The sequence below is a fragment of the Pistacia vera genome, unplaced genomic scaffold (assembly GCF_008641045.1).
Source record: "Pistacia vera cultivar Batoury unplaced genomic scaffold, PisVer_v2 Contig493, whole genome shotgun sequence".
Lineage (NCBI taxonomy): Eukaryota > Viridiplantae > Streptophyta > Magnoliopsida > Sapindales > Anacardiaceae > Pistacia > Pistacia vera.
The window spans coordinates 269,002-339,537 of record NW_022196327.1 but is presented as its reverse complement, the minus strand read 5'-3'; the positions used below and the strand labels follow the sequence as shown (position 1 = coordinate 339,537).

Below are 70,536 nucleotides of genomic sequence, written 5' to 3'. Positions count from 1 at the left end.
CTTGTCCCATGTCTAATAATAGCCAAGTACCTATAATGCAAGAAAACAAAAATTATTAACCGATATATTAAGGGTTGACAGATTTTAAAAAACATCTCCAGAGTCGCTTAAGCGATATGGTGTATCACTTAAGCGATATGGTATATCGCCTACTGGATCACTTAAGCGATCAAGTATATCACTTAAGCAATCTGGTATAAATAAGTCTGATGGCTTAAACGATCTTATATCATATACCTGATCGCTTAAGCGATCTGCTGTCGTATGCTAGACTTATAACAGACTGCTTAAGCGATCTTCTGCCATAAATCTAATCGCTTAAGTGATCTGCCATTTGCTATGTTAAACCAGCCATAAATCTAATCGCTTAAGCGATCTGTCATCTGTTATATTAAACCAGACATACCAGATCGCTTAAGCGATACACAATATCACTTAAGATCCATCAGATACATAACACATTTTATGTCATGAGACCTACAATGCAAGAAAATATTCAACAAACTTCACTCATTTGAGCTTGCATTACATCAAACACAACCCAACAACTTAAACAACTAAATCAAAATTATAACCCAAACCCAATCCATCACTAAATCTTTGTAAATCAAAATTTAAGTTGCAAAGAGGAGATACACATACCTAGAAGTAATGTTAGGAGGAGGAAAAGGGGGATATTTGGCGAAGAAGATGTTAATGACGGAGGAAGAGGAAAATGTTAATGGCGGAGGAAGAAGATGTAGAGGAAGGAGGAAGAAGAAGATGTAGACGAAGCTTAGAAGAAACAGCAACCAGGGGAGGTGCGTTAATGGCGAGAGGAAGAAGAAGAAGAAGGTGTTTGGGTTTGTTTGCAAGAATTTTAGCTTTTTGGGGACATATTATAATTTTTAAAAGTTTACACAATACTTCATTAATCCTAATTAATCACTAATCATGTTTAATTAACCTTAATCAATAATAAGGCTATTTACTTAACACTTTAAAACTATATGACCCTTTAATTAAATTCGAACTTGATTTGGTCTTTTAATAAAATGCCCCTTGAAACCCTTCCAACTACCATATGACATGTTGAGGGGCAGCCAGGCAGGGGCATAAATCAATTACCACTTGAGATTTATTCAAAATTTACGGATGACATTTTAATCAAAGTACACTGGCTCTATTTGAAAAATATATCAGTGACACCCCCAAATGCTAACTCCATTCAACTGCAGTTATTTGCTTTCAATATAAATTGATATAATAAAACAAGTTTATTTGTTAAATCATTCATCCTTATTCATTCAATTTATAATCTTAGACATAACTAATTCTCAAGCACCAAATGATTTGAAAGCTATTATATACCATCCTAAAATTACCAAAAACCCTTTAAAAATATCATAAAACCCTCTAAAAATATGAGTAAACAACATGTTCTCGCCTGAGGTTTAGCAAAATGAGAAGTTGGTACCTTTGGTTTCATTTATTCCAGATTCCTACTCTTAAAATAACATCGTTTGATAAAATAGTCATATATATTGTTGCGTGAGCGCCAAAGCTGGTGGTGAGTCGTGTCGTGCTGTGCCGTGCCAAGGCCTCCAAAAATCTGTGCCTTTATCGCGTCGTGCTAGCCCACCAAATCTGAAGGCGCATGGCACAACCCGCTATATAGTGTACCGTGGGCCTAGCACGTGGGTTGGCCCACAATTTTTTTTTTAATATTTATAAAATTTTGTGATCAATCAAAAAAAAATTTTATATTTAATTTATAATATTCTAGTTTACAAATATTAAAAATTAAATATTCAAAGTAAATGATTGATCAATCATTTACATCTCCATTAGAAATATAAGTATACAAATACAATACAATTATCTCAACTTTGATTCTAGTTTACAAATATTCAAAGTAAATGATCAAAAAAATGTCATACATCTTCATTTTCATTAATTTTTAAATTCTTAAAATCTTCAAATATATCTTCAACAACACGATTTTGAAGCTTGAAATCTGCTGTCACCCAATCTTTCATACACATAAGAGTTTCAACAACAATAAATGTAAACTTGATCTACATCCACCTGAATAAAAGTTGATTCTGATGCTATAGTAGAAACTAGTGGTGTTAGTAAATCACGTGCGATGGCGGAAAATATATGATAAGTATCTTGATGTGCTTTCATTTTGAGTCATAATTTCAACCAAATAATCTATGGTTAAATAATTTATGATTTCACTAGAGCTTGCACCTACCAGTTGTTTACCTTCAGTGATGATAGACCAAATACGTTCTTTACCTCTAAAGGAACTTGAACTTGATGGTGGTTGTATATTTGTCGTGTTTCCATATTTGACTTCATAATTTGAATACATTTGAAGTAATAAAGCTCTAACATGATTTATCTAAACAAATTTTTAAAGAGGTCTCTAGATTTGCTGAAATTTCTTTTATCATATTATTTACTCTTGATAATTTACACTTGTACCTTAGGATCTATTACAATAGCCAAAGCAAACATTATAGGCATTTTTTCCCAATATTTTCCACATTTTTTTTTTTTTTTTTTGCAATATCTCCAAAAACTGCGTGATTTCTATATTCTTTAAAAATAAAACTAATTTCCATTATACTATATAAGTAAATAAGTTGTAGGATAATAAATAACAGAATATTGTTCAGTAGCATTATTTAAAGGTTCTAAAATATTCATTAAGGAAAAACCAAGTTCCCAATGATTTTTAGTCAATTGATGATAATGTTGTTTTGTATTAAAAAAATTGTGTAATAGCATTTTCATATGATTCACAAGATTTTAACATTAAATATGTAGAGTTCCAACGAGTCCTAACATCAGTTTTCAATTTTTTCTTTTCTAACCCTATTTGCTTACACAAACTATGGTATTATTGTAAATGTGAAGGAGATGATGAAATAAATGTAATTGCATGCCTAATTAAAAATATTTCATTTTCAATTGATTTTAATCAATCTTGTGCAATTAAATTTATTATGTGACAAACACATCTAATATGAAATAATTGACCGTCATAAGGTGGATTTAATTGTTTTGACAAAAAACCAATAACTCTACCATTTGATGATGCATTATTAAATGTGATAGAAAAAAACTTATCATTTATTTCATATTCACTAAAAAGTTTAGGTAATTCTTCATAAATAGTTCGCCAGTATGTGGATATTCTAACACACGAAATGCAAGAAATTTCTTTTTTAGTTACAAATCTAAATTAATAAAATGACACTTTGCACAAATATATCTTAAATCTTGGTTAGTGGTCGTCCATAAATTAGAAGTAAATGAAATAACTCTATTAAATTTACCAAGTGTATTTTTAATTGTAAATTATAAAAATATCAGTTTTTAAAGTATTTATAGGAACTCTCTTAAAAGCAGGTTGTACACTACTTTGCATATACCATTTTAAAATTGGATCATCACCATATGAAAAAGGTTGATCGGTTGCGACAACATACCTGGCCATATAGTCTTTTATGTTTTGTTGACTATATATGAAGCTGTAAATCTCGCCCATCATAGTATTTGATTGAGTAGCAAATGAATCACATGCCAGTGTAGGTGCACTATAAATGAAATTTGTTGTTGCCCTTTTAAATGTTGTGGCATTTTTTTGCAATACTCGTTTATATGCCTCTGGAGATGCCCAGTGCCACCTGTACTCGCACCGGCCAAACTAGAACCACAATCTTTGCACGTCGCATAATTTCACCACGAACTATTTCTTGTATTTAAATAATATGCTCTCAAACCATTGACTTTTGCTTTCTTTTTCTTTTCTAGGGGTGGCAGTTGTGACTGTGATATATTTTGTGGTTATTGTGATGATGACTCGTTATGAAAATAGTTAAAAGGATTAAATTTATTTGAATTTGGATCCATTTGAAATTTGACTAAAAATTAAAAATAAATTTAACCAAAAAAAATTGAGAATTTGAGAGAGATTATGAGAGCTTGAGAGTTGAGAGTTGAGAGAGAAAGGAAAATGAGGATTGGAATTGGAGCGTGAAAAAATAAGTAAAATAATAGGGTATTTATAGGGAAAATTAAAAAATTAAAAAAAAAGTGAAATATCTGTTAAACTCGCTCGCGTGCCTTTTTTTAAGGCCCTGGCACAACCCACATTATTGTGGGCCTTGGCATGGCACCAAAATTTTCGTGTTGTGGCAACCCATGTTGGGCTACTTTAAGGTGGGTTGTGTCGGCACATGGGCCAGCACGGCCATCACCAGCTCTAAGTGTGGCGCACTTTAGCTTTCTTTAGTAGAGATAGGCTTACGTTAGCAATGTCCAAGCTGACGGTTTTTGGCTTTTTCTAGCCGATTTCGAAGTCCATTCTCGCCACCTTGTGAGATTGGGTTACTTCTCAAGCTTTTTCCGATCGATTTGGGTACAATCGACCTCTCTAGACTTCACTACCAGCTTCTCCACCATCAGTTGATTGTTGTTATGTGTTTTTTGGCCATTGGTGACTCCACAATCGCCGAAAATCGAAACCCAAATTAGTGTCCTTAACCTGCTTGATTAAAGTCCTCACCTAGCTACTGCCCAAAAGTCAACCCCATTACCCCCAAATTAACGATGTTACTTTAAGGGTAGAAATCTAAAATAAATGAAACCAAAGGTATCAACCTGTCATTTCGTTAAACCTTGGGTGGGAACATGTCGTTTACTCCTAAAAATATTTACAATCTTTCTATAAATATCTTTAAAAAAAAATCCTAATCAAGATGTTTTTATTAATACTTCCTAAAAATTGTTGTGACATTTGAGACTCAAGTCAAGAACAATTGCCTGTTTGTTTCATTATTTTTGCACTATCATATTCATATGCTACCCAAAGTTAGGGGTGTGCAAAAAAAACCGTTAACTGAACTGAACCGATCCTGAATTTTTGGGTATTTACTAAGTGATATCCTAATTTTCGGTTCTGGTATCGGTTATTCATTTTAAGAGAACCGGGTACCCGGTACTCGGTTTATTAAGAAATAAAATTAAAAAAAAATAAAAAACCTAGTTTTTAAACCTTTTTTCCTTTAACTTTCAAAGAGCAAGAGGCAAAAACCCCAAATCTTAAGTATTTAAGTTATTAAATTAAAAGTTGATTTAGTATATGGAAGAAATTGTATTCACAAATTGAAATTTGAAATGTAAAAAATTAAAATTCATGCAAAAATATTCAAATTCGGGTCATAAACCGGGTATCCGGTTTTGACCCGAATATTCGAGTACCCAAAAATTCGGATACCCTTAAAAGCGGTTCGGTTTGCGGGTATTCTTTTTGGGGTACCTGGTTTTTCGGGCAAAACCGGTTCGGGTACCCGGCTTTGCACAGCCCTACCCAAAGTACGCATTTGTTTCCCTATTCCGAAAATCCTATTCTATTTTATTCAACGATTTTAAAGCCCCTAGGTTTGTTAATTTAACTAAACATCCCCCAAAAAAGTTTAGAAATTAACGAAAATACCCCCACCCACCCACCCACATTTGCTAGATTCCAGCCACCATCGCCGAAAGGTGGCCAAAATCTGGTATAATGGCGCACTACCGGCTAGATCTGGCCAGTAGTGCGCCAATATAGATTTTTCAGCCAGATCCACCATCTGGTTGAAAAAGCCAGATCTACGGCCAAATATTTAGCCGTTGACGAATAGATCTTTAGCTGTAGCTGGTCATCAACAACGGCCATATCCATCAACGATGGCCATATCTTTGGATGTCGTTGAAGACCAAACGTGGCCAGATCTGGCTATTAATAGTTAGATCTGGTCATGGATTTGACATTTTTCAGTCAGATCCACAGTGTGTCCGGTTAGAAAAGGCCATATCGACGCATGAGTGGCCAAATATAGCTGATCGTGTATCGATACGGTGACTTCGGCCACCCTACAAAGGTGGTGGCGGGCTGTTGGCATTTAATAGGTCGATGAGGGTGTTTTTGTTAATTTTTAATATTTTATTATAGGGGTGTTTAGCTAAAATAACAAACTTAAAGGGATGTTTTTATTAATTTTTAAATCCTATATTATAATAACAACCAAATTCTAACTTTTTCAAAAATCATATCTAAAATAATAAAACAAACACACTCTAAATAATAATCTATAAAGTTTGTATTATATCGAATTAATTAATAATATAATAGAATTAGTTTAGAGGCCCAGTCATCAAAGAGTGCGAACCCAGCTAGTGGGTTGGCATCTTTATCGAAGTTATCAACAAAGGCTAAAAAAATGAAAAAAGATGATAATAATTTGGTAGTCGATGATGTCATATCAAATCCTAATCCACGTGGTTAGCTGTTAATCCTAACCTTTTCGTTTTCATTTTGGTGCATAAAAGAGCATTTTTCCCGTAACATTAACATAATCAGAAAAGTATTCATTAAGTCTAGTATTAGAGGTTAGGGCGGTGGGCTTAATTACTTTAATTTTGATTTTACTTTCCACAAACCCATTCCCAACACGAATCATAGTATACAATTCCAACTTGGGCTCGTTCACTTTTTCCACAGTGGACGTCTAGCATCCTAATCACCCACCAAAAATATCTCTAGATCTCTTCCACCATAACTACAACACCTGCAATCTTCCCCACTTACCTAACTGAACCCAGGTCCAACTACATTATATATATTCAGACCATCCATTTATCAATCATATCAACCTCTTTCCTTTTTCTCATCCCACATGCGTAAACCTATCTCATGCATACCCAATTTGGTATCACATCATGCCAAATCCTCATTATAAAGAAAAAGAAGCAGAATTTTTCAACACATCAAATCAAAACCTGAAAAACAATAGTATTCAATGAGTTCTAGTTTGAATTTATGTTGCAAAACATGCATATTCCACTAAGTATCAATCGTGCATGCGATATTTTATAGCTCACTGGTACCATGAATTGGTGATATTTGATAAGTATACTCTAGATATCAACTGCAAATTTAAACACATTCATCCACACCAAATTACAAACAGTGACAAGTCTGTTCATATTTGCGACTTCTCAATGGGTGGTCCAAGTAACAGAGAGTGTGTGGTTCAGATCAATATATATTTATATATCGATGATATGATAAACTGGTTGAAGAAATTTCAGCAAGTGATTTGGAATCTTTATATATTCAATGAAAATGTATTGAGAAAATTAGAGTACAGACACCCCACTATTGAGTTACTAGTTCGTACATCAATGGAAAGGCAAATAACAGTGGCAAAAATTTCAGTGCAGGTCATTCTGAAAGATGAGGATAACAATTAACTTATCCGTATGCCATTCTTAGTCATTCATCACTTTATGATTCATGTATATCAGTGAGGTTTCAATCACAGCAACCTGCACTTTCTGAAATTCAGATATGTATCTACAGATTGTGGATATTGTTATCATTATATACTATGAATATTATCTTTGGAGGCACTTCATTTTGCCCAATTACTGAATAGCATAAGCGATCTGTTTCAACTGTTAATTCCATTAATGATGTTATATATAGTCTAAACCCACCTTAATTAATTAAATTTTGTGTTTATCCTCAGAATTGAAGCTCAAAACTCTTAACAAACAGACGTATTACCTATATTAAATTTATATTGACAATGATGTGATAAATTTTAATTAGATTCTGAGGTAGATGTGATGCTGATCATATATGATTATTTGATGGTGAAAGGCGAAACGACGTTTCAAATTTGTTCTCTCTTAGTCATATAATTCAACAGAAGAACGAAAACGCAGTTTTCAAAGGATCTATTATAGATATGCTAATGCTTACCTGTTCCAGTATTTAATTGCACAACTAATCTCGATTAAGACTTGAAAAAGACCTCAGATGAAGACGAAAAAAAATATATCTATATGTGAACTTAAAATTTTGAGAATATTAACTATGCTTAATGCTTAATTAGGTGTGCGCATGCAGGCTAAAGTAAAGATAGCTGTCCTCAAAAAAGGGGGAAAATATCAAGTGTGTGAAAAGAGAAAGGCAGATGAAACCAAAATTTACTTGTCATGGTTAACCAGAAACTCCGATGCAGCGCATGGCAGAGAAGAAGCAGCAAGGATGACCACGAGATAAGCATCTATAATTTTTAAGCAGTACGCATCGTCATCAAATACAAAGAGAAACCTCCAAACAAGCCATCTTCAGTCGGTGCATGGGTAACATAACCTAGTCTCTCTTCTACACCACAAACTCGAATACTACTTCATGCCCACTTATTTGATCACAAGGTTTTGCGCTTTAATTTTGAAAAGTATTAATTTCATGATGCAGCAGAGATCTAGTTGTTGTGTCTATTTTGTGGTTTATCAATTTTCATTTTTCAGTTTCCAATGCACTCCATACTCATGATCCAACAATTCATTGACATAAAAGGCAGCTCAATATATTATATTGCGCAAATATCTTTTTTACATATGTATATCTCTTATTCAATGTCTCATAGAAGAGCTAAAACAAATAGATAACGACTGAAATAAACACTATCCTATTTAGATTCTTCTCCAACGTTTCTATATATTATTACTAGCTGCAAGCTACATTATTTAATATTTAATTTCTCTCACTTCGTGGTTGATTGAACCAACTCAAGATCATGGAAGGTTTTTTGATCCTCTACTTGGACACTACCTTTGTAACGATACCGATGTGCACAGTAGAGAAAATAGATAAAGTTAACGACTCCCATCCCGGCAATAACATAGTAGAAATAATCTAATCTCCCTGCATTAATGTCATTAGTCAACCAATCCGGGTGGCTATGGCTTCCCGTGACTGCATGCACTACGGTGACCAGCAAGCTACTCAAGTAACTTGCGCCTCCAAAGGAACAGGAAATAAGAGAATTGGCTATACTTCTCATGTGATCGGGGAACTGTTGATTGAAGAATTCAATCTGTCCGATTATATTGAACGCTTCACAGAATCCCATTAGTATAAGTTGAGGAGCTAGCCACATAACAGACACGGGGGCAATGCCAAGTGGGTTTGGATGCGAATTGGCTGCAGCCCTTCTCTCTTTTTCGATTAGTCCTGCGACTACCATTGATAGAACTGAAAATACGATCCCAATTCCGATTCTTTGCAGAAGAGTGATACCTCCATCATGTTTGGTGACTTTACGGAGAGATGGGACTATTAGGCGATCATAGATTGGGAGCCAAATTCCTATAGTCAGCATGGATATGATGGAGATAGAGCCTGCAGGGATTTGAAAATTGGGTCCAAGGTGCCTGTCCATTTTCAAGGCTTGTAACACGGTGAAAGTTCCTTGTTGTGTAATGGAAGTGAAGCAAATAATTCCAGAAGCCCATATGGGGATGATCTTTATTAGGCACTTGACTTCTTCTACTTGTTGGATGCTGCAGAGCCTCCAATGATTAGTGGGAGATCCATCACTATTAAGTTCCTTATCGTCCACTATCATAGCGGCTTTGTTTAAGAATCTGATCAGAAAATATCAAATGACAAGTAGAATTAATTAATTGCTACAATAACCATGCAAATTGAATACATGTAACATCAAAGTCTCTTTCCATTCATATCCTAAGATATTAAGGAAGTAGGTAAATACTTCAGCAATCAATTTAACAATATAATAAAACAGATATTTCGTAATAGGAATTTGTCACCTGAACTGGTTGGTGAGAGGTAGCTTTGACAAAACTGTGGCTTTTAATGGAGGATCGTAGAAATCAATCTCATCAAACTCTCCTTCTGGAACCTTAAGTTTTCGTTTCTTATAGGCTGAAACAAGCACTTGTGCAATGCCTGAAAAGATGCTGCCTTCTGGTTCGACATATACATAAAGTTTTGTTCCAATGAAAAATAGAACGATTGAACACACCATGAGTATGGTAGGAATTCCAAATCCCAATACCCAACTCACCGAGGTTTGAATATAAACCACCACAGTTAGAGTGAACAAAATAACCACTGTAAATGTAGTGTAATACCAATTAAAGAAGCTAGTAATTCCTTTAACACCTTCTTCAGTGGTTGGATCAAACTGATCGACACCAAATGGAATGCTGCAGGGCCTAATTCCACCGGTGCCGATTGATAAAAAGCAAAGACCCATTAGGAGAACACCCAGTTGAGTTTTGCTAGCACTTTTGCATTGACCGAGAGATTGTTGTCCGGCGTTGCATTTCGGAGGATGCAGCTGTGGCAACCATGCGGTTAACGTCACCGTCATCATTCCCTGACAATAGTCAAATTACAGATCATCACCGCTATATTTTAATCTTCTTGTTTAAAGAAATGACAAAAGATTAGTCAATAGTTTATCATTTGTTGCTTAAAATGAGCAAGCGATTGAATTGTATATTATAATTACATAATCAAAGCACAGGAGAAGGCGAAATTCAGACAAATAAATGAAAAAAAATGAGGTTGTCATTAATATTAAATTCAGGTGGCTGCGAAACAGATGTACTCATGTACATGACAAAAAGGGTAAACGTCAAAGTTCTCTTGGGGGAAAAAACCATTAATTAAATAGTTTAGAAGTCTCGATCGGTTATTCTTTCTTATTACAAGTAACTGATGTATGCATACTAGACGAAGTGGATCAAACTAATGGAATTCATTAGAAATTAAGAGATTTTCTTTCTATATTATCTTAAAAAGACCGGAAATAAAAATTAAAAAAAAAAACTTTGACTGTGATAGACTGTTTTGGGACCCTTGTCGAGCAAATTTTAGGTGTGACGTATGATTCACATGCAGAGTTAATAATTTGTACCAAAAGAAACTATATGATTGGTGTCGTCGCCATATTATTAAAATATACATATATCGAACAAATTAACAAGCCAGGTCATTCCAAAACAGGCCTAGAAACCGGCTGCAGCTTTGTTATCCACTACGTGTACAACAAATCAGAAATGAAAGGTAAAACCATTTCTCTCAGACCACATGCATCTTTTACAGACCACATAATTGTGAGGTTCGCCTACTCAGATAGATGGGAACAAAGTTTTTTCTCTTGTCTCATTAATTAATTAAGGCTTTTCACTGAAGCTCTGGTTTTTAATATGTAGAACATGAAATTTAGAGATGATGATGAGGTAATTTGTGAAGAAGAAAGAAAGTTAATTTACCAGTAGAGATGCAAAGGAGGAAAAAGCAATAGTTTTAAATCTGCCGACATAGGCATCGGAGACAAAGGCACCAAGCAGAGGTGCAAAATTAGTAATACCCGACCAGATATTCATAATGTTTACAGCCACAACCTGCTCCAGAGAAAGCTGTTTCACCAAATAAACTGTAAAATTGGCCAGCAATCCAAACGTTGCTAACCTCTCAAATGTTTCATTTCCTGCACATCAGTTTTAGTCAGCAAAACAACAATTCTCTAGCTATAATGGCAAAAAAGAGAGAGTTAGAGAATTACCTAAGATGAAAGGCATGGATTTCCATCCTCCAGGCTTCTTCTGTGTTACTTTCTTTGAATCTGACAAACCCTTGCCATGCATTCCTTCCGGCTGATCTTGTCCCTTCTCTGCAAGGGTGGACGTTACTGGTTTTTGAAAACATTTTGTCAGACAGTATAAGGAAAATGAGCTTGCCTCGTTTTTATCCCCGGCTACCATGATTTTTTTCCTACTTGGGAATTTTCTTACTTCACCTCTATCCTCCACTCTTTTCAAGGCGTGAGAAAAGCTAGCGTTTCAGTTCTTAAGCTAGTTATCTCTGTCCAAACCAGGCCATAGCACACACATATATATATATGACAGTATCGAGGGAGGAAAATACTGAAATAGGACCAATCTGCCACGCGATCATCAACCTTTATTCTTGTCCAATAAAATTATATTTTATTTTTCTTATCCATCTAACTATCATTATTATGCTGCTAGTTTTTAAGATATATGAATATATTCAATCATTTTTATCATTTTTTTTTTTTAAATCTAAACCTCAATTATTTGACTTAAATGCGAATATCAATTCGAGTTACTTATAATATATATATATATATAAAAAAAAAAAAGGAAGCTATATATATACAATTTTATAAAGTTTAATATATTATATAGACATTAATAAATGTGATGGACCCAAAATTTTAATGCAATAAAGAAAGCAGGGGACGATGGAATGGGTGACAAACTGATAGTAACGGGGAAACATTATAGAAGTAAAGACGTGTGAAAATTCAGGCAGCAGCTTCACCTCGAAAGGTTCCACCACATGCACTGACAAAAAAACTTAACAAGATTGTTACGTATTTGGAAGGTTAGCTTTTAGTCACCGGAAGTGGGGGGGCCCGACAATGCCAATGCCTCCATTTCCAAATTATCTTTCTTTTAAATTTTTTTCAAGTATGTTGTAATTGGAGCAGACGGTTTTACAAAAATGTCTTGTTCTTTTTACTGTTTTCCTCCACTTACCACATTATTTGCTAATCACTGGAAATGATGTATGGTATATTACTATGCATGTACTGTGTACACCCAGTAACGTACATATAATTATCTACTATTATACAAGATGAGATACAGGGGTCTTATATATATGTATGTATTATTGTGTATATGTATGTATGTTTTCTTCAAAACAATTATTGGATAAAGACTAATACTCCCAAAACATAACAATTTTATACTCCACAAATTGTAGATAGATGACAGAATGGAATGTTTTTGTTAGTGATTTTATGGATAACATCTGTATTCTGTAAAGATTATATATATAAATACATCTGTATTTAGAATACAAGTCTCAGTCAAAAAGGGCATGAGTTATTTGTATTATATGTGTATGCTTTTTATAATTTATAATATATGTCGAACCTTTCACGTATTAACAAAATGTGTAGTNTTGACAAGCCAGGTCATTCCAAAACAGGCCTAGAAACCGGCTGCAGCTTTGTTATCCACTACGTGTACAACAAATCAGAAATGAAAGGTAAAACCATTTCTCTCAGACCACATGCATCTTTTACAGACCACATAATTGTGAGGTTCGCCTACTCAGATAGATGGGAACAAAGTTTTTTCTCTTGTCTCATTAATTAATTAAGGCTTTTCACTGAAGCTCTGGTTTTTAATATGTAGAACATGAAATTTAGAGATGATGATGAGGTAATTTGTGAAGAAGAAAGAAAGTTAATTTACCAGTAGAGATGCAAAGGAGGAAAAAGCAATAGTTTTAAATCTGCCGACATAGGCATCGGAGACAAAGGCACCAAGCAGAGGTGCAAAATTAGTAATACCCGACCAGATATTCATAATGTTTACAGCCACAACCTGCTCCAGAGAAAGCTGTTTCACCAAATAAACTGTAAAATTGGCCAGCAATCCAAACGTTGCTAACCTCTCAAATGTTTCATTTCCTGCACATCAGTTTTAGTCAGCAAAACAACAATTCTCTAGCTATAATGGCAAAAAAGAGAGAGTTAGAGAATTACCTAAGATGAAAGGCATGGATTTCCATCCTCCAGGCTTCTTCTGTGTTACTTTCTTTGAATCTGACAAACCCTTGCCATGCATTCCTTCCGGCTGATCTTGTCCCTTCTCTGCAAGGGTGGACGTTACTGGTTTTTGAAAACATTTTGTCAGACAGTATAAGGAAAATGAGCTTGCCTCGTTTTTATCCCCGGCTACCATGATTTTTTTCCTACTTGGGAATTTTCTTACTTCACCTCTATCCTCCACTCTTTTCAAGGCGTGAGAAAAGCTAGCGTTTCAGTTCTTAAGCTAGTTATCTCTGTCCAAACCAGGCCATAGCACACACATATATATATATGACAGTATCGAGGGAGGAAAATACTGAAATAGGACCAATCTGCCACGCGATCATCAACCTTTATTCTTGTCCAATAAAATTATATTTTATTTTTCTTATCCATCTAACTATCATTATTATGCTGCTAGTTTTTAAGATATATGAATATATTCAATCATTTTTATCATTTTTTTTTTTTAAATCTAAACCTCAATTATTTGACTTAAATGCGAATATCAATTCGAGTTACTTATAATATATATATATATATAAAAAAAAAAAAGGAAGCTATATATATACAATTTTATAAAGTTTAATATATTATATAGACATTAATAAATGTGATGGACCCAAAATTTTAATGCAATAAAGAAAGCAGGGGACGATGGAATGGGTGACAAACTGATAGTAACGGGGAAACATTATAGAAGTAAAGACGTGTGAAAATTCAGGCAGCAGCTTCACCTCGAAAGGTTCCACCACATGCACTGACAAAAAAACTTAACAAGATTGTTACGTATTTGGAAGGTTAGCTTTTAGTCACCGGAAGTGGGGGGGCCCGACAATGCCAATGCCTCCATTTCCAAATTATCTTTCTTTTAAATTTTTTTCAAGTATGTTGTAATTGGAGCAGACGGTTTTACAAAAATGTCTTGTTCTTTTTACTGTTTTCCTCCACTTACCACATCATTTGATAATCACTGGAAATGGTGTATAGTATATTACTATGCATTTACTGTGTACACCCAGTAACGTACATATAATTATCTACTATTATACAAGATGAGATACAGGGGTCTTATATATATGTATGTATTATTGTGTATATGTATGTATGTTTTCTTCAAAACAATTATTGGATAAAGACTAATACTCCCAAAACATAACAATTTTATACTCCACAAATTGTAGATAGATGACAGAATGGAATGTTTTTGTTAGTGATATTATGGATAACATCTGTATTCTGTAAAGATTATATATATAAATACATCTGTATTTAGAATACAAGTCTCAGTCAAAAAGGGCATGAGTTATTTGTATTATATGTGTATGCTTTTTATAATTTATAATATATGTAGAACCTTTCACGTATTAACAAAATGTGTAGTATAGTATGGTATGATATGAAGATACTTTTTTGACTAATGAATCCATCTATCATGCGAATAAATTGACCAGAATCACACAAGTAGAAGCCTAACTCATGTCTAATCAATCGTATAAAGACAAAATTAAAATGGTGGTGCAATGTGGAGTCAGCTTCACAGAAAGCCAAACTTCCTTTGTGCTGCTCAACGTCAACTCTTTAACTCACAATCTACCATCTTCTTCATTTTCATTTCCACCAGACAAAAGAGGTCCCTCATTTAGAAATTTTTGATCAAGACTTGGAAATTATTATAATTTCTTATTTCTTCATCTTCTTCATTGTGGAAATTTGAATTGATGATAAAAAGATTAACAACATTTATGAGAATAGAACCACAAAGTCATTATCCGATCTGGACTGTATAAGTTGAGTAAATGAACAGGATACAGGGAATTAATTTTGAGTTTGGACAAAAACTATGTATTCAGTAGAGCTGCAACTTATGTTTGCCGTATTTGACTCGCCTATATATGAGAATATTAATTTCTTATATAAGATAGATAAACGGTCCTTAATTTGGACGTAATATGTATATATGGATAATCCAAGTTTTGTTTCGTAAAATAAATCTCAACCAGACGCAGGTTGGTCCATGCATTTTGTTGGAATCTGCATATTAACCACAGTTTACATTAATGATAATTAAGGCCTAAATGCAGTATAGAATCCAACTGCTTGATTTTGTTATCGTCTGTATTTTCAGCTTTGTCTCATACACACAATATATATACGAGAAAACAAGAATGAAAGTGTTGCTTTAGAAATGAAAACTAGAACAGAGGAATAAAAGATGATACTGCAGAAATTTAATGTTCAGCTTTGTTTGCTGAACTGCACATAGGTTTTTTTTACAAAGATAGTGAAAGGACTAGAAAGTTTAAAAAACTTCTCATGTGATCAGGGGAAAAAAAACAACAAGATTGAGATGGGTGAAACCCCATTAATTATGGTTAGCATGCAAATAATTAATAGCCGAAACCCATCTCTTATCCTTTCAATAAAACAAGCAACTACAATTGACAGGATTGAGAAAATAGATTTCCCAAGTAAATCGATTCTGTGGAGAAGAGTACTATTCCCACCTTCTTGTTTGATGATTCTTTCAAGTGTTGGCACCAGGTAACGATCGCAGATTGGGATAAATATAACCATAACGATGAGTTTCACAACATTAACTGAAGGAGCTGGGATCTCAAATTTGAGTTCAAGATGTCGGTCCATTCTCATGGCTTTTGGCACAAGAAACATTCCAAGGAAGCTCAAAATAGCAGACGCCAACACTGAGATAATATTTACCAGGCATTTGACTGGGATGCTGCATAGCCTCCATGGATTGGGTTAAAATGTAAATTCAAGTTTCGATGAATTAGAGTAGGACAAACCCAAAAGACATACATATATATATGCATTGGCTATGGTTTCTCAGTTCATCAGTGCAACTAGGAGTGGCACAACCGCGGAGAATATCACAATCACCATTATTCCCTGTCGATAAATATATCTATGTTTGTCGTTGATGAGACAAGGTTTGTGATTCTACCGTTAAATCTGTTGCTCAATTGAATGCATAAATATAATCGAAGAAAAACACCCAAAAGAGCAAAGGATTGTGTGTGAAAATGAGCGCTAATGCATCCATATATATAGAAATGCCGAATTTGTGGCCAAATTTTTTATGCTCAATTGATTTTTTTTTAAGTACCAATACGAGGAGAGGCTATTGTGAGTATTGTTAAGACGGTGTCTGAAGCAGCTGAATTTGAAACCTGGGACCAAGAGGCATGCCGCATTTTCAGCCTTCAGGGCTTGCTGGAAGCCCAATCCATATTTTAACAATACTTGTAGAAAGCTATGTATTTTTCATTGATCCGTTGCAATTTAAGTTAAGTCACTTCTGGGTCTAATTTTGTAATATAGTTATGTGTATTATTTTAGAATATTCTTTTAAATCTCTTCGTAAGTCTCAATTTTAATAAATTAATTTTTTTTTTTAAATTCATTTATAAATATTGTTTAATATTCTATTTTTTATAACTCTTTGTAAACCAACAAACACTTTTTATCAAAATTAACTTACTATAATTGTCGATAATTACAAGACCTGTGGGTACATATTACGTTTTTTTTTAGGTGTCTGGGTCAGTTTACACGTACTTTTACTAATTTTTTAGAATCTTAGAACTATCGGTCGAGTACGAGCTTTAGTGGTCACCCCTATTAGCAACCGTGGGAACTCAAACTCGGGAGACTAGGTTAGATCATCCTCTTGCTCTTTTACTTTCAAAAGGATTCGAACTTGGAAGACCATATTAAATCCTCCTCTTGAGAGACCATATTAGATCATTCTCTTGTTCTTTTACCATCAAAGGGACTCGAACTTCGAAGATCATGTTAAATTCACATTTGTTCTTTTACCATCAGATCACCCAGTGGTAATTCATATTACGTATCTAGCTATAGGGAGATTTGAGGTATAAAGAAGGAAACATGATTCATGTTTATACAATGCATGATGAGTATTGTGTGGTGTTCAATTATTAGTATTTACTAATTCTTCAGTTATTCGTTTTCTTGATTGTAATAAAAAACAAAAACATGATATGTAGCAATCTAAACCAGTTATTGGCTTGGTCCCAAAAACCCTAGGCCATTGTAATTAGAGTTTTTTAGTTTAATTTGAGTAGAGAAATCTTTTTCAGTAGTTGGACATGGTTTGACAATCACTTTTATGTAATGGGGTTGCTTTTGATTTTCCTTGTTTGATAGTGAGGCCAGCAGCCAATTGATGACAAGAAATTAACTTAACCATGCTCCAATCCATCAATTCACTACCCTACAATTTTCCCTCTCTCTCTCTCTCTCTCTCTCTCTCTCTCAAAGCTTCATCAGGGCCATTTCCATTCATGCAGGGAAAAACCCAACTTCTATTTGAAGTTTTCATCAATGGTCCATGTCTCCATGATGATTGATTGATTGATTGAAACCATGAACACGAAGACAGACAAGAGTGGGGGTGTTTGTTTGCCTTTTTTTTTAAGTGGTGGAGTTTTATTGATTGAGAATCACGTCGTCGGGGAGATATATATCAGCACGTCGCTTTTTAACTCTGATGGATATTATTTATTATTATTGTCGTCTTCTATGTTTGAACTCAATACGCTTTCATACACCACACCCCTCCGTCTCATGCTTTCAACATATGTACCAACTCCATTAACAAACGAGTAAACGACATATTCCCATCCAAGATTTGACAAAATCTCAAGTTGATACCTCATGTTATATTTATTTTAAATTCTTACCTTTAAAATAACAGTGTTAGCAATTTTTAGGGTTTAGAAGATGCAATTACCATAATACCCTTAACCCTAAATTAATAAATTATGTTTTAACCCCTAAATTAGTAGAATTATAAACTTACCATTTTATTTTCAAATTATGTCAAAAACACCCTCGATCACTACACACCCTCGAACCCCGTGGTCACCTCCATCACCTTCCCCGTAGTCTGTCGTCCAAAACCCCTCTGGTTCCCGACTCATTGGCCCCTCCAATAGCCAGCGTCGTTAGGCTTAGGGTTTCAGTGTTCTTCACTGGATTTCAGTCGATTCCGGCAGCGAAAATCCAATTTGACACCACCACTGCAACCACTGTCTCCAAATCTATAAAACCCCTATGTCCCTAGCAACCGTTTCGTCGCTGAGAGTTCGTGTTTATCGGCCGTTTTTTGGTGAAGTGGTGGACGGCAAACGGTGAGTTGTCGTGGCTGGGAAGGTTAGGGGTTTTGTAGGGGAGGATGCGAGGAGTCAAATTGTGGTGGTGGTTGGGGTTTTCGCCGTTCAAAACAGCTGGAAACCGGCAAAAATCAGTCGCATGTCGCGGCTGTCGTGGCCGACAATCAGCTAGTGATGAGGGGTTGTAAAGGGTATGGTTTTGTAGAGGGGAGGATAGAGGTTCAAATGGTGGTGACAATGGTGATTTTTGGTGGAAGAATCATTGGAAAAAGGGCAAAAAAATCGGGGACGCCGTCTGCTAACGTGTGTTGAAGGACTGTTAAAGGCGGCAGTCTGGTAATGTAAGCCGCCCATGTAAAATGACCAATTTACCCCTTTACCGTTACATCAAACATTTTTTCATCACTTTAAGGGTGGGAATTTGGAATAAATGTAACATGGGGTACCAACTTGGGATTTCGTCAAACCTTGGGTGGGAATATGTCGTTTACTCTTAACAAACATTTTCAAACTATTTCAATTTATGCATGTTATGCCTAATTCCATGACGGTCAAATTTGTGTCGAGTATCCCTAAGATACATCAAAGCCCGATGATCAAAATCCTTTCACATGTCATTCTATTGTCGTTTGCCTTTATTCATAAGGTGATTACTATCATAAATATGGGTTAAGTTGTCATTAGGATGGCTCGGTCTATCACAAGCATGAGAATTATTGACTCAGATCCTAATTAGGGGGATTATGCATACAAGTAACCCCATAACACCTACTGTAAACCACTTTCAGAAGAGATGAGTATAAAAGGAGCCTATAGTCTCTGTTTTAGGGGATTCCAATATTAGCATTGATCTTTTTAGAGAGAATAGGCCGCGATAGCTAAATGTCTTCCATTAATCTCGCAATCGTCCCTTTGTAACCTCATTCGACCTTGTAACACCCTGCAATATAATAACATGACAATGGATACCGTCGAACCACTGTAAAATATATTTTGTTCTTTTCTTTATTACGTCATTTTAACGACCTTACTGGTTATTAGTAATCACGTGCACATCTTGTCTGATCCCCTCCAAGGCTGATTGAGTATCTCTTGTTGGTACAAATTATCACATCAACAAAACATTTTTTTTTTAATTTAAATTTAGAGATGGGGCCAAAAGATTATGGACTTTATGCATGTGGAAAGCTATGATAGTTGACCTACATAGAAGTCTATCAACATGACGATTGGTCGAATCTATGGTTAAGACCCTCCTCTTATCCCATACATACTTACAGTCACACATATTTTAACATCATCTAAAATGGCTTGTGGAAATAAAAACACATTAGAAACACAAATGAAGATAATATATGAGGTCTTTTTGCTATTCTTACCATTATCAGAATATTATTATACCCTTGAAGTTGAAGGAAGATTTAAAAGTATGAAAGAAACATAAAAGAAATGTGCAAAAGAGAAATGTATGCAAGAGATTTTACTCAAGAGAACAGTGTAAGAGCTAGAGAAATATGTAAGAAATTTTTCATAATCCCTTCTCTCTTAATAGGAAGAGAACCCTTTTTATTTATAGAGATAACATTTAATACACATTAAACAGACATTTAATACATGCATTAACATATAAATTTAAATAATATTTTATTCAGTAAAGTGAATCTTTTGAATAATATATAAGTAAATTGTTCCCTTGAGGAGTCATAGGAAAATGCCCTTTTTAACACAACACTATTACACTAAAGTGCCGTGCTCTGCCAAACATGGAATCAATTCCCATATACTCTCAGGTGTCTCAATCTCTTAGGACACGTAAACCACTACTCAATTGTCAACTATCATAAATTCACAAATCACGTGGTCGCCTTTATTTATTTCTTTCTCTGCTCCCATATCAAACAAATATATCCTCAGCCTCCTTTGTTTGTGCAGGTCTTTTCCTAACATTTGGTGGTCAAGACACCCACATGTTTTAAAATAAAAACGTTTACACCCTTTTAATTGATTATTACAATATTTGTCAAAAGTTAGTCCTGATACGATTTTTTTTTTTTTTTACTAAAAGTATTCAGATCAGTTTATGCGTACCTCAACTAATCTCTCGAGACCCTAAAATTACCAGTCGAGTAAGAGTTTTAGTAGTCACCCCTATTAACAATTGTGAGAACTCGAATTCAGGAGACCATGTTAGATTCTCCTTTGACTTTTTTATTTTCAAGGGGACTTGAATTTAGGATACCATATTAAATCTTTTTCGTACTCTTTTACCATCAAAGAGACTCGAACTTGGGAGATCATGTTAAATCCTGAATTGTTCTTTTACTAACAGGCCACCTAGTAATTGTTTTCTGATGCAATCTTAGGTATAATGATCTTTTATCAAGTAATAAAATGAAATGATAATATTTCATCAAATATAAGGGTGTAAATATTTCATTCTAAAAATTATGAGTCTTTGGTTAATTCACTAAACTTCAGGCGTCTCCTTTCGGACGGTATAAATTCCAAACAATAACACGAAAATAAACCCTTTTTGGCACCACCTTATCTATTTGGCCAAATAAATGGAAAAAAAAAATAATAATATTATTATAAACTGAAAAAAATTCACTAGTCATTTTTATGAGTTAACGACAATTCCTTAATTGTTTGTTGCGCTTTTCAGAGTATTGTTCGTTGCTTGCCTCCTCTCCTCTCCTCTACTCTCCTCTCCCTCACTTGTCACTCAATTCCTTATTGCCCTCCTCTCTATCAACAACATTTATTTAATTAAAGATTCAGCCTACGCAAAGTGTTCAACGAAATGCCTGAACCATGGTCTCATTCACAACCGCTTCTAATCATTTATTTCCCTCCCCTTATTCCCCTACGGATTTGAATTTCCATACGCTTCCTTCCTGGGTTTCTGTTTGTAACCCGAGAACCAGACCCACCAAGCAAGAGCTAGGTGTTTCTTGTAATCTTGCTGTGGCTGCAAAAGAGAGGGGAAGTGGTTGGTCTTTTGTGGGTTTTGTTGAGGTCAAGAAGAGGAATTATAGGGGTTCTTCTTGTTTTAGTTTGCAGAAAGATTGGCAGGGTGAAGGAGATTTAGGTTTGGAGGCTGCGATTTTGGAGTTTATGAAGAGTTCTGAGAATCCTGAGAGGTTTCCTACTAAGAAACAGTTAATGGATGCGGGAAGGATGGATCTTGTCGAGGCCATTACAAGGCAAGGTGGGTGGCTGACTTTTGGTTGGGATTTGGATAATGACGAACATAAAGTAGATGAAGTTGAGGTTAAAGATTGGGATTTAATGAATGTGGAAGATTACAAAAATGTTTCTGTTAAAGAGTGGGTTCAGAGTGGGGAAAAAGACAGTGCTTTGGAGGGCAATGAAGTTGGTAGATGTAGCGTTTCATCTTTTGCCGTTAGTTCCTCTGGTCCGGCTTCCTCGTCTGGTAGATCATTGTGAGCTTCTAATTTTATTTTTTTTTTAAAATTTTTATTTTTCGTTGCTCAATTTCCCTGATTTTTGGATTAACTGTTATATATATTATACGAAATTACAAAATTACACCAGCTATAAAACCTTGGTTCCTGGAAAAAAAATTCATACTGAGAATTGGCCTGGAGTATTGAGATGGGATATGAAAGCATGTTGATGTTGAAAGGACATTTTTTGTTTTCGATCTTTTTCGCTTTTGGTTTAATCTTAAAATGAGCAAATAGCTGAGTGTTAACTCTTTTGCTGGAATAAAACTTTTCGTTTATTTTCCTTCATCTTGGTTCATTTAAACTAATAAGCACTTCAGAAATTGAACAGAAAGAAATTGTCTATTTACATCCCAGAATTTTGTAAGATTCCAAGTTTTTCATTCCTTATGTTTTAGTCACGAAATGGGTTGGTAAATGTCACTGGAAGGTTCTTTAACATTTATGATCTGTTTGCCCAGGGAAGCTACAGCCGAGGAAGATTCTGGGATTGAGGGTATACTAAGCCGGTTAGAAAAAGAGAGGAATATTAATTTTGGGTTCAATTCCAGGGAGAAAGGGAAAGCTTCTCCTAACCAATGTGATGATCATGAAGATGACTGGCTTGAAAGAACATCCAACAATATGGTAAGTTGGTTTTGTTTCTTTAAATTCAGTTTCAATTATCATTTTCTTTTATAACTTGTGGTGGTACTTACAGTTGTGTACAATATAAACTAGGTTTTTTGACACTAGTAGTATTCTATATGCATTCTTAGTCATAGATTTAGGTTTCCCATCTTAGAATTATATTGGTTGCATCTACAACTTTATTTATCTTCCTTGGGTAAACAATAAGATGTGCTTTTGAAGCAATAAATAAACTATTGGAATGGGGTGTTGGTGAGTGCAGTCATGAGATCATTTTAAATCAAAACTTGTTGTGTTGTTATGTTGCAAAAGGCAGTTGCTGGTCTTGGAAGAACCAGTAGACCTGCATCATTAAGCTCTGGTGGAGGCATAATCAATAATGCAAGGGGCAAGCCATCTCTCTCAGATCTTAATAGGTTAGGAAACTCACTTAAGCCAGAAACGTGGAGAACTTGGAGCTCTCAAAGGGCAGACTTTTCGAGCATGGATCTCAAAGGTAGCCCATTTGTTAGTTTCTGGTGGCATCATGGCTTGACAGTTCAGATCAGCTGACATCTTTTTGCAAATACACTGTACAGCTGCTGAAATTGTCTCCAAGGAGGAAGGACCAATGAATGTTTCAGGGGATGGAATACTTGAAGTAAAAGAGCAATGCAATGAACATTCGAACGGGCAAAAAGTAGGGATTAGTAGCAATCAAATAAAAAGTCGACTTCAACAATTGGAGTCGGAGCTTTCATCTGTACTTCACTCAGTGAGGTCTAATACTGGTGAAGTTGTGTTACCAAAGGCGAGTGATCTGATCTTGATGTACATAAATTTGGTAAACAATTTGTGTGAATGTTTAATAACTATTGTTAAAGAACTGTATTAAAAAATTGTGTTTCTTTGACAAAAGAAGTGCATTAGAAGTTGCAAGTTGGTTGAATGTACTTATTTAATTTTAATTGTCACACTCATACTTTAATGATGATTGTGGTTCATAAAAATGTGACTGATTCTCATAAAAAAAATGTGAATGATTGAATGTTTCATGAGATTGATTCTGGCCATAACACTTCATCAATTAGGATCATGAATTTACCTTTTTTTGTGATCTTGCTATTAATATATTAGTTATTGCTTAGTGAAACTTAATGAGATATCAGCTGTGAACAAAGTTTGCTTTCATTCTCTCAAATTTAGAAGATTCACTATTTCATGCAGTTACTCTGGAAGATTTTTTTAATCCTGTGACCACATTTTAGACTCTTTGAGTAGGTCATCTGGATCAACTTTTAATCCTGTTTTTTTTTTTTTTTTTTTTGGGCCCTAGGGTTATGAAAGCTCCTCTGAGGATTTGCAGAAGCTTTCTGATGCTTGGGAGTTCCAAGAAAATGAGATCATGAATGGCCAATATAGGTTACGGTCAATACGTGCGAAGTTGGCGGTATTAGAAGGGAAAATGACCCTGGCAATGATGTATGTGCAATTCCTGCTCATTCAGCATCACTTTTCTCATACTTTATTATTGATGATGTCATGTTCTTATGTGCTACAGTGGTGCCCAGAAGATGATTGAAGAGAAACAGAAAAGGATTGATGATGCTCGTAGAGATTTACGGCTTATTCGTACTGCTTGCATAGTCTGGCCTAATTCAGCCTCAGAGGTGCTCTTAGTTGGATCATTTGATGGTTGGTCCTCAAAGGTTGGAATCCATTCACCAATGCTATTTTTGTTGTATTTTCTCCCTACTTCTTAGATTTTTAAATGTTGAAGTTCAAGCCTTCTGGTTCATACTATTTTGAATTCAAGTAGATATCGTGTGTAGAAATTTGTTTGGCTGTTGGAAATGGATGAAGTTTGACATATCATATTTGTTCTATGTAGATTTGTGGAAGTCTCATATCCTTATTACCTAGTCAGTCACTTGTCTAGTTGTTAAGAAAATGTACTTTATAATCTGTTTTGAGAGAGTAGGTTAAGATGGTTTAATTTTCTTGAATGGAGAGTACTGAACGCAGATAGAGAAGAGATTTGATCAAAGTTCATGGCACTGTGAGAGGAAGCAGACCATAGAACATCCTAAGAAGAGGCATGGTGGCTCAGGAAAAATAAATTACAAGAAGATTAACAGTAGATGGAGCAGAAGTGAAGTATAAAATGAGTTTATAAATGGACTATTAAAGTTGGTATGATAATTTTGTCTAATTGGGACTATAAGAATCTGAGTTTTTTTTAGTAATGAGCAATCTCATTTTATCTCCTTGGGATATATTGGGTCAAATATGTAAGTTTCCCTGGAAAAATGATTTGTTTACAGTACTGACATAAAATTGTGCATGCAACGTTAAAGCTTGGGATTAACATCTTGTATGGTGGGTTTAGCCTCTAATTAACATTGTTTCTAGGACAACTTTTTTTTGGGGGGTAAGAAATTTTATATATTTCTACTTCAACCTCTTAGTTTTAGAATTGAGTTATGAGTTAGATGTATTCTTCCAGGTATTGATTAAGTTGGTGATGAATGATATTTTTTGTTTTTGAATGCAGGTTAAATAGATGGATTCTTGTTTATATGAAATGATTGCTAGTATCACTAGAAAAAAAATGGAATTTCTTCAACATATCAACATGATTACAGGCCTTTTTGAAACATATTTGCATACGGAATTTATCATGGCAACTTATTTGATTACATATCTTGTTTTATGTAATTCTATTTATTTATTAGAAAAGAGTCAAAAGCATACGTAGTGGAAAGGTGTCATAGCCAGTCCCCCTAGACCATAAACAAAATAACTATTCATCATGCCATAATTTTCAGAAAGGTGTGCCATCAGGGTTTAGAAGATCCGTTACAAATTTCTGATGGTACTCTTTTCTGCGTTGTTGATAGATACAGCAATGACATGCTATTACAGTTGGCACTTACAGAATTTTATCACTTGAGTCGTTTTAACCATTTTCTGTACTGGGTTAACTGCTGGTCTTCATCTGTTCCTTTGAGATGCTTATCTTTCTATTTTTCAATTTTGCAGAGAAAGATGGAGAAGTCTAGGACAGGGATTTTTACTCTGAGTCTAAAGTTGTATCCGGGCAAATACGAGGTAGGTCACTTTTCTCTACTTGGTTATGAGTTTATGGGTATGGTGCCTCTTGACTGATGAGTGTCTGAACATTTTCCCTGTGCGCTATAGATCAAGTTCATTGTTGATGGTGAGTGGAAGGTTGATCCCTTACGCCCTATTGTTTACAATGGTGGATATGAGAATAATCTACTAATGATCATGTAAAAACTCATCAAGCATGCAACGTCGTAGTGAGCAGGAGAAACAGTTTATTCTGTGAAGACAAAGAAGAGTGCAGCCACTTCTTTCTTTCTTGCCCAATATTCTTGTGAGCATATTCACTGGGTAGCTGATGCTAATTTTCTCACGATTCTCTTACATTGAAGGATTTGCATAGGAAACATGTTCATTGTATCCTTTTGATACCTTTATTTATTTTTTTTTTTTTTTAATCTCTTCTTTTTTGGTGGTTTATTGTTTGTTCATATAAAGTTATAACAAAAAGGTCTGTAATACATGAACGCGTGCCTAATTCTAACCTTATTTAAATTATTGATCAATCTCATTGTCAACGTAATTAAATTAGGGAAAATTGTTGCTTGATTCAATTAATTTATTTATTTTTAACACCAATGGATTTGGTTGATTAGCAGAGAGAGAATAAGAAATGAAAACTTAACCTGAATTCCTGATATGTAAAAATGACAACAAAAGGGAGGAGGAGAAGAAATAGACATGAACGCGTGCCTAATTCTCCTAGAATACAAGATATAACCTTTTTTGTCAAGCAAATAAAATTGAAGTTTCCAGCTTTTTAACATATAGACTTATTATGGCGGATTCTCAGTATTTGGATCATTGCACTGAACTTCAGGATCCTTACAGCCTTTCGAATCAGGAGAAGAGAATGTACTTCTAGTCTTCTACAACTCTCATGAAGATTATGGCGGGGCAGATACGGAGTGCAGAAGCAGACCAATTTGAGATGACAATGATGAATTTTACCAGAAGTATCAAAATCTTTAATACTTAAAAAAAGATAATAAACTAGTGTTCTATTTCTGCAATTCTTTACTCACAACATTAGGCACTTCTTCAGAAACAGTATCCGTTTTGCAAATAGCCACAATTTTACAATAGAGGACCGTTGTGAACTTATCCTCTTCGGCGAATTCCATACTAGTTTACTAATCCATTTTCATTTTTTCCCCAGAAAATGGTCAGCTAAATGCAATGAAATTCTACCTATCTTTTCCGAATGGAAAATAAAACATGAAGGTTAACAAAGATATTGCAACCCTGAAGAAACATGAGGTGATTTTAAGTAACACTATTTCACTATTGGAATAAGGAACTAAAGCATCAACAGAAACACTTGCAGTGCTCCCTCATTAGAAAGGGCTCATATATATTTATGACAGCATGCAATAGCACCAGAGAACCCCATAGCTATACACTGCAATCCATAGACACATGAGGTGACTGTAAGTTCATCATTGCAATAACAAACTACACTATTAACAGTGAAACTTGCAGTGCTCTCTGATTTGCTAGGCTCTTTTATATTTACGACAGCATGCAATAGCAAGATAGAACCACATATCTGTCAATTATTGTAAGGGAATAGTTAGTTTTCCATGTTCAAAACCTCTAATCATTAAAGTAAGGAAGACTACATTTCGAAGTTCCAAAAACTCTCAGCAGTTAGTGTTGGTGTGTGTAACCCCTCTGCCAAATTAAAAGAAGCTGAAACCTGGCAGACATTAAAGACAAAAATTTGAAACATGAATCACAAAAAAAACAACCATTCAGAACTTTAAAAGAAAAATTCAAGAAAACCATAAAGAATCTTTCTAGTAAAACCAAAGGAGAGAGGTTCTTTTGAAAAAAAAAAAAAATCTTGGCCTAGTTAAGGATCTTCTAAATATCTTTCCTGTTATCACATAAAAATAATGACCTTCTATATTCTTGACAACAAATTTTCTATGAATCAAGTGAGTCAAGGAAATGGAAAAGAAAACCGTATTTTATCAGCCATTCATATCAGATTACCCACAAGTACTATGGATTCTTGACAACAAATTTTCTATGAATCAAGTGAGTCAAGGAAATGGAAAAGAAAACCGTATTTTATCAGCCATTCATATCAGATTACCCACAAGTACTATGGAAATATAGACATGCTCGATTGATTGACTAAGTTTTTACAAAGAATTCTCTGTTCATGCAACAGAAAAATAAACACATATTTTATAAAACATATATACAGGCATTTTCATGATTGAGATATGCGTTCCACATGCTCAAGGCAGATTCTTATAGGATCTCTAATGCTATAACTAAAAACCTGAACAGGTAATTGCATAATAAGAAAATTCTACTTTAATTTGGTACCTTAGCCTTACTATCCCAATTACAGTGTGAGGGACTTGCACATCTAATTTTAGTAATTTCTGACTTCTTTTGGTGTGATAGTATGCTTCAACTGACCCAAAATAATTGATGCAGGGGAACCAAAATTTATCTTCACAATCAGAAGTGCCTAGAAAATTAAAGATTGTTTCAGCTACCTTGAGGAAGAGATTTGATAATCTCTGAACTATCAACTTTTAGCCCAATAATCACAAAAGTTCCAAAACTCTTGATCACTCAAACAGTCAGAATCACAGGATTCCCATAAAAAGCAAAACATATATGGTGGTTAAGTACCTTGCATCTTCCATCTTTATTAAAAGAGGATTTCCAAATCCACTGGAGCTCCAGAGCTTTGCTTGATGTCACATAAGAAGCTTTTATAACATCACCATCAAGAACAGTCTTTGACAAAGCCAACTCCCATGAGTTCTTCCCAAAATCATAGCAAGGCTCAAATGTAAATACCCCCCTATGCACATGGCTATACTTTAATTTACAATTACTTGAATCAATCGCATAACTGGCAGATATCTTGTTATTGTGATCAAGCACAAGTGTCCCATCCAAGATAGTCCGGTTTTCACCCCTCCAGTGAGTGTAAGTCATGTTGAGCTGCTTCTCTAGTACCCTAGCAGTGTTCATGAACTGGAATTTAATATCCTGCACAATTATTCTTCGATAACTTCAATAATCTATAACACATGCTTCAACGGAGATACAAGCTTCAAGTTCCTATAGTTCCTACACTTTCTAAGCAACTGAACTTATACTTTTCAGACTGTTTTCACTTTCTTTTATATTGCAATTATATGTAATAGGTGTATTTTAAAGCATTTACAACTTTTATTGTGGAGGATTATTGGTAGGAACAAGTAGAGTACCTTCTGAGGAACGTCAAAGTCGATTAAAAACGAGCCAGGCTTCTCAACAGAGAGAGAAAGGTCACTAGCGCTTATAGCGGGCACGAAGCTGACGTAAGCTCGGAGCTTTAGATCCCCGGCATCCGCGGCGACCGTCCCGGTCAAACCTCTTTTACTTCTCATTGAAATTGCTGCATTCATCTTCTATCTTTTCTGTTTGAGGAGTGCGTGAGAGACGGTGTTTTAGAAAGGAGCCAATAAGGTTGGCTCTGATATGGTGGTTCTTGATGTAAGTTTACAACTTTCAATTTTCTGCTGTGATTCGATCAGAGAGTGCCACGTCATAGCAATGTAAGCTTTTGTTGTCGATTATAACATAATAGACAGGAAGGGAACCGGGTCCACGAACACATGACCCACAGTGAAAATCTCTTCGTCTATGGTTTTGGCGCCTTTTTTCTCTGTACACGACCACATAAGAACAATTTACAAAGTTACAATGAAATGGTAGAATAGATTTATTTCTTCTTTCTGCCAAGAAAGCTCTGCTTTACGTTTGATCCTATGTGCCCAGAGAATGCTAATCCAACTTCTACAATTTGGACCTGAACTTTGAATTTCCGGTCCGTAGACTGGGGGGAGGTGTGGCCTTCTTCCTTAAGTTTTTCTCTTTATTGTATAAATGTAACCAGATAATATAGCTTACAAAATACAGTATGTTCAATTGAAGAACAAATGAATGTTTTCATCGCACTAAAAAAACAAAGCTTGGCACTCAAACTTGCCCAAGACTCTGTAAGGATGATCTTTGTGCTGCCATCTTCCGCTATTTGTTCCTTGTTTATCATTTCTGTTATGCAACAATATGTTGGACAATCTGCTTCGTTTAAGAGCCAGGTTAACTGTTTTTGAGTGACAGTGGACAGAAGCGCGAAGGACCAATATTCTGGTATCAGTATGCATTTATCAAGTTTGAGAAGGGAGAGATAGTGTTCTTATGGCGTATGTGAACCCACTCCCACAGTAGACTTGGAACGAAGCATCATTGCTTTGAACTTCATCATCCAGACTTACTGCTTTGGGTTTAGTTTGATCACTAGTGTTTCCTAAGCCAAGTTGACCGTGTTCACCCCAACCCCATGTCATAATTATTCCATTATCTGCAATGGCATTGAGAAATGAAAACAGATGAGCAAGAGAAAAGTAAGTAGATAAGTAGATAAAAAAAGGATGGCTGAAAATTGCCTGTTACTAATGCAGAGTGCTCAGCTCCAGCAGCAATTTGAACAACTTTCGTGTCGTCAAGACCAGACACTTTCTCAAGAGCAGCTTCGTTTGAATTTTCTGGAGCACAAAACAACAGATATATCACTATGTGTACTACAATCATAACCAAATGTAAATGTAAAAATAATATTGGCCATTTGACCATAAAGATTTCCATCATCAAACTGAAGTAGTTTACTGAATACATAAATTAGAAATGTAGATGAATAATCACTTTTTATTATCCAAATTATCAAGCAGGTTCATGACAGTTTTTGATATCAAAATGTATTACCAGATAAAGGCTTTGCAGGGCTCATCTTCTCAGGATCACTTAACACGCCATGGTTGGATCCACCAAGCATAAAAACTTCTCCATCACCTGCTACAGAAATTGAAGACTGCCATGAACAAGTCATGTACGATCTTGTAACTAGAAAGAAGAGGGTAAAGAGGGGTGTGGAGAGAAATAGAAGAATGGGATGAAAGAAGGAAATACACAAACCAGTTAACAGTAAAGTGTGATTCCATCCAAGAGCAGTTTTAGAGAAACACAAAGAAGAAGATAAACACTGAGGAATGTAAGAATTGGAAGTTTTATTGAACCCTTTTCCCCAAGTGTAGAGATGCCCATTAGCTGTTGCAAGAGAAATAATACAACAAAATAAAATAAAATTATTGTAGGTAACATGAAACCCTTCATAGATACTAAACTGTGTTAGAATCATCCATTTTATTAACTTCACCTGTTATTCTGTTGATATTAAAAAAGATATTGTACCTTACAGTGTGTTTCTTACAAATACCAAATTGTGTTGGAATAATCCATTTTATGAGCTTCACCAGATACTTGGTTGGGTATAGATTTCAAAACATGCTTCATCTAAAAGTCCTTAGCCATGTAGATATTCTATCTGACCTTTAAGCTACAATGTTTTGTCATTATTTCTGCCTTGATAACATATTAAGAAAGAGAGAATCTGAGGGAACTCACCAGATAATGAAGCACTATGATCTCCATTTGCAGAAATGCCAACAATTTCAACATCTTCAAATCCATTTGTAACTTGAGGAAGACTAACCGATCTGATCTTATCCTTTGAGATACCCAATTGACCACGCTTTCCAGATCCAAATCCATAAACTTGATTTCCCAAACAATCTGGCATCAGAATGGTCTAATCAGAACTTGAGAGAAAGGAAATTATCAGGCGCAAGTTTCCAACTATCACCTTCTGCTCTTTCATACATTCAGCAAGCATCAAAGAAAAGTAATCCCAAGATAATTAATCAGTTGGAACTCATCACTGAAATCTTTAAGCAAGTTTACTTCAACCTACTACTTTAGGTAGAAGTTCTCTTATAAAGTTTAGCCTCCAAAACCATCATTTTTTTTTTCACTGATGAGCAACAAATAAGTTCTTTTCTCTTACATATTTAATAAGTTTCTCTAATCTGAGGGATACATCAGAGAATGCAGAGATTTTTGAGAAAAGTTAATTTCCTTCGCAGAGAATGGATAAATCCTAAAATCAGAAAACATAAGGTTTAAGCATATAAAAAGAGCACAAGCATTTCATTCAAACATCTGTGATCATGGAAAAGAGTGAATACAAGAAATGCAATAGACATGATGCATTTACCTTTCAACAAAACAAGTGAATGGCGCATGCCACATGCTATCTGTTGAACATTGTTATTAGTAAAGTATGAGACTTTAACAGGAGAGCAATGTGAGCTGTAATCGCCATGCCCAAGCTGACCAAACGAGCCATCCCCACAAGTAAAAAGACACCCTGAATCTGGAAAAAGAAACCCCAATATTTTAATATACAAAATAAAAATACAAGTTTAATCACTGATGAATACAACGAAGACCTGAAACAAAACCCGAGTGACTCCATCCGGCTGAAAGCTGAGTAACTGAATAGCCGTCAAAGAAAGAAATAGGCTTTGGATAGGAGCTGTTAACCATGTCTCCACGGCCTAATTGACCAGAAGTGCCTCTTCCCCACGAAAACACTCGACCACCTGCGGAACACACGCACATTAATTAATAATTAAATGTTGAAAGCAATAGAATTAGAGAGAGAGAGAGAGAGAGAGAGAGAGAGAAGTGAAGAGGGTACATGAGGTCAAGGCCAAAACGTGAGCGCCACCGCAGGCAAGCGTGGAGATGGAGAAAGGAAGGTGAAGGAGTTGAGGTGAGAGTTCATCCTGTAAACAGCCCGTACCCAGCTGCCCATCTGTACCGGCTCCCCAACTCCACACTCGTTGCTCTTCTTCTTTACTTTCAGATGATTGGATTACGTCTATTTCTTCCATGACTGCGCGTTCTCCCACTTTAAACAACACAACCAACAACTAGCTTTTCATCGAGCTTCTGTCGCGGAAAAATAGAGGGTAATTTTATGTGTAGTTGTATTGAAAATTAAAGAGTTAATAAAAATCCCCTAGCTTTTTTGGTACTTCATTAAACTTCATAATTGAAATGGTTCGGCAACACTTTAACAAATCGAAAAACCAATGATTGGCCTGCCAAGGAAATCGCTTTAATTATTTATGAAAAGGGAATTCTTTTTTAGTAGTACTGTAATTAAAAGGGTTGGACCCTTACATATTTTATTATGTCATATGAGCATGACTACAAGTTCAAAATCAATTACTTTTTAATTAGGCAATATAATTTGACTCTTACGTTTGAGCTTGGGATTTTTTCTTTCCTGAAATTGTTTATGAGCTAGAAAACACATATGATTATGGGATATCTATAAACACTTACTCACCTGACCTGACAGCAAATTTGACAACATTCTGGGTTCGTACCCGTGATTATCAAGCAAATTTTATAAAATCATCAAGAATCAGTTGGCAACTGCAAGCTCCAAAATGCTATTGTGAAGCTTGAAACATATAAACATCAGTCCATTAGTGGGGAAAAACATTAACGCCAACACCCTCAAAATTTAAGTAAATAATAACAGGTTAGATATATATCACTTATATAGCACTGCAATTGAACTCATCAAAATCCAGTCCCGTTCACTTCTAACTATATCATTGAAGGAAATCTTGATAGAGCAAAATAAAATTTGTGTAGTCTGAAAAATCCATACATAGTAGACTGAACATTAAACTTTGCACTCACTCAAATCAAGCCTTTTGGATCCTACGAACTACAAACCACCCAATTCAAGCTATTAATAAGTATTGGGAAATAGAAATCTATTCCCATTCACAGATTTACAACTCTTGAATTAAGATACACAGGAGTACATTCATATTAAGCAAACACCTAAATCCTCATCAAAGAGAACAATTTAACAACCAAGAAATACAAGTGAAACATAACTCAACACGACATTCACTACCAACCGAAACACTATTAAAACCACCGCCATATCAGACAACTTCCACTAATAATTTAGAGCAGCTAACTTTTGGCTACGCACTTCAAATTCAACCTATTTTTACTGAAACTATATCAACTCTCGTATTACAAAGGAGGATGAGCACCCGACAAATACCAATTCTACAGTTACAGGATATCATCATAAGCAACGATTTCTCTGCCTTTAAAAGGGACCTCTAAGGCTGAAGAACCATCATTACTACTTTTGGGGTTGACTATCGCTGAAGCAAGCTTATTACCTCTTCCATGTCTGCTGAGAGGTACCTTGGCACGCAAAAGTTTGGAAGATGAACCATTGTCCTTATCGGCACCAACTCCAACTGCTTCCTTCCATTGGGCCAGAGGATCTGTTGCCCATAAAACTTGTACCTGCAAAAGAAAAACCCCAGTCTCAGTAATGGATTGAACAGTTTTAAAAAGAGAAACCTTAACCAGAAGACCTGCTGTCCTATGCGCTCACAAGAGAGATTTTAAATATTGAACTATGTAGGCTTTAGGCCTTCAACCACATTTAAGATTAGAAACAACTCCAAGGAGTGCAAAGGCAAAACCTTTAAGCCTGAGTCAAGCCTCAAATTGGTGGTATCAAGTCCAAGCAAGGCGTCAGCTAAAAGGAAAAGGGGAAACACATGGGACAAGATGCAGTTGAGATAGCTGGAGAACTTATTTAATTTTCAACTCTCCACCTATCCTATCAAAACTACTAGAGGGACCTTCAAATGATAATACCTTATGACTAACAACATCTTCAAATGGAATAAAGCCCCCGTATTTTTAACTGACCTAGTTTTGCAGCATACAATCTTCATTCCAATTAATTAAACTGCTGTGTTAAAGATGCCTGAGTTTTCACTTTCATCTCAGTTCAATTTAAAGTGATGTTTAATTACTAATAAAACTGAGGAAGATAAAACAATATCTCGTTCTTGCATTCAGTTTAACTTATAAAAAACTTGATTGAGTCTCTTTCAGCTCTTAGAAACCAAAACCAACCAATAATACAGTTCAAATTAACTTCTCCAGATGTTTTCCAGTAACCAAACCGAACATAACTTTTTTCTCCGTCCAACTAGCAATGAAAAAAGAAATCAAATTAGACTTTATTCAACGGAAGGATTAAGAGCGTTAACCTTTTGGGAATCGACGGTGATGCCAAAGGACGCATCTAGAGCAGCAGCAATAGCAGCTTCGGCAGATTCTTTTGTACGGAAGGCGATGTTTCCGACGCCGTTGCGATCGATGCGAATGCGGGAGATTGAGCCGTAGATCTCGAACCTCGACTTCAAATCAAGAACGGAGCAATTCGGGGACAGACCCAGCACCACCACGGCTGGCGGAGGATTGGGCTTGGCGGTCGGCTTGTCATCATCAGCGGTTGGCAGCCGCGGAGGGGGGAGAGGACGGCGGCGTTTAGGGGCTGAAGTGGGTTCGTGGCGGGAGAAGTAGGACTTGTCTCTCTTGCGACTCATGTTAGGATGTATTTGCGTATTTCTTGACAAGTCGGCGCGTTTCGAGGGCGAGGGAGTGGATAGAGTGAGTTGAGTTTGTGCGAGTTGAGTTGAACATTTGATTTTGAAAAAGTTTTTGACCGCAGGTGCTGCGTTCAGCAGGCCTGTTTCTTAGATTTCTTCGTTTGGAATTCGGAAACGGGCCAAACGGCTTATCTTTTTTAGGGTGCGTTTGCTTCAAAAAAAAATATATATTGGATTATTGAAATTCTATATAATTATTAAGAATCAGGAAAATATGTTTAGTTAGTTGGAATAAACGGATGGGTATATTATATTAATATATTTGATTACGAAGAATAAATTGTTGAGTATATTATTTAAATTACTAAATTATCCTTTTTTAAATATTAATTTTTGAATAATTTTTTTAACCTCCAATATGTCAAATTTAGCTAAAACAATCCCGCTTATATAAAACTTTAATTTATAACAAAATCACCCCCACTACCTTGCCACCACCAGAAGTTACATGGAGTCGTTGTGAGTAGTCCACCGTAATCGGGAGGCTCCGATATGGCTGTTTTTGGCCATATTGATGGCCGAAAATAGCCATATCAAACTAAATCTAGCCAAGAATTGTCAGATCTATTCAGGCCATTTTCGGCCAGATCCATGGCCTTATTGACAATATCTAGGTGAGATATGGCCGTTAACGGCCAGAACTCACCCAGATCTGGCCAATAATGGCTATGAATCGGGCCGTTAACAGCTAGATCTAGTCTGATATGGTCGTTTTCGGCCATAAATATGGCCAGAAACGGCCATATCGGAGCCTCCCAGCGACTCTCAGTTATTTTTAGAGACTCCGACGACTTTCCGATGGCGGTCGACGGTGGTTGGCCCGCTATCGATGATGGTGGCTGAGTGGCGATGGCGGTTTATAATTTATTTTAAATATAAGGGCAATATTGTCCAAAAACTTAATTAAACAAGGGTAAAATTGTAATTGTAGATTAATGTAAATTGATTTTAAAACAAGGGCATTATTACCCAAATTTTTTATTAATAAGGGATAGAATTATAACAAAAATAAGATTACATTGGTAATCTTACAATACCTAAAAAAATTGAGATAATCAGATTACGTCTAATATTACCAATAGTAACTATTATTGGTTTTGGAAGATTACTAAAATCTTATATTACTTGATAACCAAACGTGATAATCAAAGTAATATAAGATGACATAACCTCAATAATCTGATATACCCCCCAACCAAACGCCCCCTTAAGTACAGTTGTAAGTTTGTTACACGGAATCAATGCCGCTGTTTGTATTAAGTAAGTCTTTTTGGTACATTATTTCAAATATGAAATTTTGAATATGATATGATAGGATATGATTAAAACAAATAAAGTAGGATTTTGAGAATATGTTTGATATAATATATAAAAATTATATAGAATTGGATAAAAATGTGAATAGTTGTTTTGTAAATTTTTTGAAAATATTTAAACTAATTTTAACCCCCAACATTTGTTAATTTAGCTAAACATCCCCCCACAACAAAAGTTTATAAATTAACAAAAACACCCTCATCCGGCACCCACCTAACCGACTGCCAGTAGCCAGCAACCATCGTTAGACGATGGCCGGAAGTCGTCAGAATGGTGCACGGCCAATTAGATCTGGCTGGTCGTGTGCCAATCTGGCCATCAATAACTAGATTTATGGCCAGATCTCTGGCCGTAGATCTAACTGTTTCTGGCCAGATCCATGGTGGATCTGATTGGAAAATGTCAGATCGACGCACAATTGATCAAATTCGACCGATCGTGCGTCCGACGACAAGCGGTGATTATTGGTGGCCGACAGTGGCTTGGGTAGGTGGAGGTGTTTTTATTATTTTATAAATGTTTATTGTGAAATATAATTGTTAAATGTTTTGAGTTGAATATAATAAGATAATAGAAAACGAATAGGATTGGATTTTGAATTGGATTCCAACAATATTAGGCTGCGTTTGTTTCAGTTTTGGGAATACTACTTTTAGTATTCCCAAAAAAGTTAAACAGTAAAATACCCAAAAACTCAGATTTTTGGGAATACTACTCCCAATATTATTCAACTTTTTTTAAACCCCTTAAATTTGATAATTTAATTAAATACCCCTAAATATTTTTTTTAAAATTACAAAAACATCCCAATAATCCACATTTACCAGATTCCGGCCACCACCACCGGAAAATGGCCGGAATCTGGTAGGATGGTGCACTACCGGCTGAATCTGGCCGGTAGTGCGCCGATCTAGCCTTTTCCGGCCAGATCCACGGTGGATCTGGCCGAAAAAGGCCAGATCTAAGGCCAAAGATCTAGCCGTTGACGGCCAGATCTTTGGCCGTAACAGTCGGTCATGACGGCCAACAAACGGTCGTCGTTGACCATCAACGACGACCATTTGTTGGCCGTCGTTGAGAGCAAATACGGCCAAATTTGACCGTAGATATGGCCTTTTTCAGCCAGATCCACAGTGGATCTGGCCGGAAAAGGCCATAGCGACGCATGACCGACAAGATCCAACCGGTCATGCGCCCATAAGGCGACTCCGGCCACCTCCGGTGGTGGTCGCCGGCTGGGGGTGTTTGAGGGTGGGTTAGGGGTATTTTTGTTAACTTTTAATGTTTTATTATAGGGGGTATTTTGTAAAAAAATAAATATAAAGGGAATTTTATTAATTTATAAATTCTACATCGTAATACCCGCCCAATTCAATTTTTTTTTAACTTTTTTCAAAAAACTTTTCCCAAAACCCCCAAATTTTGAACCAAACGGAGCCTTAAAAGTTAAAACAAACATGTTTTTACAATATATTTTAAATAGGATAATGGAATAGAGTTTTAAAAAGTTAAAATCTCTTTAATCAATTAAAATATTTAAGGAATTATCCACTATTTATGAATTAAAATTTAACATATTTAAATTCAGTATTTTTTATATTATCGTTTTTAATTTTAAGTATTACTCTTTGATGTCATCTTGTTATTAAAATTTTTATGATTTTCTAATTCTCATCATCATTTTATATTGTAATTATCTGACACACAATTATCTTATGGGTGCTATATATTAGACATATGTTAAAGATATTTTTGTGGAAAAATATATGTATTTACTAACAATTATACAATTCAGGTTACTAGTTAGAGTTAATTACACAGATCTCCTCGAGGTTTCAGTCTTCTCCGAAGGCATAAAAAATAACATCAGGTTAACACAAAAGTTAAAATACCCCACTCCTTTAACTTCCGTTAGGATTAATTATTTTCATGACACTCCCACTAACATAAAAAACTGACAAGTTATCCCCCATAATTATTCACTTATATCATTTGTGTTAAAGTTAATTGAGGGAAGGATATAATAGACCTTTTATGTTAATATATTGAATATTTCACAATAATGAAAAATGTTTAGAATTTTTTTTTTTAAATATATATTGAAGATTTAATATTTTTTTAAAAAAAAAAAAATTGAGGTTAGGACGATCAGAGATTTTCGGGACCATCATTTTTAGATTGTCGAAATCGAAGATCTTTTTTCTTTAAAAGAATTATTATTGAATTTTCAATATAAAAAATATATATTTTTAGATGTATACTTAAAAAAAAAAAAAATTCCAGTTGTCATATTTTTTCTTTGCAAAATATTTTTATTTTCAACTTTGCCCTTCTCTCAATTAATTTGACACCAAAACTTGATGGTAGGCTGTAGGAGGTATAAGGGACAATTATAGGGGGTAAGTTGTCAATTTTTAATGTTAAAAGGTGTGTGATACATAACCCTAACAAAACCTCAGTAGAAGTTAGGATAGCGGACGAACCATCATTAAATGACATGATGGTAAAAGAGCAAAAAATGTTTTATAAGCTTTTGAGTTTAAGTTTCCTCAAGCCCTAATAGGGGTAGTCACTAGGGCTCTTAACCGTTCGATAATTCTAAACCTCGGAAGATTAGTTGAGGCATGCACAAACTAGTCTGAACACACTAACGATAAAAATAAAAAAGTATGATATTTGTGTTAACCTAATGATTTTTCTGAGCGCCACTAAAATGTTGAAACTTCATGAGAGGTCTATTTAAATTTAATTAACTCCTATTATTGCAAACTTCTAACCAACCTTTGAAAATTTTAACATGATCGCAATTTAAAATTACATGTTTATTATATGTGTATGAAAACATAAAAACTGTGTATAATATTATTAATCTTTTACTTGATATTATAATTAAAGTTACCTTACTTTTAAATGTATATATACAAACTTTAAATGTGCAGAATGATTTATTAGTGTGAATTGATGTCTATTTGAACTGTGATTTCGAAGAACCAGTAAACGACTGCATAAAACCCTTGGCTTGCTGGCGCAGTGGCAGTGCCGCTTCCCAAACTTCCTTCAAACTTCTTCTCTTATCCCAAATCTCAAACAAAACTTCGGTAATTCCTCCCTTCTTTTGTTTTCTTCTGCCTCGACTTCGTCTGAACAGTCTCATCTTTACTTATTAATTATTAATTATTTGTATTATTCTTATAAGACTACAGTATATCATTTCCACTGATGTTCATGTGCTCCAACCATATTTCTTACTTCTTCCTACTCATAAATGTCTAAGTAGGCGCTGAAAACGAAATCCCCAAATCAGCATTGCAGCTTCATTGTAGATTCAATGGCGGCCTCTGTGTCACCAATAACCTTAGCGTTGTCTATCAAAAAACCCCATGTCAAAACCTCATCAAAAAATCTTCTTTTTTATCCCCTCATCACTGGTAACAACACTCAAGGATTCCTCAAGTCGAAGCCTTCATTCACATTTCAAAACTCTCGCTCTCGCCACTTGGGTCATTTTGTTTCATCATTTGTTCGCACGAGAGCCTCTTCGTCAGATGGGTTTCTTGATATTACAACTCAAGACAAAAAGATTTTGCCTTTCTCTGAGGAAAAGCCCGGGAAACATCTCTTATGGGTACTCTTCTGGGCTTCTTTATCTCTTGTTTGGTTCGCTACATCTGGTGATGCTAATGCAAGTAGTGCTGCTGCTGACTCCATTAGAGCTTCTGGTTTTGGCCTCAAGATCGCTACTGCTTTAAGGAGCTCTGGCTGGCCCGATGAGGCTGTGGTGTTTGCTCTCGCTACGCTTCCTGTAATTGAGCTTCGTGGCGCTATTCCTGTTGGTTACTGGATGCAACTCCACCCTCTGTTGCTAACTTTGTTATCTGTTCTTGGGTTAGTTTTATTTTTTTTCTCTTTAATTGATTAATTCCCATTTTTTAGCTATTTTCCTTCAATTTATCAAAGAACCGTAGAATTTTAGGATTTAATCATTGTGCTAAGTAGATTGATGAATTTGATGATATGAGCATGTCATTGTTGTAACAAATTATGATAAATTTATATAGTCCCGTTTGTCTTAAATTCCTTTGATTGACACTACAGAAAGCAACATTTCATTTTTTTTTCTTTTTAATCCTAGTTTAACAGTGTGTTGATTGTTTTGTCATATTTCGAGTTTTTTGTATGATTATTGGCGTAGAAGTAAATAATAGTTGAAACTAGCATCAACTTGAACCTGATAAATTTTGGTGCTTTAACTGTAGGAACATGGTCCCTGTGCCATTTATTATACTTTACCTGAAGAGGTTTGCGTCATTCCTAGCTGGGAACAACGGGTCTGCATCTCGGTTCCTTGATTTGCTATTTAAGAGGGCCAAGGAGAAGGCTGGTCCAGTGGAAGAGTTTCAGTGGCTTGGGCTTATGCTTTTTGTGGCTGTGCCATTCCCTGGAACAGGAGCATGGACAGGAGCCTTCATCGCTTCCATTCTTGACATGCCATTCTGGTCGGGCCTGTCAGCAAATTTTGTTGGTGTTGTGCTGGCCGGGCTTCTGGTGAACTTGTTGGTGAACCTTGGTCTCAAGTATGCCATTGTTACAGGTATCATTCTCTTCATTATATCCACTTTCATGTGGACTATCCTTCGAAAAATTAAGAAGTCTTTGAGCTCATCAGATTGATGTTAAATTCGCTATAGAATATATTTTTTTTCAACCATGATTGAAATGACAATCTCTTTTTTAAATTTTTTAATGGCTACTTAGCTGTAGTTGGTAGGAATTTATCTCCATTATCTGCTATTTGATTCTGTCTACACTGCTCTTCATAACTATATACATGGTCTATGCATCCATCTGGATGATTTTTTGCTGCAAGAAAAAGAGACAGAGATGTACAAAATGAAAAATTTCTTTTGGATAAGGCACCGTGGTGTGTCAGGGTTATGAAAGAGGATAGCTTGTAATAATTCCTTAAAAAATGGGGAGAAATATCATGAAGATGATATTTATATAATACAATTAGCTGAGTTTTGTTTCCTAGAAATTTGAAGTTTTTATTTAGAAGATGAAGATCGAAGTAGACATCATGTAGTTTTGCGCAGACACAATTATGCTTCCTGCAAAGAACCAACTGATATCTTATTGCATCTTTGTGATAACTTGTGCCTCTCCTTTAGGTCTAGCTTGCCATTCCCTCCTTTTATCGCTTTTATACATGTGAAGGCAAACTATCCAAAGAGCCTTGGTGGCACCCCTAACTGAGGTTGTATTTAGTTGTCTATGCAATTAACAGCGCCTGGGCCAAGTGCATGTAACGGTGGGAATGTGGATAGTATTAAATGAGTAAGAATGATTATCTCTGTTGCTTTCCAAATAATCGATCAGCCTCTTCCATTGGTTCATTGAAGAATCTAGATTATTCAAAACTGGAGAAGAAATCCCATCCCCAGAACCCTGATATTTTATACCTCAGCATAACTCTTGATGGCTTAGTTTCAGTGCTCTTGGATTTTTTGACATTAAAAAGTCGGTTTCTGTTCTGGAATTCGGGCATTGTTGTTTTTGTTCTAGTGATTACAGGGCACATATTAGGAGTTTTTGTTCTGTCAAATGACTGCCTATGTAAGCATATTTATAAGCTTGTTTTCCTTGTACTGGTTGAGGGACTCGACGGGACCAAATTATTTGGAAACAGCATGACAGGTTGAAACTACATTGTTGACACTTGACATGGAATGGGAAAGTGTAGGGACCTCCCGGGCTCAGAATTAGCAGTCAAGAAAGTCAGATATTAACTATATTTAATTAGCTTCACCTGATAGCGTCTCTGGGCTCCTTTTCATGGGGAAATTTTCTGCAAAAGTATTTAGTTCAATGGAAAAATGGTTTGAAATCATGAATTAAATAAAGCAACAATCATGGTATTTACATCATTGCTTGTGGTGAAGGGGTTTCCTGAGTCGAGTCCTGACTGCTGAATGTACTACCATCTTTCATATTATTATCAAAATTAAAATTAAACACAGATTATAACAGTAATAGTGAGATTGGTATAATAATGGGAAATATCAACCTTTTGTATCACTTCCTCGAATAATGTAAGACATTTTTCAAGATTTGGAATTTTTTGTTGTTCTCTATTTCCATGTATATTGTCACTTAGAATAGAATATTCAGAAATTATAAAAATTAAACAAAATTTGGTGTTGAGCTCGTGGAAGATTAAAACTGTTACCATCTATTCACTTATACTTTATGTTTGGGCCAGAAAGATATGAGTTTTAATTTAATTTTTGAAATTGTAAATTTTAATTTGATTATTTGATTACTGCAAACAAAAAGTTAAGAATAAAATAATTTACTTAAAATAGGAGAAAAATGACAGGAATTAAATAATATTTTCGTATAATAAAAATCAACCTAACACAATCAAGTAAAACCCAAATAAGAGTCAGGCTTAAGGGAGCTAACAATCGGTCCAGAATGTAAAGAATGGGCCAGACCATGGCCATTGACGGTGCATGTCCTGGAAGCCCAATAAAAGGGTAGAAGGCCCAAAGTCTATATGATATGAACAAGTGACACGACACGCGTAAATATAAGCACTCTAATAAAGAATAATACTAAATCAATAACCATCTCTCACAAACTTTCTTTCACAACTTTGACGTGGCAGTTCGCAATTGGTCAGTTCACAATAGGTCTCATATATTAATTACGAGTTGACTAATTACAAGATACCACGTCAGAATTGTGTGAGAGGATTGTTGATGTGGTATTACTCCTCTAATAAATTAAAACCTACAAAGACCATGCAATGCTTCTACTAAAAGTCTTCTTCCATTAACCAAATTCTTAGGATAAACATGTTTTCCTTCGTAACCACCATTCCAATAAGGAATAAGATGTCGCCGCTAACTTGGCATGAACTCTAAATAGCCTATACCAATTCTCTAACGTGAGTGATAAGCTCATAATTCATATACAATGACTCTTGATTTTCAATTATTTATGTTTCATTATCTAAAAAGCCTATGGGTATAAATTAAGAGAAACACAACCTTTAAGTATTCACAAACTTAGTGTCTACAAACCTACACTGATTTGCCAAGAAAAAAAGGGAAAACATTCTTTCCATCTCTTTCCTTTTCTAAAGTTAATGGTTTCTTTTAGACGTATTACTTAGGAAATTTTGAATTCGATTCATTTCAACCCCTAATAGAGGTGGGCACTAGAGGTTTATCATGTCGTTAACTTTAGAATCTCAGATGATTAGTTATTAGTTGAGGTATTTGTAAACTGACTCGGACACCCTCGGGTCAAAAAAAAAAAAAAAAGGTAATGGCTGTGTATCCACTAAGACCCAACTCATTAAGAAAATTGTAGACTAGTTGACCGTTAAAGGAGATGTCAACAACGACCTTTGTAGCCTTTTCTTGACGCTTAATATTTTGTAAGCCTTCCCAATCTCTGTACGTTTAAGGTTCCCTCCAGCAAAGCCCAAGCCCACTCCAGTGAGTTGAAAGTGTTGGGCATTGGTGTTAACTAAGGTGCGAATGTTTTAGCAAACTTTGAAACCATATTTTGTCTAATTTTGACCATCTTTGTATAATACCAAAACTATAATCTATCTTCAATTGAAGTAAGGAACAGTGATGGCAATGGGCCGGGCCGGATCGGTTACCCCTTGCCCAGGCCCAAGCCGACCCTCATGACACAGGCCCAAGCCTAGCCCGAGCCCGCTACGGTATGATAGGCAAAGCCCAAGCCTGTCTCGAGGTTTTTTATAACCGTAGGCCCGGCCCAGCCCCGCCTTTTTTAATAATATTTATTTTTAAAATATTAATAATTTCATTTTTTTTTAATTTTTAATTTTAGAAAAAGCTTTTAAATATTAATTGAAGCTATTTCCGCAAATAATTTAAGCAATAAGTGAGCAATTAAAACTCCATAATATTTGATTATACTAACTTTTCAACTGTACATATATGTTACGGTAAAATTCATTTTTATAGTTAACCAAACACATCTAACTCATTTAAAGGCAATTTTAACATGTTAAACCTTCAATATAGGATGAAAATTGAGGTTAGGGTTTGGGAAAAAAGGATATATATATATATGTGTGTGTGTGTGTAGTACTATTGTAATTAAATATAAGTATAAGGTAAATTAGTAAAATTATACTAAATTTTGGATGGGATGGGTCGGGCCGAGCCTAAAGATATATCCATGCCCGGCCCGTACCCGAGTCGGGCCTTAAAAAATGCCCGGCCCAAGCCCAGAGCCCCGCCAACCTCGGTAAAGCCCGTCCCTTTCGGGCCGGACCGGGCCAGATACCCGAAAATGTTGGGCCCATTGCCATCTCTAAAGGAACATGTTGAGAGTATAGTAATCCACACGCACAAGTGAATGAAGGCTAAGATTTGGTCTTCCATTATTGGTACATGAATATAGGCATAGGCCCCGCTCCAATCCCCATTCATACAAAAACAAAAACTAATCCAACGTCTACATACATGAACATAACAAACAGACGTGAAGTGCACGTGGGCAGTGGAACCACAGAAAGCAACCGTACACGTGTGATATCATTTGACAGACAGATGTTGCTGTCACTCTTACATCCCCACCTGTCACCCCGGCCCCCCCTGGGCCTTCAACAAATGGACATCACCACCTCGGTCTCCCATTCTTATCTCCACTCTGACTCAAATCACTGATGCTGACACTTATCTTAACCATCCACTCTCTGCCACGTTGCACCCCCTACCTCCACTCATCATGTACCCCCACGTCTCGATGCTTGATTTGGACTTTTCCCAATCTCAACCCTACACGTGCCTCTCATCTGTTGTAGCTTTCATCAATTCCGTTCTGATCGCCGGCATGGAAATATGTCAATCTCTTTAATTACTATAAATTGTTAGACTAAACTACTGTTTCCACCCGACATTTGGCAAAATCCGAAGTTAGCATCTGATTTCATTTATTTCAAATTCTCACCTTAAATTAACTTTATTCTCTTTATTTTAACCGTTAAAAGGGTAAAATTGACACTTTCTTCTCCTCTCCCCATTTCTTCCTCATCTCCGCCTCCTCCTCCCATCTTCTTTTTCCCTCCAACACCTTCAACAACTGTCATTCGAACGAGCGTCACTAAGCGGCTTTGAATTGGGCTTTTTTGTTGTTTTTTTGTGAAATCTATGTAACTGTGGTTTTGTTTAATTGAGTTTTCAAAGAATTTACCTCTTTGAAATTGAGAGACGGTGTTGCGTGGGTTGTACTGGGGAGGAGTTGAAGGATTTTGGGTTTGCGTGGGTTGTGCTGGGGAGGAGTTGAATAACGTTTGCTGTTTGGTTTGGTGGAGTTGTACTGGGGAGCAGTTGAATGGCGTTTGATGTTTGGTTTGGTGGAGTGGATTTGTTTGTTTGGGAATTTTGTGGTGCCATTTGTTTATTATTTTGGATATGATTTTGAGAATAATATTAGGTAATTGAATAGAGGAGTGTTACGAGGTAAAATTTAAAAATTTATAAAAAAAAATTTATGTTTACTAATTTAATTAAACATTCTAATATATAAAATAATAAAAATATCTCCACCATCTGCAATGCCAGATTCCAGCCACCACCATTGAAATCTAGTTGAAAAATCATGTTACGACATAGATCGATCAGATCTGTGTTGTAACGAGTCGTTATGGTCTTTTCTGGATAGATTCACCATAGATCTGATCGAAAAATGCAAGATCTATGGCTTGTTGTGGCCGTCGACAATCGTAAAAGGCCAAAACAATGGCCAAAGATATGGCCGTCGTTTTCGGTCAAAGATGACCATTTCTTTGGCCGTCACTGAAGGTTAGATCTAGTTGAAAAATACCAGATCGGTGAATTACTGACCAATTTTAGTCGATAATTCATCGTTGTGGCAGATTTCGGCTACTACCGAAAGTGGTTGCTGGAATCTGGCAAGTATGGGTTATGGGAGTGTTTTTATTATTTTGTAAACTTTTTTTCAAAAGGTATTTAATAAAATTATTAACCTTATGGGTCTAAAAATAATTAAAAAAATTAGGTAATATTTCTGAAATAATTATTTGGAGAATAAGATTAAGAATATGGATAGAAATAATAAATCAAACATACCCTTAAAGTTGATTAGTTGATTTTCAAAGTTTTGGGTTTGTCGTCTAGCGGCAATGACTAGGTGATGGTAATTTGGGGAAGAGTTCTTACCGTGATTGGTTAAGAAAATCGGCTGGGAGGCAGTCAAAAGGTCGACAACAGTGAAGAAGGGAAGGGGAGATGAAGTAGTAGGTCTAAGGACTGTTTGGTAAAAGAATCCACTGTCTTGTGTCAGAACCCATCTGTTACTAACGGCGTCATTTAAGGGTAGGAATCCGTAATTTATAAAACAAGAGGTACCAATCATTTCACTATACCTTGGGTCGGACTATCGTTTACTTTTAAATTATTATCAGCTTTCTTCTTAAACAATAATATCTATTATATATAAGTATTTTCAGATCACCCTTTTCTTATATGGCCATAAGGAGAGATTTCGCTTATCAGTTTCACTTTCAGTGATGTCAGTCAGGCTATTTTTATATTTATCTATTCATTTTCTTTGCATCTTGAAGACTTGATTGATGCTGATAACTGTTCTAGCTCTTTAACCCCCCTTCTACAAATGAACATTAGATTTCTGCAGCACAAACTTTATACAAAAATAAAAGAATTAAAAAAAAAAAAAAACATGTGGCATGATTTTATTGACTTTGACACCAGAAGTTTCAAATGGGAATGGATATTTCTTGTCTCATCACTCTTAATATATTATATTTGCAATACCAACAGCCGTCCTTCATCAATCCCTAAACAAATTAGGTTAAGGTTCACTTCTTAGACTCAAACAAGACTTTGAGATACGGAGGCCACAGTTAGTACTTTTTGTGATATAAAAAAGAATCAAATTGACCGCATTTCTTCACGTGAATTTCCATTTCCACAAACCTGTGGGATACAGTAACCCATCAATGGAATTCCCCTTTTTCTAATGTCTATACCCTGATGCAATGCATATTCAATAAGTAATAAAATACTCTAAAAGAAGACATTTTTTTAAAAGGGTTTTGTTCTATGAGCAAATTCACTTACATCAGCAAGATACTCTGTTGCAGGCTCGATCTTCTTCAACAAACAAACAAGGTTTTGATTTTTTTTTTTTTTTTTTTTTAACATTCATAAGAACAATAAAATGTCAACATCTGAACAGGTCATCCGGTGCTAAAAGTCTGTGCCTGTTGAAAAATTAAATTGAAGATGAACCATTCCGGAATCTTGACTTACAACAACATACCTCTTTTTCCAACTTTTCATTGGGTGCGTTGGTTTAGTATTTTGGATAGGATTTTAAGGGTAGTATTGGGTTATTGGATATGGAGTATTACGAGGTAAATTTTAAAAATTTATAAAAAAGCCCTTAGGTTTACTAATTTAACTAAAGACCCTAACATGTAAATGACAAAAACACCCCCACCATGCAGTGTCAGATTCCGGCCACCCCCGCGGAATCTGACCGGAAAATTTCGTTACGGCACAGACTTGTCGGATCTGTGCCGTAACACATCGTTATGGCCTTTTCCGGCTAGATCCATGTAGATCTGGCCGGAAAAGGCCAGATCTATGGTTTGTTTTGGCCGTCGACGGCGAAAAGGCCAAACGACGGCCATCTTGGCCGTCAGCGACGCCAAAGAGTGGCCGTCGTTTTCGATCGACGACGGCCAAGATTTGGCCGTCGTTGACCGTCAACGACGGCCATTTCTTTGGCGTCGTGTGACGGCCAGATCTGGCCTTTTCCGGCCAGATCCGTTGTGGATTGGTCGGAAAAGGCCACAGCGGTGAACTTCCGGCCATTTCTGGTCGGAAGTTTGGCCGTTGTACAGATTCCGGCTATCACCGACGGTGGTTGCCGGAATCTGACAAGTTGGGTTGATGGGGGTGTTTTTGTTAATTTTAAACTTTTTTTTCAGGGGGTATTTAGTGAAATTAATAACCTTATGGGGTTAAAATGTAATTAAAAAAAATAGGGTAATATTTTGAGAATATTGTACCAAACGCGATTTGAAAAATAGGATCCAGAATAGGGATAAAAATATTAAACCAAACGCATACTTCATTGTTTAAATTCAAACCCATTGGTTACGCTATTATAAAAAAGAAGTAGCAAATTTTGGATTACTTCATTAACTAATATTAATTAACTGCTTTTAAATTTGGTTTTCAACGTTTTCTTCAGCGCAGATTATGACAATCTATCAAATCTCACTGCCTGTTTCTTATTTTCCACATGTTGTATGTGATTTTTTTCAACTACAGTTTATTTTAGAAATTGCATTTGAAGGGTGCATAATTTTACAATAGTAGAAGAAAATGCTGATCCCTTATAGTTTCTTTACTGCAATTCTCCTGTCATGAAGGATTTGGTAAATGTGAAACCATGTTGCCGATTCTGTTGGTCGACTTAATACAGGGATCAATACTGTAGAGCAAGAAAATGGTAGTAATAACTATGAAGCACATGAAACCCCACCAACCAAATAAGCATTATTGCTAATTCTAGCTTAAGGCCATGCAACTGCTGAGCACAGTTGTGAGGTGTCTAGTGGAGAAACACAAGAGTTGAAGGCACCAAAAAGGGCGCAATATTGCTAGATATAATCTTAATTACAAGTGACAACTCTCAGATTTTGCATTACTTAGTTGTAGAAACACGTGTGCCACAGGATAACTTAGGTAAAGGCAGGCCAGGAGACCAGAAGGAGCAGATAATTCTTAGTAAGACCAGGACCAAATGGGTTGATCTTCCACAGAGAATCCAAAATTACATGAACTTGTTGGTGGGTCATCATAATAGCAATCTTCAAGTTTGAGGAAGCATGGTGGGGGCAAAAGGTCCTTGCCAAGATTAGTATCTTCTTCATCTTGTGAGAAATCAGACTGGTCTGGTTCAAAAATTTGAGAAGAATCAGTAGGCTCTAACAATGAAGAATGATTCCCATCTGTGTAATGTGGGCTATCAGAGTCAAATATATCACTCTTGGCTGAACATGCATCTTCCTGTTTGCAAGCCACTAGTGGCACAATACACACTGTTTCAGTTGTAACTTGCTTTTGAGGTCCCGCTTCTGATAATTTGGTGGCATCAAGTGTCTCCAAATTTTCCTTCCCATTCTCTCTGCCAAGAACATTTTCTTTCAGTAAAAGAACCTGTTCAAAAGCAAAATTGAACCATTAGTGGATGAAAATTGTGCCCACTAGTAATAGAATAGAAATGTTGAACACTTCAGTTAAGAGAATTACCTCATTTACTAAAGCTTGCTTCTCCTTGATGAGATTGTCATAGTCCACCTGGAGCTTGTCATAGACAGCTTTTAAAGAACCATAGTCCTTTTCAAGCCGTTGGTTCTTGAACCGAGCCCGCCTGTTTTGAAACCAAATTGCAACTTGACGAGGCTGCAAGCCAAGTTCTTTTGCAAGTTGAGCCTTTCTCTCTGGTTCAAGTTTGTTCTCCACCTCGAAATTCTTCTCAAGAAACTGAACTTGAGAGGTTGTTAACCGCCTTTTCTTTCCAGCTGGTTGATTGAAGCACCCATCAAAATCCTCATAACAATTTTCTTCTTTAACAAGAGACTGAAAGAATGGTGACACCGCTGTGTCTCCTCCAGCAACGTTATCCAAATTAACCAGAGACTCTGGACCTAAACGCAAGGAAGATAATCATCAGATGATATGCATAAAATGAATTTTTTTCCGAAACAAAATAAAAGCACAACAGTCAGGCAAAGAGGAAATGCGTAGAAAACGCTATATACTGAACTCTAGAGAGAGAACTTTTACATAAGCTTTAAGCTTTTCTTCTCAGTCCGAAAACATAAAACAGAGTCACTCTGTTCAGAAAACTTAAGACCAAAGATCATAAAAGACACACTTCCACTTACGAAAGGACGGGAATTATTTCATGCATTAACACAAATCCCACCAGAAACATAAAAAACCTTCTCGAAATTAGTGTATAAGTCCGCACTCTTATAAAAATTACAAAAAACAGGAAACAGAGACGAGAACATAAAAAAATAAAGGACACAAAAACAAAGCAAGAAGAAATGCAGGGAATTACCCTGAAGTGAAGAGGAAGGTTTGGACATCCAGAGAGAGTCGAGAACTTGAGAAGAACAAGGAAGCTTCTCGTTTCTAAGTAAAGTGGTTGCGTTCGAACTGCCACAGATTTTCCCACCAGCCATAGCTTTTTGTTCGTTTGTTATTGGTGTCTTAGAGAGACGCAGACTTAAAAAGATCAGATTTTTAGTGGATTTTGATCTATAGCTTGTTATGATAAAAGCTGGTGATGTGTTTTACTGTACTGCGGAAAGTTTGAGAGTAACACAACACACAAAAGCTTCCACTCGTCATTCAGAGAGATGAAATAAATGGCTGCAGTTTCAAAATCTAAGCAGGAAGAGAAAGAAAGCCCTTGAAAGTTACCTTTTTTTTTTTTTTTTTTTTTTTATAAAGAATTTCTTGTTTCAATAAAATAAGAAAGAAATTGAAAGTAGAAAACTTGGGGGGAGCCAAAGAGAGAATCTTCTCAGGGACGATGGGGCTGATGGGGTTTATAACAAGCTTCTTGGGACAGGGCTTCTTGCTTTTCTTCTAGGGAAGTTACATGGACGGTTCGTCAAGTTACCATCATGTCCTTGCATTTTAAAATTTTTTTTGGGACATTGTAACAACAAATAAAAAGATTAAATAAATAAATAATGATATTTTAAGAGAAATTATATTAAAAAGTCCTAATTTAAGTTGGATTGAAAACTAATATATCCCAAGTATATGAGAAAGGACAATACTACACTTACAATCCAATCTCACAAACTTTCTCTTATAAATCTAACGTGCGAGCAGCTCGCAATAAGTCTCGTCTGCTTAATTACAAGCTATCACGTCGGAGTTATAAGAGAAAGTTTATAAAATAAGACTATGAGCCAATTATTATTGTATTAGATAATTCCTAACTCTACAAGATTACCATTTTACCTTCCATATATAAACCTAATATCGTCATCTCTCTTAAGTAACTCACTCTCTTCGAACTTCACAAATCTTACACATTCCCTCAACAATCCCATAACCCTTAAATTTTTAGGAAAAAATTCGTTATCAGTGCCCGTTCATAAGAGGTATGTTGTCGATTTTAGTTTGTTAATTTTTTTTATTTTTTATTTTTTGGTTTGAGATTGGAGTAATAGAGATTTTTTTATTATAAGAGAATTACCAGATTGTTTTAAGTGTTTAAAGAAATGTAGTCTAGGGGTATTTGTGTCATTAAAAAATGTGAAAAATGAGGTTAGACTATCTTGTGGAAAAAAAAAAAAAACTGTTCAGAGTGGGTTAATTTTCAATTAAAAGAAAAAATAATCACCCTAGTGCAAATTTAGTCTTCCTTTGGATTGCTTGTGAAGTAAAATTATCTAGGCTTTCACTCATCTTGGTCTACGGTGATGCAAATCCTATTTATCAATAGAAGTTGAAATGGAGAGAAAGTATTTGGATTTTTCTCCAATTTTAAAGTGTTAAAAAAAAAAAAAAAAAAGAAACCTTTCTAATTACTTGTTTTAGGCATAAAGAGGAGCACAATCTTTTATAAATTACTTGTTTGAATGTGGGTTTTGGTTACATAGATTCCAATGCAGTTAAGCAAGGGAGCACCTCTTAGTTTTAAGAAGGAAAATGATACGGTTACCGAAAAGTTTACACCGAATTTATATATCGAATGACGTAACAAAATCTGGACGGTTGATTAATATTAATTGATAATAAATAAACAGTCAGGATTTAGCCACGTCATTCGGTGTACAAATTCGGTGCACACCCGTCGGTAACTATAGCATTACTCTTTTAAGAAACACCAACCCAAAAATGTAGCTCCATGATTAAAGACATGGATTGCCTAATTTTAACTATCCCACCAAATTCTCATTTGTCTATTTACTACCCCTCAAAATCAGAGTGTGTAGTAGGGATTTTACATTTTTATCAACAAAAATGTTACAAATTACATTTTTTATTTTGAGTATAAGTTAAGAGTAATATTACGCCTACAACTCAATCTCATAAATTTCTTTTACAATCCCAACGTGGCAGTTCAGTTGGCACTGTCTCAATTCCACCACACCCAAGGAACAAAATGACTTTGATTAGACTTAAGAAACATATGTTCATTCATAGGAAATGTCGTTCTTCACAGAAGGAAGTCATTCCTTCATAAGGAGCGTTCATTCTTTCATAAGGAACGACCGTTCATGACTAATCAAAGTCATTTAGTGCCTTGGGTGTGGTGGAAGCTGACATAACAGTGTCAACTTTGCTATCATGTTAGGGTTATAAGAGAAGATTGTGAGATTGAATTATAAACGTAGTATTTTTCTATATGTTATAATAAATGCATTTAACTTAGACAAAACATCATCTATTTTGACAGTTTGAGGGTATGCTTGGCTTACAAGTTAGGATTTAATTATAATCTTAACAATACTATTAAATTTTTGCAAAGGATTTTTGTTTTTATCATCGAGAGTGTCTAGGCTAGTTTGCGCGTACTTCAACTAATTCCCTGAGGTCCTGAAACTACCTATCAAGTGAGAGCCCCAGTGGCACCTCTATTAGTCAGTGTTTTAAAACCCGGCCTAGCCTAGCTGGTTAAATCAGTTCAACTAGGACCTGAAGCCTTCACCGGTTGGGTTACCACTTTTCTTATTCACCGAAAACCCTAAAATTTGGGATGATGATCGACGTATAATTGAATGCCGAGATATTGGGGTTTTTGAAAAGGAAGTTCCAATGAGTGCAATGGTGGCGACAACAGCGATTTTCAATGAGTGAATCAACCAAAAATTGAAAAAAATGGGCAACGACAACAACCGGTGATTGGTGAGGTGAATGGGGGTGTGGTGAGACGGGTTTTGGTCAAGAGGTTGAGGGGCGTATTTTCATGGTGACAGGGAGGTGAATGGGGGTGGGGTGAGATGAGTTTTGATCAAGAGATTGAGGGGAGTATTTTTGTGGTAATGGGGAGGGTTGTTGACTCGGGTTAAATCGGTCAACCTGAGACCTAGCAACTTTGTCGTGTGTCACCTCAGATTGGTTATTAAAATATTGCTATTAGTATCTTGGAAGACTCGAACTTAAGAGCTTATGAAATCTCAGGACATGTGATTATTTATTATTATTATTTTTACAAAGGATTTGAGAGAACTAAAACCTTGACAAAGTTGCAATAAAAGTTAATTAAAGCAAAAAAAAAAAAAAAAAGGAAGGGCAAAAACGGAAAAGGGAAGGTAGGGGCAAATAGGTAAGTGAAATAGAGAGGAGCCAAAAAAAAAAAAAAAAAGGAAGGGCAAAAACGGAAAAGGGAAGGTAGGGGCAAATAGGTAAGTGAAATAGAGAGGAGATGTAGATGACAACGAGGAGAATTGAGACAAGAGAAAGCTGTCTAATCAATCAAAATCAAATGGAGGAGCTAGCTGATGACTCACTACCCTTCCTCTTTTCTTTCTTTATTTAAAAATTAAAAAGCGTCCAAGAGGCCATTCTCCTTTTTCGGATGGGGAGCGCCCCCTGTCTCTTCACTCTTCGCCCCCACTCTCTCTTCTCTATTCCGCCACGTTTTCCTCTTCCCCTTTCCCATGTCACTCTAAAACGCTCTTTTTTCTGTTACGCTGCTTTCATCTTTTTGTCTTCAGCTACTCCTCTGCAACCAATTACTGTATTAATGTTATGAGTAATAGTGTAATATTATATTTATAATTAAATTTTATAAGATAGTATAATAAAAAATGAATAAAATGGTAAATTTAACTAGTTTAATTTTTTGTTTGATTTTTTTATTCACTTTTTATCACTATAAAAATCTTTTTAAGATTTCTTTTATAAATATAGTATTATTGTAATACTATTATCAGGCTAAAAATTTAGGATGCGATTGTTTTGTTATTTTGAATAAGATTTTGAGAATAATATTGGATAGTTGAACATGGTGATTTTAAGAGATAAAATTTAAAAATTAATAAAAAAATCCCCTAGGTTTACTAATTTAATTAAACTCCCCAATATATTAAAATTTTGTAAAATGACAAAAACATCCCCGTCCACTCACCCACAGTGCCAGATTCCGGTCACCACCATCGGAATTTGACAGAAAAATGGCGTTACGATGCAGACCAATTGGATCTGACCAGTCGTACGTCGACATAGCCTTTTCTGGCTAGATCCACCATGAATCTGCTACGGCCAGATCTGGCCGTCGACAACTGTAAAAGGCCAGATTTGGTCGTTAGCGACAACCAAATATATGATCGTTGTTGACTATCAACGACGGCCAGATCGGTGAATTATCGGCTAGTTTCGGTCGTTTCTATGACGTTGTGACAGATTCCGGCAACCATCGAATCTGGCAACTATGAGTGGATGAAGGTATTTTTGTTAATTTTTAAACTTTTTTTCCTATGAGTGTTTAATTAAATTAATAAACTTAAGGGGTCTAAAAATAATTTAAAAAATAAAATAGTATTTTCCTCAAATAATTAACCAAACAAGTATTTTGGGAATATGGTATGGAAAAATAAAACCAAGGCACCCTTAATTATAAAAAAATATCATCTACAGTTGATGTGGCAACCATTGGATTAAATTAGACTCGTGAGATGTGGGATAAGCTTGACCGTTATTATGGTTATCGATTTTACAAATTAATAGTTATAATTACTTTTCTTATACACATCACCAAAAATAAACCCATTTACGACCTCATGATTCTCATTCTCAAGCATCATAATCAGAGATTACGAAACATGACCAAATCATCTTTTTTTATTGGATCCAAGTCCAAGGGTTCCCACAGCCCCAATCTCTCGCCTTCCAAATTTCAATATAATAATAATATATAGCTGTAATGCTTTTGACAGATAGCTTCACATATCAGAATTTATTGACTTTTTAATATTGGGTTGAAGAAGAAACTTATAAGAGGAAAATATTAAACTAATTAAATCTGGATAAAAGATTGCCTAGAATTGATCAAGAAAGAACTTTGAACCTTTTAAACGTTTTAATTAATTATTGTGTCTTCTTGCTGGTAAGCAACTGCTGAATATGATAATGTAAATGCAACTGTTGTGGCTGCGAGCCTGCGACGGTCGGAAAAGGCTGAAACGACGGCCATTTTTTTGGCCATTGTTGACGGCAGATCTGGCCGAAAAAGGTCAGATCTAGCCATTACCGGCTATTTCCGGTGGCTGTGTGACTATTGTGATAAATTCCGGCTACCACTGATGGTGGTTGTCTGAATCTGGCAGGTATTGGTAGGTGGGGGTGTTTTTGTTAGTTTTTAAACTTTTTTAGGGGTATTTAATGAAATTAATAAACTTATAGGGTCTCAAGTAATTAAAAAAAATATACTAATATTTTATTGTAACATCTACCATGGACGGATTCATGAGTTCTACTGTACTGTAATGGGTCCATTTTGATGGATTAGGTTAGGGATTCGTATAAATCCATAACTAATTAATCATGGTCCCGGGCACGAAACTGGGAATCAATACAAGTGAAACACAATAAAAAGCTTTCTCGATCTGTTAACTTCTAGTCCTTATGCTATCTTTGGACGAAAGGAATTTTAAACAAAAGTGCCATCTGATAGAAAACTGATGCTTCTTCATGCACAATGTTTTCCTGGTATAGCATTTTAATGGGGAAATGCTGTAAAACTATAGATGAATATTGGCCCATATATTCAGAATGCATACTACTTGTAATTCAACTACAACCACTGGTGCTATTTAAAACTTCAACTCTATCGAATTCAAACACAATATATCCTCAAAAACCATGTCCACATATTTTGACGAATATTTTGGTTTGCAGAGAAAGGGTTGATGATTGGTATTAGCTTTTAGGTACAGAAGAATATATATGGCGATTGGGGAGCAATGCAGTTTATATGAATTAGTTATTGGTAATCAAGGAATTATTAGGCCTACAGCTTCATTCAACCAAAACAGTAGTGAGGAATATTTCGTAAAAAACGTTTTCCTTTTGTCTGCCACATGCAATGCTGCTGTAGCCTGTCTTCGATTCTTTTTTGAAAAACACTACACCCTTTTCGAGAATGTAATAATTTTTTTGATTTTTGAATCAACCACTCCAGGTGTCTTCTTCGTCGGATCTTCCATCAACTATATAATTTAAATTTAATTTGATATTTATGAGATAAATTTATCAAATTATTGAATTATTCCTCAAATAGATCTAGTTCCTATTAATCTGAAATGCGAAATGTTGTTAATGCAGATTTAAGATTTGCGGGGTGAGAATGAGATAAATCTAAAGATATGGGTACGCACAAAATTATAAATATAAACTCCCGATTCCTAACAGACAAAAACCCGCCTTCCGAAAACGCGGGAAAATCAGTCAAAACTCCTTCATAGTTCAATCCCCAGTTAAACAAACACTCACCCTTGATTTGCCAATCATCATGAGCTCCTTAAGGAGCATTGTAAAGCACCCAATAATTTCTTTAGTGGATCCAACCACAACCCTCAGAGAACTGAAGCAAATCCACGCTCAACTTCTTATCACCGGCACTCTCAACGACTCTCACCTTCTGGGCCAATTTGTTGCCACAATTGCCCTAAATAACCCCAACAATCTCAGTTATTCCGATCAAGTCCTTGAAAAATGTCACAGCCCAACTCTATTCACCTTAAACTCCATGATTAGAGCTTATTCTAAAAGCTCAACCCCAGATAAAAGCTTTCATTTCTATAAGAGAATCCTAGAATCTAGTGATTATATCTCGCCTGATAATTACACTTTTAATTTCCTCGTTCGCACGTGTGCACAGATTTTGTCACCCGAGACTGCTCTGTTGGTTCATGGTTCGGTTATAAAGCTCGGGTTTGACAATGACCCGCATGTGCAAAGTGGGTTGATTTTCATGTATGCTGGATTGGGTTTTTTAAGTTCTTGTCACAAGGTGTTTGAGGAAATTCCTCAACCTGATTTGGTGTGTCAAACAGCATTAATTAGTGCGTTAGCAAAGTGCGGTAATGTTGATTTTGCAAGGAAGATGTTTGATGAAATGCCTGAGAGGGACCCCATCACGTGGAATGCAATGATCGCAGGTTATGCGCAATGTGGGCGGTCAAGGGAGGCGTTGCAATTATTTCATTTGATGCAGGTTGAAGGTGTTAAGCTTAATGAAGTGTCTATGGTTTCTGTTTTGTCTGCATGTAGTCATTTAGGTGCCCTTGATCAGGGGAGATGGGCACACATTTATATTGAAAGAAAAGGGCTTAAATTGACCGTGACATTAGGGACTGCACTCATTGACATGTATGCAAAATGTGGGAATATGGATAAGGCCATGGAAGTTTTTTGGGGTATGAGAGAAAGGAATGTATATACATGGACTAGTGTAATAGGTGGGTTGGCTATGAATGGAGCGGGAAAGAAGTGTCTCGAGCTATTTTCACTGATGAAACAATATGGGGTTCGACCTAATGAGGTCACATTTGTTTCAGTTTTAAGAGGTTGTAGTGTGGTTGGATTCGTTGATGAAGGTCATCAGCATTTTGATTCCATGAAAAAGGAGTACGGAATTGAGCCTCAACTTGAGCATTATGGTTGTTTGGTGGATTTATATGGTCGAGCTGGGCGCTTAGATGAGGCCTTGAATGTCATCAATAACATGCCCATGAAGCCACATGCTGGTGCTTGGGGAGCTTTGCTTAATGCTTGTAAAATGCATAAGAATTTGGAAATGGGTGAGCTTGCTTCAAGAAAGCTAGTGGAGCTTGAGGCCAAGAATGATGCCGCCTATGTGCTCCTGTCTAATATATATGCTGATTCAAGAAACTGGGATAGCGTTGATAATGTACGTCAAATAATGAAGGCTAAAGGTTTGAGGAAACTTCCTGGTTGTAGTGTAATAGAGGTTGATGGAGAAGTTCATGAATTCTTTGCTGGGGATGAATCCCACCCAAGGTATGGTGAAATTGAGGTTATGTTGGAGGAAATCTCTAGGAGGCTGAAAATGGCTGGATATGTTGCAAACATGAACCCTGTGCTGTTTGATATAGAAGAAGAGGAGAAAGAGCATGCTTTATTTAAACATAGTGAGAGGATTGCAATTGCATTTGGTTTGATCAGTGTGAAGGAAGGTGTGCCCATTAGAATTGTGAAGAACCTCAGAGTTTGTTGGGATTGTCATGATTGGACAATGACTATTTCTAAACTATTTAACAGAGAGATTATTGTAAGGGACAGGAATAGGTTTCACCATTTCAAGGATGGTGAGTGTTCTTGTAAAGGCTATTGGTAAAAGAACTCTGTATACCAGGTTTTGAATTTTTGTACTGAGTGATTCTTTTTCTCCACTACTTAATAATGTTAGAGTAGGTACCTTAAAATCAATAAATTATTATAAAATTGATTCTTTGTAATAATGTTCATTGATCAATAAAATGCATTTTATTCTATATCGTGCAAATCATATCTATATGTATTTATATATGTCCTTAGGATGGTAGAACAGTGACGAGGGTATCAAGTATTTCAAATCTTGATAGTGAAAACCTTATGAGCACATATGATGGCAATTCTAGAAATATCTGTAGCCTCAATATTATTCTGATCAAGGATACAGATAATACGGTAAGACTATCATAGTATTAAACGATAATGTCGAAAGATAGTAATTGATCTCACTTGTCAAGGTTATTTGTCGACCACCTGGTGCAACACATGGGTGCTCGTTGTAGGCAAGTTCATTAGACTGACCCATCAAAGGATCACATATAAATGGTAACCACAGTGTCTATGGAATAAATCCTTTAATGAATGGTGGTGCATGTGATCCTTAGACTTGAGATTACCGGAGCAACTTGTGCACCGATTGGTGTAGTTTGACACTAGCCCAACTTAGTTCTATTCAAAGCTATCAATACGGTAGTGATTGGCTACATCAAGGAGTGTATCAAGACAATGGTGGATCGACAGAAGACTCATTACTTCCAGGTATGGGAGAAGTTATCTCACTACGCAATTCAGTAAATGACAATAACACTAAATCTGTGGCCACAGTGGGATTGAATTGTTGTCCAATCCAATTTATCATTTCGGTCTTTGGTCTAGTAACTGAATACAAACACATCGAGAGTAATTGAGGTTGACACTATTTTTGTACTTCAGTCTTGATGAGATAACAAATAATGAAATGATTTGATTGCACGGTAACCATATCGTTGACAAGTAGCTGTTTCGCTGAATCTGATTTTATCGGGTGGTCATGACGCCTTGCTAAAAGCCAATCTTGGTCTGTGTATAGTGAGACGTTTAATTGGTATTAATCGTAATACTACTCACTGTCGATATGATGAGGAGCCTACGGGTCACACACATAAAAGATAATTTAAGAATCAGTTTGTGCAATGGGCATTTTTTCGTCTTTTATGACGAAATTGTATTTTGGTAATCTCACAGTGTAATTAAATTTGCTGAGGTTGTTGTCTATATTTAATTTAATGTTAAAATTAAATAAGGGAGATTATATTTAAATATATGTACATATATATTTAAATGAATTATTATTGTTAATTAAATGTTAATATATTTCACAAATATATTAATTGACTTTAATTATAATAATAATTAATTTAAAATAAAAATACCATAAGAGGAGTGTTTGGATACAAAGGTTGGAATCCATGCCTATTCCTCAATAGAATAAGGTTTTGACATATGTACTATATAAGTATATGTGTGTTAAAAAATGAGATAATATTTCATTCAATCAAAGAAAAAAGAAGAGAAAAGAGGCAGCCCTTTTCTCTACTGCTCTCACGTTTTTGCCTTTCATTTTGAATCAAAGTTTTCTTTGATTTTAAAGTTAGATTCTTGAAGTCAAGAGGATCTAACAAATCCTTCTTTGATTTTTTGGATTATCTTTGTATGAATCACCATTCATTTGATCATATTCTTGGATTGGTGGTGAATTAGATTAAGAGATATTTGAAGGAGCCTCCAAACATGCACAAGATCTCTGATCCTTGTCTAGATTAATGTTATAGTTGACTTTTTTTCAATTTAAGTATTTAAAATATATACATAACCCTAATCTTAGGTTAATAAGACTAATCGGTAAGAAAATTTTTCGTTTTTCGCTTCATTTATCCCATGATTTACTTACAAATAAGTGATCAAGAAAATACTTTCTTCCTTTGTATTGGCCATCTATTATTTTTTCTTTGGAGCTCTGTTCTAGTTATGAATCCAATCTGCATCTTTTTAGACGCAAGACATGAAAAGAAGTGGCAATGATTGCCGATTTTATCTATTGCCTGCACGCATGGTCCAGTGTCACAGTGATTACAGGTAACATATGCTGACCGTAATAAATCTAGCCACTTCCTTCTAGATGCAAACACATTTTTATTATCATAATATTATGCCTTTTACTGTCACTCGTACATACATTTTAATGTTGTTCACACTTAGCTCGCATGCTTCTCACCAATCAAGTCGCCTCTGTACTTAAATTTATAACAACTCATTTGAGTCTATTAGGGGTAAACGGTTCTGGGTATCCTCTATTTTTCGGAGAAATCAAACCAAAACCCACAATATAGGTTCTGAAAAAAAAGAATCAGAATCGGAATCGCACATGTAGTTCTTCAATTCAAGGAACCGGAACCTAAAATGCAGGTTTTGGTTCCTTTCCGGGTACCCATAAAAAATCAATTACCCGCTATTATTTTGAAAAATAACAAAATACCTTAAAAGTTTATAAATACACCCCTAACAAATTTTGATTATTCTTCATTTGTGTCCAATGTAACTCATAACCTGTAATCTCTAAGCAACACTTGAATTCAATCAATTCATCACAATTTACATATATTCGTCAATCAAAACCAAAACACAAACAATTATTCATCACAATTAATGTTATAATTGGCCAATTGGGTATTTATAATATACTAATATAATTTAGTAAATTTAATATTATAATTAGTAATGTTATAATTAATTAAGTGATCATACTACAATGTAAATTGTAATGTATAATTAATTAAGTAATATACATTTTAATTATTGTAATATTATAATTAATTAAATTGTTAATCATTTAATTAAGTATTGTAATATTTTTTATAAAGATTTTATAATTAATTAAGTAATCATACCATAAATTTATAATGTAATGTTATAATTAATAAAATTTTAATCATTTATTAAGTATTGTGTAACTTAGCAAATTACTAATGTTTATAATATAATGTCATAATCAATTAAATAATCATTTAATTATGTAATTTTATATTAATTATATGATCATACAATAATAGTATAATGTAATTAATAATGAATTAAGTACTCATATTATAAATCTATAATTTAATATTATAATTAATTAAATTTCAAATCATTTAATTAATATACTAATGTTTATAATTGAATATTATAATTGATTAAGTAATCTATTATAAATATATAAGATAATGTTATAATTAATTAAATTTTTAATCGTTTAATTAAGTAATATAATATAATAAATTACTAATATTTATAATGTAATGTTAAAATCCATAACTATTATGTAATGCTATAATTAAGTAGTGATTATAATATAATTAATATAATAATGTTATAATTTAATTGAGTAATTATTTAACTATAATGTAATGTTTAATTAATTTTATAATGAATATTTAAAGGTAATGTTATAATAATTTAATTAAGTATTGTGCTAATGTTTATAGTAAATTAATAATTACTAATGTTTAAACATGATATCATAACTCATAATCATTTAAGTAATCATTAATTATGTATATTATAATTAATTATGTGATCATACTATAATGTAATGTTATAGTGAACTAAGTAATCAGATATAGATATTTAATGTTATATTAATTAATTAAAATTTTAATTATTTAATTAAGTAATGTAATAAATAATATATATAAATTACAATGTTTATAATATGATGTTTAAATTTATAACTAATTAAGTAACCATTTAACTATGTAATATATAATTAATTAAGTGATCATAATATAATGTATATAATAATGTTATATTTAATTAAATAATTATTTAACTATATGTAATATTTAATTAATTAAATTTCTAATCATTTAATTAAGTAATCATTTGCTTATAATGTAATGTTTTATAATTAATGTCATATCAATAAATAATCATTTAATTATGTAATGTTATAATTAATTATGTAATCAACTAATCATATTTAATGAAATTGAAATGTTACATGAATTAAGTAATCATACTATAAGTTTTTAAATAATATTATAATTAATTTGTTTATAATAGAATATTATAATTAATTAAGTAATCTTTTATATAATGTAATGTTACAATTAATTACATAATCATACTATAAATTTATAATGTAATGTTGTAATTAATTAATTTCTATCATTTAATTAAGTATTATGCTAATGTTATGTAGTAATTAGTAATTATTAATATTTATAATATAATGTCATAATCATAAGTAATCATTTAATTATGTATGTTATAATTAATTAATAATCATACTATAAGTAATGTTATAGTGAACTAAGTAATCAATTATATATATTAATTTTAATTAAATTAATTAAATTTTAATTATTTAATAGTAATGTAATAAATATATATAGTAAATTACTAATGTTTTATAATATGATGTTATAAATTTATACACTATTAAGTAACCATTTAACTATGTAATACTATAATTAATTAAGTGATCTTATAATGTATATAATGTTATAATTTATAAATAAATTTAACTATATGTATATTTAATTAATTAAATTTCTAATCATTTAATTAAGTAATCATTTTGCTTATAATGTAATGTTTATAATATAATGTCATAATCATTAAATAATCATTTAATTATGTAATGTTATAATTAATTTGTAATCAACTAATCATATTATAATGAAATAGTGAAATGTTACATGAATTAAGTAATCATACATAAGTTTTTAATATAATTAATTAATTTGTTTATATAGAATATTATAATTAATTAAGTAATCATTTATTATAATGTAATGTTACAATTAATTCCATATCACTAAAATTTTAATGTAATGTTGTAATTAATTAAATTTCTAATCATTTATTAAGTATTATGCTATGTTTATGTAGTAAATTAGTAATTATTAATATTTAAATATAATGTCATAATCAATTAAGTAATCATTTAATTATGTAATGTTATAATTAATTAAATCATACTATAATGTAATGTTATAGTGAACTAAGTAATCAGATTATAGATATTTAATTTTATATTATAATTAATTAAAATTTTAATTATTATTAAGTAATGTATAAATATAATATAGTAATTACTAATGTTTATAATATGATGTTATAAATTTATAACTAATTAAGTAACCATTTAACTATGTAATCCTATAATTAATTAAGTGATCATAATATATGTAATATATAATGTAAAATTTAATTAAATAATTATTTAACTATAATGTAATATTTATTAATTAAATTCTAATAATTTAATTAGTAATCATTTGCTTATAATGTAATGTTTATATATAATGTCATAATCAATTAAATAATCATTTAATTATGTAATGTATATTAATTATGTAATCAACTAATCATATTATAATGAAATATGAATGTTACAATGAATTAAGTAATCATACTAAATTTTTTAATATATATTATATTAATTTGTTTTAATATAATATTATAATTAATTAAGTAATCTTTAATTATAATTTAATGTTACAATTAATTACATACGTACTATAAATTTATAATGTAATGTTGTAATTAATTAAATTTCTAATCATTTAATTATATTATGCTAATGTTTATGTAGTAAATTAGTAATTATTAATATTTATAATATAATGTCATAATCAAAAGTAATCATTTAATTATGTAATGTATAATTTATATTCATACTATAATGTAATGTTATAGTGAATTAACTATTAAGTAATCACTATAAATTTTTAATGTAATATTATAATTAATTAAATTTTTAATCATTTAATTAGTTTATACTAATGTTTTAATAAAATGTTATAATTGACTAGTAATTATACTAAAATCTATAATGTAATGCTATAATTAATAATTTCTAATTATTTAATTAAGTATATACTAAATGTTGTAATTTAAGTCAATTAATTAAGTAGTAATCAATTAATGTAATGCTATAATTAATATACATAAATCATTAAGTAATTATAAAATTATAATTAATTAAGTAATCATTTAACATAATGTAATGTTATAATTGATTAAGTATGATATTAACTAGTAATTAAATTTTTAATGTTTATCGATTTATCATATATAATTAATTAATTACTAATTTATTATAGATATACTTAAAACTTGTAATTAAAGTAAATAACTAAATATATTATTACTCAATCAATATACTATTTTATTTAAAAATAATTCTTTTAATAACATTAAAAATGTAAAACACTTTTAATTGGATCATAATTCCAATATTCACTTAATTAATCAAACTTTAACATTAATGTGTATAATATATTAAAGCTTTTAATATGGTGTAATTTATATGTAATAAGTATAATTATATTCGTATATTTATTTAATTATGTTATTCTAAAAATTTAACTTTTTCTATTTTAAATTTTTTTATATGTAAAATAATAGAAACTCTCCATTATTCACATTTCACAAATATTTAATTGTAGTACAGGTTCCAAAACAGGTTCCAAACAAGTTCTAAAACAAGTTCCAAAATAGGTTTCAAACAGGTTCCAAACAAGTTCTAAAACAGGTTCCAAACAGGTTCTAAAACAGGTTCCAAAAATCGTTTCCAATCCAGGTACCCCCTACAAGTTCCAAACAGGGTACCCTTTTTACAGGGTCCGGTTCCGGTTTCGGTTCCTCCACACACAAGAACTGGAATCGGAACCGCACAGTATCGGTTCCAAAAAATTGGAACTGGAACCTACCCGCACAGTACCGGTTTCGGGTAGGTTCCGGTTCTACCCCCAGGTTCTGGTTCTACCTGCTACCCGTGCTCACCCCTGTGTAAAGGCATGAACTCAAGAAAGGAGCAATGCTTTTAAGAGGCGGGCCAGTAGATCTGGATCTAGGATAAAAAAATTTATTATACGTGTACTGGGTACAAAACTAGTCCAACATCTTTTAGATGGAAGAATAGTGGTGTGCCTAAAAAATCGCATTGATATCAACACCAACTAATCAGAGTTTAGAAAGATTTTGTACCGTCTAAGAGTTGTCACGTCGCCCTAAGACAGAAGGGATACGGCTCACCAACAACAAATTCAAGTTTTGTCTATAAGTGGATGAGGACCGCACACCTGTCCCAACTTTATCAAAATAAAAAGATAAGAATTAATGAGTGATCCCTATATGTCAAGGCAATTTGCAAAAATATTCATTACATTGACCTAAAATGTGTATAAATGAGCATCTCTCTTCACGAAAAGGGGGGTTGCGCATATGAGAGTTAGACATAGATTTGAGCTTCATTCTTTCTCTCTGTAAGCAAAGTATGTCTTCATCTTTGTATGTCTTACGGGCAATATCATAGAAATAGTCAGATAACAATAAAATAACAGTGGATGTAGGATTTGCTCTAAGCGTCTGAACCACTATAAAAATCTCTCTTGTCAGTCTATTATTTATGTTTTTTGTAACATATATAATCTCAACACCATATTCAAATCTCATGGATCCATCACATGTAATTTCTAAGACTCTCTTAGCACTTTGCACGTGCGAGTCGTTGGTGTTCAAAATTAAGCATCAACAGTTTGGTGGCCTATGCAGGTCTCAAACCTGCGTCCAAGCTCCCCGATGGCGTGGCCAAATTACAGATCACACGCGTCAAAGTTCTCCGATGGCGTGGCCAGATCACAGATCACACGCGTCAGAGTTCTCCGATTGCGCGCGTTAGAGTTCTCCGATCGCGTGGCTAGATCGCAGATCGCACATGTCAGAGTTCTCTGATCGCGTGGTCATATCACTGATTGCATGCATCAAAGTTCCCCGATCGCGTGGTCAGATCGCAGATCACACGCTTCAGAGTTCCTCGATTGCGTAGCCATATCACACGTGTCAGAGTTCTCCGATGGCGTGGCCAAATCGCAGATCGCACGAGTCAGAGTTCTTCGATGGTGTGGCCAGATTCCTGATCGCGTGCGTCAGAGTTCTCCGATCGCGTGGTCAAATCGCAGATCGCACGCGTTAGAGTTCTCCGATCGCGTCGTCAGATCGCTGATTGCACGTGTTAGAGTTCCCAGATTGCATGGTTAGATCGCACGCTCAGATCATCTTGATCTTCAGTTTCAAATCGCTGATCCTTAGCTCTCCGATCGCGTGGTCAAATCGTAGATTGCACGCTCAGATCGTCTTGATATTTCACTTTAGATCGCTAATCTTTAGCTCTTCGATCGCGTGGTTAGATCGATGATCGCACATATCAGAGTTCCCCGATCGCGTGGTTAGATCACAGATTGCACGCATTAGAGTTCCCCGATTGCGTAGCCAGATCGCACGCGTCAAAGTTCTCCGATGGCGTGGTCAAATCGCAGATCTCACGCGTCAGAGTTCTCCGATGGCGTGGCCAGATCACTGATTGCACGTGTCAAAGTTCTCCTATCGCGTGGTCAGATCACTGATCGCACACATCAAAGTTCTCCAATCGCGTGGTCAGATTGCTAATCGCACGGGTCAAAGTTCTCGAATCGCGTGGTCAGATCGCAGATCACACGCTCAGATCGTCTTGATCTTCAGCTTCAAATCACTGATCTTTAGCTCTCCAATCGCGTGGTCAGATCGCAAATCGCATGCTCAAATCATCTTGATCTTGATCTTTAGCTTCAGATCGCTGATCTTTAGCTCTTCGATCGCGTGGTTAGATCGCTGATAGCATGCGTCAGAGTTCTCTGATCGTGTGGCTAGATCAAGATCGCATGCGTCAGAGTTCTCTGATCGCGTGGTCAGATCGCTAATCGCATGTGTTAGAGTTCTCAAATCGCGTGGTCAGATCGTAAATCGCACGCTCAAATCATCTTGATCTTAAGCTTTAGATTGCTGATCTTTAGCTCTAAGATCGATGATCGCACGCTCAGATTGTCTTGATCTTCAACTTCAGATCATTGATCGCACGCGTCAGAGTTCTCCAATCTCATGGTCAGATCTCTAATCACAAGCGTCAGAGTTCTCCGATCTCGTGGTAAGATCGTTGATCGTACGCGTCAGAGTTCTCAGATCGCGTGGTTAGATCGTAGGTCAGATCGTCTTGATCTTCAGTTTCAGATCGATGATCTTTAGCTTTCCGATCGCGTGGTCAGATCGCTGATCCCATGCTCAGATTGTCTTGATCTTTAGTTTCAAATCGCTGATCTTTAGCTCTCCGTTCACGTGGTCAGATCGTTGATCGCACGCTCAGATCGTCTTGATCTTTAGCTTAGCTCTTTGATCGCATGGTCAGATTGTTGATCGCACTCTATGATCACGCATTCAAGGTCTTCGAGGTCACGCATTCAAGTCATTTAGGTCGTGCTTCCAAGCGCTTAGGTCGCTGATCTCGAGTTATCAGATTGAGCTCTTTATGCTCTCTAATCGAGCTCCTTATCGTCTCTGATTGAGCTTATAAACTCGCTCGTTTACTTGAGATTGTGTGCATCATATTGTTTAGATCGCATGCCTCAGACTCTCAGGTCGAACGCCTATCAGATCGCGATCAGCTCCTTGCTCTCAGATTACGATTAGTTCTCAGATCTCGAACAGCTGCCAACGTCAGAAAAAACACGTAGAAAACTAAAAAAAAACCCCAAAACATGTTGAAATAGTGGATTTTGGCCCTGAAAATGGCCCCCATCGGGTTTGCCAACTACTACAACGTAGAGCTCAGAGCAAACTTTTCGTGGATATCTTACGGGCTCCAAAACTCCTCCCGGATCAAAAGTTATGGTTGTTTTAAGTTGGCTTATCCGTTTAAGGCCTCTAAGCCGTGCGTTTGGGCTTCTGGCGTTAGCTCCCTTCAGGGATTCATCTACTGGACATTTCATGTCAGTTATCAGATCGCGCTCGAGTTCGGATCGCTCCAAGCTCTCAGATCGCAGTCCTAGCTCTCAGCACCCGATTGCGCCAAGCATAGTTCGAGCTCTTCAGTTCGAGACTGCAGCCTATAGTGCAACAACCATTCAGATCTAAGACATGAGTTTTTTAAGTACAATTACACACTCCAAAAACTGGGGGGGTTCTGTTGTGGCTAGAAAATCACACTGATATCGGCACCAACCAATCAGAGTTTAAGCAGGCTTTGTATCGTCTAGGAGTTGCCATGTCGCCCCAAGACGGAAGGGATACGGCTGTCACCAACACAGCAGATTCAAGTTTATTCTATGAGTGGATGAGAAACGCACACCTGTCCTAACTTTATCAAAATAAAAAGATAAGAATTAAGGAGTGCTCTTTACGTGTCAGGGCAACTTGCAAAAATATTCATTATATTGACCTAAAATGTGCATAATTGAGCACCTCTCTTCACGAAAATGGGGGTTGGACATATGAGAGTTAGACATAGATTTGAGCTTCATTCTTTCTCTTTGTAAGCAAAGTATTTCTTCATCTTTGTATGTCTTTTGGTCAATATCATAGAAATAGTCTGAGAACAATAAAATAATAGTGGATGTAGGATTTGTTTTAGGCATCTGAACCACTATAAAAACATCTATTGTCAATCTATTATTTATGTTTTCTGCAACATATATAATCTCAGCACCATATTCAAATCTCATGGATCCATCACGTGTAATTTCTAAGACTCTCTTAGCACTTTGTACGTGCGATTCGTTGGTGTCCAAAATCAAGCATCAACACATAGTTTATATCACTTTGGTAAAGTTCAATGCACACCTTGTCGTGTCTCATTTTGACATAGAACATTTGGCAGATGAATTTATAGAGCGGACTGAATGTCAGAAGTCCATACGTAAAACCCAAAGATCCTAAATGAGTATGTCTCATTTAAACGGTAATAACTTTTGATCCGAGAGGAGTTACGGGGCCCGTAATATATCGTTGGAAAATTTTTTTGAGGTCAAAATCCACTGTTTTGGCATGTTTCGGAGCTATTTTAGTTGTCAATGCGTTTTTCCCTATGTTATTTCGGGTTTTCTTGTTTTAATTAATTTGGTTTTTGTTTCCTTCTGTTATTAGAAGTCTTATTAGGGTTGGTTGTCACTCTATATAAACTTATTTTTCGTTTTGGATGTTATTCAATAAATTATTCAGATTTTAAGGTTTAAGTTTCTAGATTGAGACTTGTGTTATTAGTTCTAAAGGTGTAACCAAGTACTAACTTTGTTTTATCACGCTAACTCGCTATGTTATATTTAACTTAATCTTTAGTTGGATGTTGGCAGTGAGATGCTTCTACAAGAGAACTGAACTAGTATAATTAAAGTGCTTCACTTTCAAATCAGTACCTGTTGGGTTCAAATAAACCGGAACCTGCAACAAATTTGGCCTGTTAGACCTTTTCTTTGGACCAAAAAATGTGGCTTGTCACTTATTAGCTAGTACTAGAACTAACATCTCATTTAAAGCTAGATCTAAGAGCCGTATAACTCTGTGAATCCTGTCCTGGACTATTTATGTTTAACAAATAAACAGAAACAGTGGCTGTTCTTTTGCAGTTGCAGATTTACTGATTTGCATTATGAAAGATTACAAGCAGATATGGGTTTAACAAAAACTGTCAAATTATCTTTATTACTGAAGATCATGTATATAAA

General features: G+C 34.8%; 9 protein-coding genes across 11 annotated transcripts; 3 read left to right on the top strand and 6 right to left on the bottom strand.

Annotated features, from left to right (window-relative positions):
• Positions 1–8,395: 8,395 nt before the first annotated feature.
• Positions 8,396–11,753, bottom strand: LOC116105138 (protein NRT1/ PTR FAMILY 2.13-like). Its single transcript, XM_031391555.1, has 4 exons — positions 11,430–11,753; positions 11,137–11,354; positions 9,664–10,235; positions 8,396–9,477 (listed from the first exon to the last, which is right to left on the bottom strand). Exons 1-4 carry the CDS (start codon positions 11,626–11,628, stop codon positions 8,595–8,597), a joined length of 1,872 nt encoding a protein of 623 aa, XP_031247415.1. The 5' UTR covers positions 11,629–11,753; the 3' UTR covers positions 8,396–8,594.
• Positions 11,754–12,872: 1,119 nt separating this feature from the next.
• On the bottom strand, positions 12,873–13,777 carry LOC116105139 (protein NRT1/ PTR FAMILY 2.13-like). The gene is made up of 2 exons (XM_031391556.1): positions 13,449–13,777; positions 12,873–13,373 (listed from the first exon to the last, which is right to left on the bottom strand). Exons 1-2 carry the CDS (start codon positions 13,645–13,647, stop codon positions 13,147–13,149), a joined length of 426 nt encoding a protein of 141 aa, XP_031247416.1. The 5' UTR covers positions 13,648–13,777; the 3' UTR covers positions 12,873–13,146.
• A 7,494-nt stretch (positions 13,778–21,271) lies between these two features.
• On the top strand, positions 21,272–26,346 carry LOC116105137 (protein PTST homolog 2, chloroplastic). Its single transcript, XM_031391554.1, has 8 exons — positions 21,272–22,098; positions 22,584–22,749; positions 23,065–23,248; positions 23,331–23,542; positions 24,068–24,213; positions 24,293–24,440; positions 25,774–25,842; positions 25,933–26,346. The coding sequence occupies exons 1-8, from the start codon at positions 21,467–21,469 to the stop codon at positions 26,026–26,028; spliced, it is 1,653 nt and encodes a 550-aa protein (XP_031247414.1). The 5' UTR covers positions 21,272–21,466; the 3' UTR covers positions 26,029–26,346.
• Positions 26,347–27,387: 1,041 nt separating this feature from the next.
• Positions 27,388–29,516, bottom strand: LOC116105133 (outer envelope pore protein 24A, chloroplastic-like). Of its 3 annotated transcripts, none has more exons than XR_004124034.1 (3): positions 29,100–29,516; positions 28,374–28,878; positions 27,388–27,406 (listed from the first exon to the last, which is right to left on the bottom strand). XR_004124034.1 is itself a non-coding variant. In XM_031391551.1 (3 exons), the coding sequence occupies exons 1-3, from the start codon at positions 29,277–29,279 to the stop codon at positions 27,476–27,478; spliced, it is 627 nt and encodes a 208-aa protein (XP_031247411.1). In that variant the 5' UTR covers positions 29,280–29,514; the 3' UTR covers positions 27,434–27,475. The 3 variants fall into 3 exon arrangements, 1 of the variants encoding a protein (XP_031247411.1); XM_031391551.1 differs by lacking the exon at positions 27,388–27,406 and adding an exon at positions 27,434–27,556 and having other exon boundaries at positions 28,513–28,878; positions 29,100–29,514; XR_004124033.1 differs by lacking the exon at positions 27,388–27,406 and adding an exon at positions 27,438–27,556.
• Positions 29,517–29,588: 72 nt separating this feature from the next.
• Positions 29,589–32,685, bottom strand: LOC116105136 (ultraviolet-B receptor UVR8). The gene is made up of 8 exons (XM_031391553.1): positions 32,474–32,685; positions 32,223–32,375; positions 31,988–32,146; positions 31,339–31,506; positions 30,850–30,981; positions 30,640–30,726; positions 30,324–30,422; positions 29,589–30,238 (listed from the first exon to the last, which is right to left on the bottom strand). Exons 1-8 carry the CDS (start codon positions 32,667–32,669, stop codon positions 30,045–30,047), a joined length of 1,188 nt encoding a protein of 395 aa, XP_031247413.1. The 5' UTR covers positions 32,670–32,685; the 3' UTR covers positions 29,589–30,044.
• A 731-nt stretch (positions 32,686–33,416) lies between these two features.
• On the bottom strand, positions 33,417–35,392 carry LOC116105134 (uncharacterized protein At1g27050). The gene is made up of 2 exons (XM_031391552.1): positions 34,887–35,392; positions 33,417–34,125 (listed from the first exon to the last, which is right to left on the bottom strand). Exons 1-2 carry the CDS (start codon positions 35,223–35,225, stop codon positions 33,883–33,885), a joined length of 582 nt encoding a protein of 193 aa, XP_031247412.1. The 5' UTR covers positions 35,226–35,392; the 3' UTR covers positions 33,417–33,882.
• Positions 35,393–39,851: 4,459 nt separating this feature from the next.
• Positions 39,852–41,506, top strand: LOC116105143. The gene is made up of 2 exons (XM_031391559.1): positions 39,852–40,490; positions 40,862–41,506. The coding sequence occupies exons 1-2, from the start codon at positions 39,934–39,936 to the stop codon at positions 41,274–41,276; spliced, it is 972 nt and encodes a 323-aa protein (XP_031247419.1). The 5' UTR covers positions 39,852–39,933; the 3' UTR covers positions 41,277–41,506.
• Positions 41,507–49,182: 7,676 nt separating this feature from the next.
• Positions 49,183–51,250, bottom strand: LOC116105140 (homeobox-leucine zipper protein HAT5). The gene is made up of 3 exons (XM_031391557.1): positions 50,778–51,250; positions 49,961–50,358; positions 49,183–49,867 (listed from the first exon to the last, which is right to left on the bottom strand). Exons 1-3 carry the CDS (start codon positions 50,899–50,901, stop codon positions 49,433–49,435), a joined length of 957 nt encoding a protein of 318 aa, XP_031247417.1. The 5' UTR covers positions 50,902–51,250; the 3' UTR covers positions 49,183–49,432.
• A 5,866-nt stretch (positions 51,251–57,116) lies between these two features.
• LOC116105141 (putative pentatricopeptide repeat-containing protein At5g40405) lies at positions 57,117–59,165 on the top strand. Its single transcript, XM_031391558.1, has one exon. The coding sequence runs from the start codon at positions 57,195–57,197 to the stop codon at positions 59,040–59,042; it is 1,848 nt and encodes a 615-aa protein (XP_031247418.1). The 5' UTR covers positions 57,117–57,194; the 3' UTR covers positions 59,043–59,165.
• Positions 59,166–70,536: the final 11,371 nt, after the last annotated feature.

Bases quoted from the DNA above. Each gene is read 5' to 3' on its own strand.
- LOC116105138 (XM_031391555.1), bottom strand. From the start codon at position 11,628: ATGGTAGCCGGGGATAAAAACGAGGCAAGCTCATTTTCCTTATACTGT. The intron at 11,355-11,429 runs GTAATTCTCTAA...ACTGATGTGCAG, and splicing joins ATCCATGCCTTTCATCTTAG to GAAATGAAACATTTGAGAGG. The intron at 10,236-11,136 runs GTAAATTAACTT...GACTATTGTCAG, and splicing joins CCTCCTTTGCATCTCTACTG to GGAATGATGACGGTGACGTT.
- LOC116105139 (XM_031391556.1), bottom strand. From the start codon at position 13,647: ATGGTAGCCGGGGATAAAAACGAGGCAAGCTCATTTTCCTTATACTGT. The intron at 13,374-13,448 runs GTAATTCTCTAA...ACTGATGTGCAG, and splicing joins ATCCATGCCTTTCATCTTAG to GAAATGAAACATTTGAGAGG.
- LOC116105137 (XM_031391554.1), top strand. From the start codon at position 21,467: ATGGTCTCATTCACAACCGCTTCTAATCATTTATTTCCCTCCCCTTAT. The intron at 24,214-24,292 runs GTATGTGCAATT...TATGTGCTACAG, and splicing joins AAAATGACCCTGGCAATGAT to TGGTGCCCAGAAGATGATTG. The intron at 24,441-25,773 runs GTTGGAATCCAT...TCAATTTTGCAG, and splicing joins TTGATGGTTGGTCCTCAAAG to AGAAAGATGGAGAAGTCTAG.
- LOC116105133 (XM_031391551.1), bottom strand. From the start codon at position 29,279: ATGAATGCAGCAATTTCAATGAGAAGTAAAAGAGGTTTGACCGGGACG. The intron at 28,879-29,099 runs GTACTCTACTTG...ATAATTGTGCAG, and splicing joins ACTTTGACGTTCCTCAGAAG to GATATTAAATTCCAGTTCAT. The intron at 27,557-28,512 runs GTACTTAACCAC...AATGTCTGCCAG, and splicing joins ATAAAGATGGAAGATGCAAG to GTTTCAGCTTCTTTTAATTT.
- LOC116105136 (XM_031391553.1), bottom strand. From the start codon at position 32,669: ATGGAAGAAATAGACGTAATCCAATCATCTGAAAGTAAAGAAGAAGAG. The intron at 31,507-31,987 runs GTAAATGCATCA...TTCTGATGCCAG, and splicing joins TTCACTTGTTTTGTTGAAAG to ATTGTTTGGGAAATCAAGTT. The intron at 30,727-30,849 runs GTTTGTGTATTT...TTTCTGTAGCAG, and splicing joins TCACACTTTACTGTTAACTG to GTGATGGAGAAGTTTTTATG.
- LOC116105134 (XM_031391552.1), bottom strand. From the start codon at position 35,225: ATGAGTCGCAAGAGAGACAAGTCCTACTTCTCCCGCCACGAACCCACT. The intron at 34,126-34,886 runs GTTAACGCTCTT...TTTCTTTTGCAG, and splicing joins TCACCGTCGATTCCCAAAAG to GTACAAGTTTTATGGGCAAC.
- LOC116105143 (XM_031391559.1), top strand. From the start codon at position 39,934: ATGGCGGCCTCTGTGTCACCAATAACCTTAGCGTTGTCTATCAAAAAA. The intron at 40,491-40,861 runs GTTAGTTTTATT...CTTTAACTGTAG, and splicing joins ACTTTGTTATCTGTTCTTGG to GAACATGGTCCCTGTGCCAT.
- LOC116105140 (XM_031391557.1), bottom strand. From the start codon at position 50,901: ATGGCTGGTGGGAAAATCTGTGGCAGTTCGAACGCAACCACTTTACTT. The intron at 50,359-50,777 runs GTAATTCCCTGC...CCTTGCGTTTAG, and splicing joins ACCTTCCTCTTCACTTCAGG to GTCCAGAGTCTCTGGTTAAT. The intron at 49,868-49,960 runs GTAATTCTCTTA...GCTTTTGAACAG, and splicing joins AGCAAGCTTTAGTAAATGAG to GTTCTTTTACTGAAAGAAAA.
- LOC116105141 (XM_031391558.1), top strand. From the start codon at position 57,195: ATGAGCTCCTTAAGGAGCATTGTAAAGCACCCAATAATTTCTTTAGTG.